Source organism: Ostrinia nubilalis, chromosome 9 (assembly GCF_963855985.1).
Source record: "Ostrinia nubilalis chromosome 9, ilOstNubi1.1, whole genome shotgun sequence".
Taxonomy (NCBI): Eukaryota; Metazoa; Arthropoda; class Insecta; order Lepidoptera; family Crambidae; genus Ostrinia; species Ostrinia nubilalis.
Genome location: NC_087096.1, coordinates 15055495 through 15127159, shown reverse-complemented (window position 1 = coordinate 15127159; position 71665 = coordinate 15055495). Strand labels below are relative to the sequence as shown.

Sequence of the window (71665 nt, the reverse complement as noted above, 5' to 3'; positions counted from 1 at the left end):
AACAGTGTACTTCTGGGGCAATTCCAGAACGTGAACTTCTACAGGATTCACGTAGTAAAATACGCAGAAGACACCCCTTTGAAGAAGTTTGTAGCAAGAGGAGCACTGAACAGGACTCGCTGGCGTATCTCGCACGCGTCAGATGTTTTGAGATACTTATCCTTGTACAAATGGGGGGGAGTGTATTTGGACTTGGACGTGGTGGTGGCAAAGCCTTTGGGGTCCCTGGTGAAGAACTGGGCTGCTAGGGAAAGTGGTATAGCTGTTGCTGCAGGAGCAATGGCCTTCTCTGATGATAAAGTAGGGAGACAAGTCGCTGAAGCTGCTATAAGGTAAGCATTTTAATAATTACATACCGTAATGTAAACACATTATTTGAAAAGCGGTCATGTCGATTTTGAAAAGGATTTTACTCTTCAACGAAAATCGTATGATCGTAATGGCATTTGCCGCTTGCAAACATGGTCTACCTACATTGAAGTCCCAAGCCTAACTCAACGAGAAACCAATCTTATGCTAGTTTACAATTAAAACTTTTCTTCGCTAGTAACACGGATATTACTAATGGATGCGACAAAAACAAATAAGAACATCGACTCCAAGGGCATTTCTACTTAGACTCTAATGAAGTTGACAAAATCGATCGAAAGTTTGACCTCAGCCGATTAAGATTGATTAGTAGGTAGTGGTTGTGCAATTACTTTTATACCTATCTGTCTATTATGTTATCGTCAAAAATTTGTCAAACTTCATACAAAATGCACCGGTTATCGTCATAGTTATCGTTATATTTAGGTGGTGCAACTCAGCCTTAAACACACGATGCTTAAACCACGCTTAAACTAGGACATGGCGGATTTGAATCCCGCTTGAGCCAAATACTTTTTTCATCGAACTGGACGTAGTGGTTCAGAACGGACTACTATGCCGAGAGGTCCCGGGTTCGATTCCCGGCCGGGCAGAAATTGAAATGATAATTTCTGTGACGGGTCTGGGTGCTATGTGTAGCAAGTATGTGTACTCGTATTTATTATTCTGTTGTCTACTTCCCATACCCAAGAAGATTGTTTTGGACCAGATGATAATTTACCTAACTTGTCTTCAGGGATATTAAGTGGAACTACAGAGGGGATGTGTGGGGTCACAATGGGCCGGGTGTGATCACGAGGGTACTTAAGAACATGTGCTCAACCACTGATGTGTGGAAAATGACTACTGCGACGTGTCATGGTAAGCCACCAATCAGTACCTTAATTGCAGTCTGAACTTAGTATTTAATATTTGGTCGTGATTTGAGACGCCCCTTAGGAGGCTTACGTTTAGCAATATGGGTGAGCCTACCTATAATAGGTACCTACCCTTATTATCCGTTAGGAAATACAATACTTAGCCACTACCGGCCGATGGAGAGGGTTACGTGAGGCCAGAAGACCCGGGACCTATAACCCTCTAAAACTTGACGGTGTCCTCCAGAGCCCAATGACCGTTTTATTGGGCTCGCCGCAAGTTATTTTCCTAACGACACTCATTCGCGGCTCAGTTATCTACCTAGGTATGGTAGGCTACCCTACCATGGGTTGAAATATTTTAAAAAATTAATATCTTCCAGGTTTCGAAGTATACGGTCCCGAATACTTCTATCCTATCGAATGGCAAAAGGCTCACGTCTATTTTGAGAGAGGACACATTGACCTGGACAAGGCCTACGTGTACCACGTTTGGAACCATTTTAGCCAGCACTTCAAGATACAGAGAGGATCACCATATGATACCCTCGCGAAAACGTTCTGTCCGACCGCTTATAGCATATTCGTGGATGAGTTTGGACGACTCTAACACTGTAATCAAGTAGGAAATGCAACACAGTTTTTTACCTGGTTCATAATAATTATCCTATTTGTAAAATATCATATATATTTTTAATAAATTAAGTTCATTATAAATAATTATAGCTTTATTATTTACCTACCTATCATAGGCGAATAATGTTTATGGTTTCCAGCAAAAGTGTCGTGCTGTTAAGATAAAATTAAATTATTAGAAACAAGGAAGTTCTAAGTATAGGTTTAGCTATGATGATTGCGTAACTCAAATCATCGTACATAATTATATTCATTATTTTTCCGTGAGTGAGTGAAATAACCGTATTATTATAAACAAACTAATTACTTATTCGTTTAAAGATTTTCTTGCCTAACTCCAAATGCTGTTCAGATAAAAATAGGACTACATCCTGCCTGTTCCGATTAAAGTGAACTGCGATATCATCTGTCACTCGTGGCTTTTACATTCATTAACACATCATTTATTATATTCATTAGTGAAAATAAATTGAGTGTTTTTAACAAAAATATAGAATATAATATAGAAGATAATTTAATAATTTTGGTAAGTTCAAGAACATTTTTTTCTAGTGTCTCATTTAAGTAAGTGCGCCATTGTTACTGCCTTTCCCATTTCATAATCTTGTTATTTTTGTAATAACCCTGAATCTAAGTTAGCACCTACTTTCGATGCTGAATGTTGATAAGTTTTTATGTTTTTTATTGCAGTGTTTGCAAGATTAGCTAATTTAATGTTCGTAAGAAACAATCGTGCTACACATGTGTTCCTGGATTTATGTTGTAAGAAATGCTCTTACAAGACGATAATATCGGTATTAATTACCGGAATAATTATATTTATTCTAAAAATACGAGACTCTCCAGAAATGTACATAATAAAATGGAATATGACAGAGAATATATCGTGCCATTATTCCACCGAAGATGACGCGTTGCCATTGGTAGATGAAACATTCAATCCCCCGGAGAAATCGATATTTTTCCATGAAACATCTTGTAGAGGAGGGCTGAGTTCAAGACAGGCTTGTGGTGTGGAATCAGCAGCTAAGGCACATCCAGACTGGCAAGTAAACGTGTTCTTCAGTGGACCAGTTTCCGACTTCATTCTCAAAAGGAGTTTCCTTGCAAAGCTCCTCAAATACGAGAACGTCAAGCTAATGCGTATTCATCTGCAAGAGTACGCTAAGGGAACACCTCTGGAGTCTTTAGTCGCCGCTAGTCCTTACAAAAAAAGCGCTTGGAGGATTGAACACACTTCTGATGTTCTACGCTATCTTACGCTATACAAATATGGAGGGGTTTATATGGACTCGGATTTTGTGGTGGTAAAACCCTTTGATGATCTGGAGAAGAACTGGTCCGGCAGAGAAAGTATTACTGCCGTTGTCTCCGGTGTCATGTCGTTCTCAAGGGATAGCCTGGGACGCCAAATGGCTGCAGCTACGGTCGAGTAAGTTATAAGAAAGATATTTTTTGCTTTTAAATAATGCTTAGTACTAATCGTTACGCTATGGGTCTATTAATGGCATAATGTATTACGTACAACGTATTAACCTTTTTATGTTTTATTATTTCCAGGAATTTTAAAAAGAATTACAATCCAAACTATTGGGGGTATAATGGCCCGGGTGTAATAACGAGAGTCGTAAAGGAAATGTGTTTCAAAACCAAGAAGAAAAAATGGATTCACGGATGCAACGGTATGAAATTGCTGAAATGTTCTTTTGTGAATCTCAGCACTAGTTAAAAGTAGCAATTATTATAAAAATCTTTCTGGTGCATTTAAAAAAACTAAAGTAGATTAACAAGTTAATTTTTTCGTGTCAACATCTGAAAGTTTTTTGAATATTGCCGCTCTTTCCACCACCTTTCATTGGTCAGACTCAAGTAGCTGTAGTAGCAAGAGGAAATTATTAAAATAAGTTTATGTTTTTAGTAATAATACATTCATATTCCAGGCTTCAAAGTGTACGATCCAGAGGTGTTCTACCCGGTGTACTACAAACAGAACCGACTATACTTCGAGGCCGGTCGCAACCTGACGACTTCGGAGAAGACATACGCCCACCACATGTGGAATCACTTGACCATGAAGTACAGTATTCCGAAAACATCGCCTTATGCTCAATTGGCAAAGCAGTACTGTCCGACTGTGTATGAAATGTACGGAGATAGCTTTGGTGTTTAATGGAACTAAGTGATTTGAAATGTTTATAAAATTGAGGCAATGATCAATAAATTGTATTACATTGAAACCACTAGTCTTACTGTCTTATTTTCCTTGATCTAAGCTTAGATTAATAAAAAGGATCTAAGTTTTTAGGCAGGCAGAAGCATGTACATAGTTTACTAGTTCTTCTTACAAGAAATTATTCTTAGAGAGAAGTTATTTTAAAACACTAAAAAATCGTGCCTTACAGCAGACAAATAAGACACAGTATTTACACTGGGAAGTACGATGGTACGAATCTGTATTAGCCTTCTATACAAGTATTATAGCTTAGCCTTATGTTCAGATTAATTATGATCTTTCTCCCAAATACTTCTATAGCCTGACCAGGAACATAAAAACCCTCGCCATGTCGCGGAAAACTAATGGTACTAATACTATATGGCCATCAAGCTATACAATAAATTACCACTGGAAATAAAAAACGAACAAAAGTACACAATTTTTAACAACAAGCTAAAACAATTCTTAATAAATAACTGCTACTACAAACTAGACGAATATTTAAATAACAAACCCTATAAAACAACATATAAATAAGACAACAAACTAACTTTTTATACTTTTTAATTTTTTATTAAAATACCTCATTATGGCGCTCTGAGTCTTTAGCAAATATATTATATATAACATAATATATTATATTCAATAGAATATTTGATTTAATATTAATGTAACACTCATACTTACTTATTTATAAAAATAAATAATGTAGCCCTCCCATCAAACCTTTGCAATGCCTTAACTAGGTAACTAAGTAATAAGCACATGTATTAGTGATAAGACCTTTAATGTACACTTAGTAGGCAAATAAACAATTTGATTTGATTTGATTCTTTTAATGGCAACAGTAACTGAAAACTTCATTGACATGTCACCTTGCATGTCAGTCTACTATTGCTGTCAAAGTGTAAACAAACTTTATTTTAAATGTGCGCAATTGGTTTTATGAATTAAATTGCTAAAATATTTTTATAGTCGTGAAAGAAAAGTGGTTCACAATGTGTTAAAGTATTTGTCGAAGAGAAATACTAAGGGTTCGGACAATATTTTCATTGAATAATGTTTCCGACAAAGGTTGTCAAATTGACTGTCATGTTTATCGTATAGTACAGTCCACTATGAAAATTAGCTGTGGTTTGTTTCAACTACCTATTTTAAAAATTTTGTCACTTTCTAAGTGTTGAATTTTATGGGATTGGGAAAGAAGTACCGAGTTTGAAGCGTTCATGAGCAGACATTGCAGTTGAATATTCAAGTTCTGAATTTGATTATTGATGAATAATAAAATAAATCTACTAGCTCGATTGATGGTTTCATTTAATTTATTTAAATCAGGTTACCTATAATAATATTTTTTCGTTAATTTATGAAAATATCAAATTAGCCCGTAATCCTGAATCCTGATACATAAAGTTAGCCTATTAATTTAACACAGGTACGACTGTACTCAGTGTTGCACTATCAAATGCAATTGAGGCGCCTCTATGCCAGGGTTTTTATGTTCCTGGTCAGGCTATACTATTATTATTAATCGATTACAATCGATTCAGTTTGACATTTTGACTTAAATCAAACCAAACGTTAAAATAAAACTGTGACTTCTGTCAAATTGTTGTGCTGATTTGAATTTTGTAGTTTAATATTTACCTACTTTTTAATAAAATTTTGTGAATGAAATTCTTTTTCAGATTATGTTTTTAGTAAACAATCTATGTAAAACTAATCTTGTTCAGGAACAACAAATAGTTGCACCATTATTTCGACCCTCGACCCGAGTGCAAACCCACTGTCTAATACGATTTTATATCAAAACAACATGACTTCTTCAATTTTAGCTCAAAAGTTAATTTCAACTAAAATAGGGAAATGCGAGTTTGAGAGAGTCAAGTGGATGAGGTACTGTAACGCTTCAAAGCAGAACAAGGTTGCACAGTAAGTATTAGTTTGGAAACAAGAGAGAACGTCAGCTCAGGGCTACAGAAACTGCCACATAAAGGAATTTTCTCTTTAAACTGCATGCATAGCGATTATTATCACTGTCTTCCTGTTACCTTAACCTGATATGCTAGAGCTTACACTACCTTGATTAAATATCTACACTGCACAAATTACAGTTAAAGTTAACAACACAATGATAGGTTGATATGTAGTCTTAGTGTCTAGGTTTCAAATGTTCTATCTAGTTTATTTACCCTTTGCAGGAAACTTAAAAAGATATTAGAAGAGCAAATATCAAACAAAACTTGCAGGCTCTGTCTGAGCCCTGGGGGAGAAGATATATTCCAATCTAAGGAATTTGATTTGGCAAACAACATCAGGAGTATTTTAGGGGTTCAGGTATGTTTTTGACTGCATAAAGTAAATAATGAACTTAATTTAAAGTGTGCAGGAAACAGGTTCATAAATTTCTAATGGCACAGAAGAGTTTAGATTTTGTAAATCAATAAAATTATTGCCGATGAAAATAGAACAAAGTTACAAAACTTATAAATTATTAGGTATTTGAAGGTGACGGTAAACCGCAACACATATGTTACACATGTAAGGACACAGTGCAGAAGGCAGCGGAATTGAAACAATCCACTGACGTCATACAATGGCAGTTGCAGCAGGAACTTGACATGAGTAAGTAGATCTGTTAAGGCCACTAAGTGTCAGTGAACCTGAATCAGTGTTAAGTATTCAGATACCACCCGATCGAGTCCTCACTGGAATGCGACTCCCTGGCACACCTCCTCACATTCACTCCGTCCGTACGGGAGCGTTAAAGTAATGTTACAGTCGCCAGGTGCACAGTTAACCCAACCGGGTTATAATCACAGCGTCTACCAGGATGTGATCTATGCCAGTCTTTCCCAAAGTGGGCGATAACGCCCCCTTGTGGGCGCTGCAGGCTTAAAGGGGGGCGGTAAGAGACCCAGAAAAAGAATCGGGACGTTGTGTAGAGGCTTGGGAGGCGTCATTTACTAGGAGGTCTCTTAGACATCGACTGAGCACTCGACTCTCGACTACAAATGGGGGCGCTAAAAAGAATTTATTCTCAAAGTGGGCAGTAGATAAAATAAGTTTGGGAACCGCTGATCTATACTATTGATATGACACAATGGATAATATACTTAAATATTTAGAAATATTGTAAAAGTAACTTACCTGACATGTACCAGACAGGTATTTTGTCCTTGTCCAAATGTCCATGTGTTTCAACTTCATTATTTCACACAATTTGATAATTTTTTTCACATCTCTCTCACTAATCACTAATAAACTAAAACCACACCCAACATTTGTATCTGATTTTTTCTGAAAGTACCCTCAAGTTAGGTAAATGACAGGTTAGATAAATGTTAGGAATGACATCTTAGCAACTTATGAAATACTGCTACCCTACTGCTGTAAGAAAACTGATTGCAGGTGATTTCACGCGTCAGACTCGTCGACCTGACATATAGTCAAATTTCTTCGAACTTCTTTCTATCCATTTTTTTTTTTCTCTTTGCTTCTACGTATAATTAAAATTTGTTAAATTTTATACCCCTTGGTTATATAGAGGTGAAAACTATAGGCTTTGACCAACTACACTGTATCTATGCAATTTATATATTTGTAAGCTGTTTGTTTTCTGAATAAAATAAAATAAAATAAAATAAAATAAAAATAAAGCCTCATTTCTATGAAATTCTTTTTTCAGTTAATGAATGCACTGCTGAATGGGAGCCAGAACAAACCAAAATTCATGGAGGGTACTTTGTTGAAACCAAAACGAAGTTATTGCGGGAGTGGATCTGTTCTAAATGCAATCGAGTATTCCAAAAAAGGGTAAGGATTATATCTTAAATCCCTATAATAATCCCCTAATTCCTCTAACTATCCCAAAGAATCTGATTGTGGAATCCTTATTATGTAGGTGAATTACAGAAACTGAAATTAATTAAGTCCGATAGATGGCGCTTTTTACTGAATTAAGTTATAATCTAAATCCTAAAATAGGTTGTATTTTTGATAGGCTAAGTTTTTTGCCTGCCACTGACTATAAAGTGGTTTAATTTAATCTTTGGTTCACGGGTTCGAACTTCGAATCCCACTATGAAAATATGTACAAGCTCAAGCATTTATTGGTATTTATCTTGGAATATTTCAATGTTCCAGGAACTTTTCGAGGAGCATGACAAGCTGGAGTACTGTCGCCGAGTCAAGTGCTACGTGTGCGAGACTTGCGGCATGGAGCTGAAGACGCAGACGCGACTCCGGAGGCATTGGTAGAAATATCATCAATTTGTTTCGATTTTCTGCTTAGATTAGGGCTATCGTTTTTATACTTGCAGTTGGCACCACTGGTGATTGACATGACCCTACTCTGCAGCAGTGGCGCCAACTTGGAGAGTGCACATGCGATAGTCCTCTTCGCCACAAGCAAATAACACTGACCTTACTCTAGTGGGCGCCAACTGATGAGCGCTAATACGATAGCAGTCATTGAAAACCACTAATAATTGTATGGCGTGGCTCGCGTGCTGTAGTTATTTGTACCGATGTCTTGTGCTAGCTTTTGTACTGATGATCTCCAGGCCAGAAGCTGGATACGCCCATATGTCTAATTATTATACCCACATTTCTCTCCAGGCTAACGCACTCCGCAGAACTAGCGTTCTCCTGCACCCGCTGTCCCTTCCGTTCCCGTACCAAGTTCGAACTCAACCAGCACCTACGTCACGGGCACACGGCGGCTCGGCCCAAGACCTGCCCCTACTGCCCGGCGGCATTCCGAAGTGCCTCCAACCTAGCGTCTCACAAGAAGATGCACTTCCCACCAGCTTTCCACTGCAGAGTATGCCAGAGAGGGTTTAAGTTCAAACAGGTATAAGATTGTCCTAACAGTAGTTTAGGTTTACACGTAGGTTGCTAAATTACAACTACCTTTATGGTGCCAGTGTGAACAGTGACTGAAAGCCTTCGATTTTGCTTCCTTAATGCGTTTAAGGAGCACACCAATCTAGTGTGCAAAATCATCAGTTATCAGTTTACCTTTATGATCATTTTACCACTGGTCTAGTATACATATTATTTAAAAATCAATTAGATAAAAATTGTTTTATTTGTGCAGGCTCTCCAAAACCATGTGGCCACTCAACACAGCAACGCGAAGCCCTTCAGTTGTGCAACTTGCGGTGAAACATTTTCAATCAGGTAATTACTAATTATGAAATATTTTTATGTTTGTGATTTGTATAACTATAATTTATTGTTTGTGTGTAATTTAAAAGCCTAGCTTTATGCAATCACAATATTCAAATTAGAACGAGATACATAATTTCTCAAAATGTCCTTTAATTTGTGAAACCTATTACTTACTTATCATTTCAGAAAAATGATGCGAAGACATGAACTCAAGGTTCACAATCGTCCAAAGATGAGGTCTGGAACGATTCCAGGATACAAACAGCAGCTTGACGGATCACAAACCTGAGGGACCTACAACTAATTTTGTTCTATTATCACCAAAATAAGAATAAATGGATGTAATAATTAATAAAGTTGCATTGTCTAACTTTCTGTGAAGTTCAAAACTATATTTGTATAAATAACTAGGATTTGATCTAATGATGTAAATTGTCTTTCTTGAAGTTGGTTAGTTAATGACTATAATAAGTTATTTATTTATATGCTTAAGTAAACCTAAAACATTAACAAATAGTAAACAAGAATATTATATTCAATCACCTCTTTTATGAAAATTCTCATATCAAAAATGCCATTCTACCCTTAGATTAATAAAACCTAGATGGATAGTCTTCATACAAACGCTTCGTCAAGAGTGAGGCAAAAATCTTATGTCATTAGTGTCAATTTTGTTGGGGAGTGTAGACAGTGAAGGCGATTTTCCCGAAAGTAGGGAAATTTTTAATACGTTTTTAATTATTTTATAACTAACAAAAACAAAACGCATCATGTACTTATTTATTTATTGAATTCAAAGTACCTACCTAATTACAATAAGATAAATCGACTTAAAAGTCTCGATTTCATAAAAAAGGAAGTGTATTTGTACGGCGAACAATTGGGAAATAAATTTTCTTGTTACTGGTATCATTCCCGTATTTAATTTTTGAAAGCCAAATTCAAGCAAAATACGCGTCGAATCGTAGTACTTACTTATGAAATGTAACACTGGTCACTTTCTTTAGTTTTTCTGATGTATTTAGACACCCTTTCACAGCACAAACCGTCTTAATTAATTAAAAGTCGTCGGACGTGTTTACCAATTTTTCACTTTGACAGTTCATGTGACGTTTACGAGTAAGCCATTCTGGCTTACTAAAATCTGCCTCACCTTTCGTGCACTGACTATCTATCTAGGTTTTATTAATCTAAGATTCTACCTATTTATCAGTATTAATGTAAGTGTAAATAATAAAGTAAATGTGCATACAAACTTGTTATTTTATTTGACTCCATGGTGCCAAGATTTCAATATTTAGAAAAGAATACAAAAAAAATTGTTTGGTATCACCAAAACATTTAAAAAAATTCAAACCTTTTAGTAAGTATCTGAAGCCAGCATTCAAGTATGACACATAATTAGCAAAATATTGCTCCAGAGGGTAGCACCAGTGTGGTCTCTCAGTTCACACGCACATGTTCTTTAAGTCAGATATAGGTACTTTTATCAAATTTATAAATAAATTGAAGTTCTTCCAATCTAATTGAACAATAATTAAAAGTTAAATGCACTAATGAAAACACTGAATTGAACTGCACAAGAGGACTTTTCTATTACTACACAGTGAAGGAAAAAGGATAATTTAAAAACAACAAATTAATGTTTTTTTGGGTTTTTATTTACTTACAGTACTAAACGGTCACATCTCACTTCTTAGAGGCCGCACCAACTTTGGATTTCTTGGTACCACGCACCTTCTTCATCCTGTTCTTGCGTTCCTTACGCTGTTTGCGTGTAGGCCTCTTCTTCTCGTATAGGCCGTGACGCTGTAGCCTGTGTTTGGGCTCGAACTTCTTAGCCAGGTCCAAGGTGTCGTAGATGAGCGCGAAGCCAGTCGATTTGCCACCACCGAAGTTGGTTTTGAATCCGAAAACGAAGACTACGTCAGGTGTCACCTTGTACATCTTCGCTAGCTTCTCCCTGATCTCGGTCTTGCTGACCGTAGGCTTGCCTGGATGCAGAACATCGCAGACCATCTGCTTGCGAGCCAACAACCTGAAATTCACGAAACGTTGTCAGACCAACATAACCTGTCATGGCGAGGCAACAAGTTTTACTCGCATTTTCAAAGTATTTACACATGGATTTCAATGATTTGGGTATTTACCTGTTGGTCATGAATTTGCGAGTGCGAATCGTCGCTGTTCCCTCAGTCATTTTGGATTATTTCCTAAATTTCGGCGTTTTAGACGCACGTGTCTCCAACAAACTTGGGGAGAAAAAGAACGTGCCGATGTTGCCAGTACCGATTATGTACTTTCTACCAACTAAAAAAACGTCAATGTCATTGTTCGATTATTTTATTTTGTGACAAAACTGAATTATTTTGACCTTATTTTAACAAAATAATAAAAAAGCGGCAGTCTTTAATACCTTCAAAATACTTTCCTTAAAATTAAAAATGTACAATTAATTACACATGTTAATTATTTGTGATGGCAATATTGCTCCGTACAATTCGTTCAGAAATCTACAATTTGCTTTATTCAATAAATGCAAGTAGAACGATTAAAATTAATAGTTTTATCTAAAAGTAATATGACTAAACTAAACAAATATAATACATACATTGTTAGTAAGTTTTTATTCGTAACAAGGCCAACATCGTCAGTGTTGTTTACATTTTTAAAGATTTGTTGTTTTCGACTTGCGTGCAGAAAGGTCAAGGTCTTAAATCATTAAATTCATTTTCATGGAATTTTTAATAACCTTCACATTGTAACAGTGGTCAATTTACTAAAATATCATGAGTATGGCTGAATTATGTACAGTAGTACCTATACTGTAGAAATTAAATTCGAATGCCAAATAAAACTTAACGAAAATTATAATGTTATAGATTTACTTAATGCCTTCCCTTTCTAAATATTAATTATTTACCCACTTTCTTTTTCCTTCAGTTTCGAAGAAAGTAAGAAAGTAGTAGAGAAAAATTCAGTTTGTTGCGTACCTTATTGATTTAAATAGCCAATTCTCAGATATACGCATTGCTAACAAAACAGTGTCAGGGGAATACTACACGATGGCCTCGCCTCATGGGGCCGCTTGGCAAAATGCCCATCAGCGATTGACTTTTCCATTATCTGCGTTGATAGATTGCTTTGTGTTATAAAAGTTATAGCTCCATTTCTTTAACGCTGCTAAGGTTAATGAGTTCTTTTGTGTTTTTCCGTAATAATGCCGATATTAGGTCAGAGCATGTTAGTTAGATCCTGCTTATTTAGTTATCCTATGCCTATAATCTTAGATAAAAAAAAACCCAAGAAAATAGTGTCCGAGCAACGTTGTGGCACACTATTTACGATTCCCAATCTATGTTTTGGGTACTACTACAGATTACATAATAACTATAGATCCATATAATTATCTCTTACTTCACTACTTTATGTCTAGACTAAGGTCTAGACAGACAACATTCAGTTATCCTTTTTAGTTATAGCGCTGGAGTTGTTTATCGACAAGGACAATTAGGTTATTGTTTATGCCTACCTACCAAATAAAGGGTTAATTTGTTATTAACTATTGGCACACTATAACATACCTAAGACCATGTAAGTATCGTGTAATGTAGTCATGTACTTAGTCATCAGTCAACAGCCAATGAACTGTTCCAATTTAGATCTTTTTTCACAGCTTGTAGGTACATAAGTAAGTATTATCCAGGAAAATATGTAGGTAAAACCTATAATAGGTCTGCAGCTGTTGCAATCTTGCAATTTGTCTGATTATTTAATTATTTAATTTACCGAAAAAAAGTTATGGTTATGAACTAAACAGTAGGTATGTCTAGTAGAAAAATCTCATGATTATCTTATGATTAAATATCTCACGTGGGATCCGGTTCGTGAAAGAAGGAAAATATATCGTACCTACCCTACCTATCTTTGGGGATTAATTTAAAAAGTCTTATGCCTGTTTTCACCATCATCCCCTAATTTTTAAGTGACCCCTATGGTAACAAATAACATGAATTTTGTTTACAAAATTGTAAAAATTAGGGATTTATGGTGAAAACGGGCATAATTATCTTACCATTATTCAAAAAATAGATCCGACAGCTACACCTTTACATAACTTATCTATAATCTTCCCTTTGAATTAATTAAGTCGTAGTTACTTAAAGCAATATTACCCAGGAAGTTTAACCTACCACAACGATACCTTACGTGATATAAACTTAACCTTAGCTTAGTGAATTAATTACAAAGGAAGCAGGAACTAACATCGATGCCCATATCGTGACCTAGCTCAGAGTAAGCTACAAAATTATGTACTATTAATAAACAGTACTTACCTAGGTGTTTGTGAAGTTCTGTGCGGTGACGTCTCTGAAAAACCAGGGTATCTTGAACCTCGTTTTTCGTAGCAATCGCCCCCTTTTCGCCCACTTTTCACAGCGAGGAGAAAGGCGGGGAAGGTCTGGTAGAGTGGGCAGGTAGGTGGGTGGTAGCCACCCTTATCGATTTCTCGTGGCGCCTAGACGTATTTTGTAGAGGGACCCGACAGTGAGTGCTCGTCATTCGCGATTTTTGCCGCCTCTTCTTCGTCTGGAGGTTAGTTTTGATTTTATTTGGAACCTTATTATCTTATTGCTAGTAGTAACCATTATTAATCTATTATTTACGTTCCTACTTTGGTACTTTTACATTGAATTGATTACAAATACCGTTGAGATATTTTATGACTTTATTATTAAACCTAGCTAAAGTAGTTAGTCAAGAACAATCTGTCACTACATAATAGATACCTTATTATTTTATTACTATATACGGTAAGAAAAAATAAACACCAGGGTAGCGGAAAATACTTACCTATGTATAGGAAGGTAGATTAGCAATGACCGTGACTTACAAAAACTCGGGTTAGGTTATTACTTCATTACACGCACTTACTAGGGTTATCAAAGTATTAGGTAACTACGCTAAGTACGTTATTCAGGTAAAAAGAGGTTGTTTATGAATCATAATTATAATATTTATAAGGAAAAGTGGGAATATATTTTTAAGCTGTTGACAACAACGTCATTATGTAGGGAAGTACCATAAAGTTACCTCGCGTCTGCTCCAGATTTTCCTTATAATAAACTTATTAAATACACTACAATTTTCACTTATAATCGTGGTCCTAGTGCTGAAAAGACAGAGCGAAAGCTTATGAGGGTAGACATTGTTCATCGCCGTTGCCGTAGGACTTTCTTTTGTAAAATAAAGAAAATGTAAACAAGGGAGTGGTTTTCTTCAAATATGATTCATGACTTATGACTAGGTAGATAGGATTAGGAGCTTTATGTGAAAAAAAGCTTCACGTAGTTTTTATGTACTTACATTTTATATGACTATTATTAATCTGAATTTTTTAACTCTACGTTTTACACTTTTATATGTGGGAAAGGCCCGATTCTAATGTGTAAAATAAATGTAGCTCCTACGTAAATTCAGATATGTAGGTGCGTAGGCACCTTTAACTTTAAATAGTTGTGGGAGGTCTGCATATGTTTTTCTTATTATAACACTTTGTTGATACATTATCACGTCTATATTTTTTCCATATTATGTACATAATGTTACTTATTGTTTACTGACCTTGCGACAGGTTACCGACAGTAACTAAGTACAGTTAACAACTGACCATTCAATAATAAGCTTTATCGCTGTTGTAATAAAATCTGGATTAAGTACGAACACAATCAATGTTATCTTGTAAACTTATTAAGTAGGTAGGTGAAGGATATTTTTTTATTTTTCTGCGTCCAACCTGAGAATCAAATTTTGGACCAGTTTTTTGGGCGTGTCTGCGAGAGCTAACTATTAGGCTTTAGTTACCCTTTAAAAGTACATAACGACAACTAAACAATTCATACACTCAAGTAGAAAAATATAGTAAGATTTAATCACGATAAGCACCTACATTGCGCTTAGGGTTGCTATAGCATTGTCAGACAAGGACTCTACATATACAGGGTGGAAACGATAAGTGATCTCACTCGATTATTTCTAAAATATACATGATATCAAAAAACTAGTTACCTACTGATCCTGAAAGTGCTTCATGAGCTCTATCTAATGATATTAATAATAAGTTACAGAATAAACTGGATCTATCCGAAAATTCAATGTTTCCAGCTTCCATACATTTGGTAAAGTCACATTATTTTAAAAACTACACATGATATCGTAAAACTGATTATTGATTATAAAAGTGCTTCACAAGCTCTATCGAATGGTATCAATATTAGGTTACAGAATAAACGGGATCTATCCAAAAATTCAATGTTTCCTTCTTCCATACATTTAGTACTACCAGTCATGGCACTCATCTCTTGACAATATTATAGCAAGTAAAGCCTAAAACTAATGTTTATTATGAATAATTTTAAAGAAGAATACAATTTACGAGTTTATTTTAAGAGTTTATTATTCAATAAAACAAAATACACTTCTAATATTGTGTGTCTGGCATACATTTAGTATGGAAGCTGGAAACATTGAATTTTCAGATAGATCCAGTTTATTCTGTAACCTATTATTGATACCGTTGGATAGATCTTGTGAAGCACTTTCAGGATCAGTAACCAGTTTATCGATATCTTGTATAGTTTAGAAATAATCGAGTGAGATCACTTATCGTTTCCACCCTGTATTTATGTTGCTGAAAATTAAATAAATAACTCAATGTATGTAATAGTCCGCGACTATAGGCCCTAACTTTGTTACAAACATTGACTAAGTAAACTGTTTCAGTGATCTCTACTTCACGTTTCATAGATATCTACCTACCCAAATTACCTACTACGATCTTAGGCTGGGTTGCACCATCTTACCTTAGCTTTAACAACCGTCTAAAATCTGTCAAACTCCATACAAAAAGCACCCGTTATCGTTATAGTTACGATTAAAGTTAGGTGCTACAACTCAGCCTTAGAAAGCTCGATTTATGCCTAAGTTATCAGTCGTACCTACCTTGGAATCAAACCCATCCCTTATTACAAAAACATAACCCTCCTTCTTGCGCAGTCAGGTAAAAAGCTTGCGTTGATTACTACTTTAAATTGTCATTCATTTATTATGGAAATGTTACTCGAGATAGATCTCTCACAATATCGGTTGTGCTGTGGTGATTTACTATGTTTTTTATTTCTTTAGTTGCCAACCCTACTTTTATGTGCAAGAAGAGCATTCGTTTCAATGCATTGGATGGCTTGTATGGTTGCGTAATGCCTATAACTCACCTTCTTAGAAGTGGGGCCTTATTAGAATTCAGTACGATATTGTCGTTGTTGTATATACTCGTACCTAATACTTCTAAGAAAATAAAACCTTTGAACTGTATTTAGCTGGGAAAAAATAAAATAAGTAAGTAAAATAATCTTAGTTACTAACCTGTAGGATCGCGCTGGAAGTAAGGATATCATTAGGGGATAGGGGAAGCCTTTTTTGATGAAATAGGTAGGAATTGTATGAGTTCAGATTTGTGACTTATGTACGACTAGCTTTTGCCCACGGCTGCTAGTTAATGCAATTTAGTTTGTCACAGATCGTTATTCTGGGTTATAAACAATAATACTGTAAAGTTTCATCAAAATCCGTTCAGCAGTTTTTGCGTGAAAGTGTAACAAACATGTTAACATCCAGACATCCATACAAACTTTTGCATTTATATTATTAGTAGGATTGTAAAGGATAAATTGGGGAGGCCTTTGTCGTCATTCGGCTGAAACGGACGTGAAAGATAATAATATTTTTAAACAAAAATAGTATTATTTTACCTTACTTGTAAAACCCATTTACCTTACCTACCTACAGGTGTTGATTGATATAAATGCGTAAAATATGTAATTAATTAAGTAATTAGAATGTTCTATCCACAGCTTATTGATCATGGCATGTTCAAATTGCATGATAATACATTGTATTGGTGCATGCCAAAAAGTGCTTTGGGAGTTAGGGTACCTATCTAGTTACCTACGTGATGTAGAGCCATTCGTGGTACCATCCCCAAAGAGGTGGAACTGCAAGACGCCTGGCTATAAAACCAAGTAAAATATTAGTTACTTACATAATTCTTATGCCAAAATCGTAATCAGCAGGATTCTGAATGACTGCTCTCGGACCACTGACGGAATTACGAACACCTGATGATTAAGGAACGTTTAAAGTGTTGTCCTGTTGAAAGTTTAAAGTGCATTTGATTATTTTCTGAATGAAAATCTTTTTGTTGCAGGTTACGAAGATCCACCACGACTCATTAAGCCGCCACCAGCTGCAGTGACAATTGTTTTCCAAAACAGTGTCGCAGTCGCGACACTGATCCCAAACGCACGTGTATGGGAGACCTTTCACCCACCCGCATACTGACCAAAGCCTTGATGGTGAAGCAAAACAAGCCCAACACCCTCAAACTGAACAGCGTGGCCCGACAGGCCAGCCGATACTCCGCCAGAGACCCAAGGTTAAGAACCTAATTCCCCAACCGGCCCCAATCTACCAGTATTATTCTGTATTAGATTAGACATAATGGAGATAGACTGGGAACAGCCAAACATTGTTATTAGATGCAGCAGAACTCCTAGGAGTAAGGAACCAAAAGATAAAACAACCAGAGAATCTCTTCTCTCCGAATCTACTTCAGGAATTGTAAAAGGTGAAGAAGAAGATAAAACTAGTGTCGGATCTAACTCCTTTTCCAGTCCTGAACTCGAGTTTAGTGGCACAGAGCAGCTTACAGTTCTTGAAACAAAAACTCATGCTAAGTCCCAGAATGACCTCAATCAAGGAAATGAAGAAGAGATCAAACTTTTGCTGGAACAGAGTACTAATCCTATTGTTGTTAAGGCAAAACCGCTGGAAAATAACGAAGAAGATGAAAAATCCGATGTGGCTGGTAACCAAGATAAAAAAGTAAAAATTCCTGATGGTGGTTGGGGATGGGTCGTTGTGCTTTCTTCGTTTGTTATATCTATGATAGCTGATGGTATTAGTTTCTCTTTCGGGCTGTTGTATATTGAATTTCTGGAAGAATTTGAAGCCAGTAAGTCTACTACAGCTTGGATTGGTAGTTTATTCATTGCTGTGCCTCTCCTATCTGGTCCTGTAATGAGTGCCTTGGTAGATAGGTATGGATGTCGTAAAATGACCATCTTGGGTGGAATTATTTCTACCCTAGGATTTGTTTTGGCATCAATCTCAACTACTTTGGAAATGATGATGATCACATTCGGAGTTATCGCTGGTCTAGGCTTGGGATTAGTATACGTAACAGCCGTTGTTTCTATTGCTTACTGGTTTGAGAAAAAGAGGAATTTAGCTGTTGGTTTGGGAGCGTGTGGAACAGGTGTGGGAACTTTCGTCTATGCCCCTATGACTCAATATTTCATTGAAGAATTTGGTTGGAGAGGTACAATACTCTTACTCTCTGGTACCCTTTTGAATCTTTGCGTCTGTGGATGTGTGATGAGAGATCCTGAGTGGTGGATTTTGGAGCAAAAGAAACAGAACAGCAGTAAAGATGAGGGTAAACTAATAAAGGTAGACGACAAGTCAAGGAATTCTAGTTCCAATTCAATTGCAAATCCTTGTGCCATCGACTGTGATTTACCATCAAGGGGCAAGGTTATGGAAGGTCTGATTAAAAAAGGCGTCCCGCCTTATCAAGTGATTGGCCAAGAAGCAGCAAGCATTAGGCGCCAAAATAAATTGCTAATAAAGGGAAAGCAGTATGAAATGCCACTATCACGGTCATTAGTCACCTTGCCATCAGACGTGACTTACAGTGATAAGGTAGGTACATAATTCAGGGCAAACTAGTTATTGATTTTTAATAATTACAATAGGTAGGTACTCATTAATTAATTAAATTTCCTTTCTCAGATGTCCATGGCTATATTCGAAAATCTAAAAAAGATAAGTCGAGGTGAAGAATCTGTAGAAGACGTGAACATCCCTGTAAGTTTAACAATGGCAGATTTTGACCATCCTAAAAAGATTACCATTGTAGATCCTCTTGTAGATGAGCAACGCTTACAACGCACTCATTCTGATAAATACGATGACATCAAAGAAAAATTAGGGCATTACCAACTCAAGGATGAGAGACCAAATATCGCCTTTAGAAAATGCAAGTCAGAATCAAAGGAGGATAAAGAGTTAGTAAAACAAGACAGCAAGGAAAATAAACGAGACTGGCTTAAAAAACAGCTGTCTGTAAACCATCACTACTTGAAAGACTTGAAAATGCCCTTAAATTCCATAAGTCATAGGAATGCAATGCTGAATATTAAGAGGTATCGCCTAAAAGCGTCATCGTGCCCTGATATTTTCAAGAACTCAATGATAACCATTGATGACAAAGAAGAGGTAAGTGTGTTCTGTAACACAAATACATTCACTTTAACGTAAGGTGCATCTTTAGTTGAAGTGACCGCCATAATTTTAGACCCGCTGGCTTTGTCACTACATAGTACACACATAGCTAGTAAGTAGGTTAGATTCCATAAAATTCAAAGTATTATTCTACGAATATTAGGCAGTGGAATTTAATCACCATCCCTTTTCCACTCTACTGTATTTTAACCGACTTCAAAAAAGGAGGAGTTTCTATGTTCGACTGTATGTATCTTTTTTTTTTATGTAATTAGTACACCATATAACTTTTTCTTCCCATTACACTTAATTAAGCATAAGACCAATAAATTGTACATTTACCCCAAAAATACTTGAAATTCTTCCAGAACTGGTACGACGACTGCCTGAGCTGTCTAGCCGATATGTTCAACGTGTCCCTCTTCAAGAAGATGACCTTCAACTGCCTCTGCCTCGGCACCATCATCCTCTTCATTTGGTTCATAGTCCCGTACTTCTACTTGGCCGAGCATATGGTCCAGAAGGGGTATACCGAAGATGACGGCGCATTTATGCTGAGCTTGATTGGGATCACCAATACTATTGGCATGGTAATTGATTTCTTAAAGTTAATCAGCTGTTAGTCTTGAGTAAATTGGAGGAAATGCGCAATAACGCAACTTCAACAAGCTTCAGGAAAGTGAACTATGATTTGCGAAAAGTTAACCGTGTAAAAGACAGAGTGTAAGGTACACTCAGGGGTTTAAAAATTAGTCAATCAATTTATAAAAGCAATTAAGTAGGTAGCCTGTTTTGAGACAAATAAATACTTTCGATCTATCTATCTATCTTGGGCTTTCTATCACTCGAAAAATATCACAATTGGGCGGAATAGCGATAGTTAGATTAGGCGCACACCGTTGATTTTTCGTCGGCCAATAGTTTAGTCGGGCAGTTGATCAGTATGGGCATGTATGGGAGAGCGCACACTACGCCGATTCGATTTGGCCGATTCTTCATACAAATTAAAATCGGGCACAACTATCGGCCAACTAAAAATCAACGGTGTGCGCCTACTCTTAATTGTAACCGATGGCTTATCATTTGGAAACGAAAACAATTCACCTCTACTGTGGAAGTAGGCAGTACGACTTTAATTGTCGTAGCTTTTACCTACCTACTTCATTTCGGTCGCAGGAAATTACGGGTAATAGGTAGGGATATACTTGTAGATTTGTTATAGCCTCGTAAGACCGAAGAGTAAATTTTGTCGACTACTAAGTATCGCCGAATGTGCTTTCAGAAGAACGAATAATTTGAAGTCGTAAACGCCGAGCACTTCGAGTAAAAAATTTTCTATGTTAGAGATTTTCTTTTGCACCCATATTTTCAGGGACCCTATATAATAGTGCATAGAGCTTATTTTAGGTAAAAAATAATAAAAAAATGTTTTCTCTTAAAAGAACATTCGGTATTACAGACTTTAAAAACAAAAAGTTAATAAATTGTATTTTATACTTTAAAGTAAAACATAAATGTAGCCTCCTTAATAAATTAATACTACATAAAGATGCAATAATGATATAAATAAATGTAACTGAAAAGGCACAAGTATTTTAATTTTATTTAATGTTTCATGATTAGTACTTTTGAAAGTACTATCGGTTTTATAACATACAATATTGATAGATTAGAATGTATAAGAAGTAAAATGAATATATTCATGTTAATTATAATATTTATTAAACTAAAAATCAGAACGTTTTCATGGTAAATTTTCTCAATCATATCATACTATTAAAAGTCCAATACTCAATCCATCTTAATAGAAAAAATATACAAAAATAAAACTTTCACCATCAAGACCGAATGTTCCTTGCAAAGAACTATTATTTTCAAACGAAAAAAAATCTTACACAACTTCTTCGAATTGGTAAAAATATTTTTTTGCTTGTTTAGCAGTATTTTAACTTAAATTATACTGGTTAGTTTTTCAATTAAACTACGTTTACGTGAAGAAAAAAAATTAATTGTACATCACGTCCTCTCGGAAGAACCACCTTGTCAAAGAAAAATGATAATTTGACAGTGACATTTTGTTTTTTTTACATTAATAAGTTCGGATACCTGATTTTGAATACTTTAAGCCATAGACTATCACTCTTTTTTTTCGATAGGCGCGAATTTTTGAACTTAAAATTATCGCTAAAGTTTTAGTTCCTCTGAAGGCACATCCGGCGAAACTTACAATTCACCTCCGAAAATGTCTCGGCGTTACTGACTACAAAGTTTCAGTTCCTTCTGAGGCACATCCGGGCTTACGAGGATAGGCTACTGTGTCATCGGAAACATTGACCTAAATAATTTGAACTTCAACAACACGTGATTGATCACGTTATGTTTTGGAGTAAGCACTCCTACGCACCTGGTACCAGCACCAGGGCCGGTCATAAGACCGACGACAGACAACCAAGGCGACGCCGATGTCCAGAAATAGAAAATATCCAGTTTCCAAATGTCTGGCGGAGTGGCGACGGCCACTGTGCCAATTTCCGAGAGAATTCTAATTTTGCAAACGTAAATTTTCACGCTTTACAGAAATATGTGATACTTGAAGCAAACGAAAAAAACATAAACAATTAGTATGTATTCAGAAATAGATAGTTCTTGTGATGAGGTTTCCTTAGCATAATTAAACAACTCATTATTATACTATGTTTACGTAACTTAGTAATTTCCATCTTACCTATTTTGGTACTTTTTAAAGCACAGAGACGAAATGTAAAGGACTTGTAGGTACGGTCCTCGTACGGTACGGAATCAATTCCATGATTGGCTTTGATAAAGAAACAATAGAGATTTTATCATATTGTGTATAGTACCTATCTGTGATTCTGTGAATACTAAGTTTAGATACTATTCTTATGAAATTGCAACTTTACAATTCTAATCTTCCAGAACAAAATCTGTCCATTCCATGATTAAAATTTCTTAAATTGTTGTAATTATGTAATTGTTAATACACAGTTAATTTATCATTCCATAAAGCATGCAGGTACCTATAAACAAGGCGCGTTGGTCGCGGAAGGCACCTTGGTCGTTTCTAGTACCCAAGGCGCTGACTGCTATGCAGCAGATGGAGCCCAGGTTTTTTGTGGGTTCGAGCCCCACATAACCTGCCGTCCCTCGGCGGTAGGTATGGGTACTGGATAGGCCATTTTCCTGGGTAAAAAAAGGTGACTCGCTTACCTTTTCTATTTCCAGGTCGGCCTCGGCTGGATCGGCGACTTTCCCAAAGTCTCCATTGGCAACCTGTATGCCGTCTGCTTGGTCCTCTGCGGGGCTTCAGTAGCAGCCTTGCCCTTCGCTGCCGAGAAGTATTGGATTCTCGCCTCTGTGTCGTCAGCATTTGGGTTGCTTTTCGCGGCATCTTTCACCTTCACCCCGAGTCTTCTGGTCACACTGGTGTCGTTGGATGACTTCACGTCTGCGTACGGACTGGTGCTGCTTGCTCAGGGCATCGGGCATTTGATTGGGCCGCCTCTTTCTGGTGAGTAATAAACATTGTAAAAAAAATTACCTAAGTTCAATAATTATTATGTAACAAGTTATCCTTCTTTTTATGAGAGATATTTCTAACTATTTTTTCTAGCAACTAGTTATCTAACTAGTCTAGATCTCTGATTTTATTAAAGTTTTAAATAAGTACACCCCCATTCCTGAAAAACCACTGAGGTAGGTAATCCATTGATATTGGGTTTGATTTTCTAGTGTAATATACTCGTAAAATGTTTAAATACACTTCAATTTGTGGAAAACCACCAACAAGAGCAAACCATTGATATTTGAGTTCGGTAGGGACTGTACTGATTCACTATTTCAGTTTATATTGTACTCGTAGATACCTTCAATTTTCATTAATTTTCATCGTAAGAAAAGAACCTACAGGACATGTTTTATCAATTTCCCAACTCCTTTCTTTCAGGGTTGATCTACGACCTGACCTCATCATGGGAGCTAGCGTTCTACCTTGCAGGAGGCTTTATCATCGTCTCTGGAGTCCTCATCTCCTTCATCCAACCCCTGAAGACGTACCAGCAGCGGCGGGAGGACTTAGTAGAGTGGGAGAGCTGTAGCTCGGCTTAAACTTTTGACAGCTTAGTAGTCCAGTCATTTGGTACTTTTGTGTGGAAAGTTTTCCGAGAGTATTGAATAAAAACTGCCCCTAATATCAGATTTTGCAGTAGTCCACTAATTTTTCCAATATGGCAGCGCCGGCGGCAACAATAGGAGGTCGCAAAGTTGAAATTCGGAAAGAGCACATCAAAATCTATATAAGTAGGTCATTACCAATTTTCAAAACTTTCCAGGTAATAGGTACCATTATTTTGAATCAAATGACTGGACTATAGCAGCTACTTCAAAACTTAGGCTGAGTTGCACCACCTAACTTTAACGGTAACTATGACGATAACCGGTGCTTTTTGTATGGAATTTGACAGATTTTTGACGTTTGTCAAAGTTAAAGTAAGATGGTGCAACCCACCCTTAATGTTTTAAAGTTGAAAATTGATGTCTAAAGCTATTGAAATAAAAACGTTGGTTCCGACTTCAAGTCTGTAAGTCCATTGTCAATTGCGCGTGGGTCTGAAAAAGCCAAGGAAACACTGAAGGACAAAAGTAGAGCACATAATCTGAAACATTAGTTCTAGCGTAACTCAGTCTGTGCTGTGCCTAAAGTATGGGCTGTAAGGGCTACTATAAAGTTGATGATTATATAAAAAATAAAAATGTTTGGAATGTTTAACTACCTAGCTCGCATCAATACTTATGACTATAATATTTTGTATATTTTAAAGACTGTAAACCCTTGAAAAGGAGGCTGACAATAGTGACTGAGTTTCTTGCGCTGCTTCTTCTCAGCACTGGCCCATTTATTGTCCCGAAGCAGTGGTAGGGTTAATATTGGGACGTGTAAAAGTGCTTTCTAAAAGCCTATTTGCAAAAATAAATGAATTTTATGAATTTTATTTTATGGGGGCGGCACGGGAGGGTGACTGTGACGGTCAAATGTCGTTTGTATGTCCTGTCACATTATACTATGACACTATGTCAATGACATCCCTCCCATATTTCAGGCACAAGCTAGAACTACTGCCACAGCTACTGCTCAAAAACTTTGCGGAGTCTCCCAGAGTCAATGTAGAGTTGTACAATGTTGCAAGATGCTGTTCGAGATAATGGCAACGTTGCAGCTTCACGTAGTGTTGGTTACTCGGCATGTTGTTGAAACTTTTGTCCTCTAATGTATCCTGAAACCAACGCAACGCGTGGTTATGGTATGGTCCTCGTAGTATGGAGTTATGGTTATGGTTACTGTATCTCCTATTAATAATATATGTTCCGAAATCTATTTTTACTAGTCATGTTTATCTAGTTATAATAAAGTTATATGTATTAAAATACGCTAGAATGCAAAACCACCAAATGAAAACTATGTTCTACAGATTCAGTCCTGTTTTAGAAGTTAAAATTTTCAGCTACATCGCGATATTTTAAGATGGACCTAATTTGTAAGTTCCTAAACTCAGTCCGCCTTTTAAAAAACTGTAGCCAAAATGCTTTTTTGGAAAATGAAATGAAAAATCAACACTTTTTGAATTCTTTATAAAAAATAGTTCATACTGTTTTGAATTTTCTTGAGAATATTTACGCGAACTTGAACTGACTTTTGAAGGGCTGCCATTTTGACAAAATAAATAATTAGTTTAAAAATTGTAAAAAACGTACATACAGAAATATCTATACAATAATTATTATACCTACCTTTTCAGAACTCTTATAAACTGTCGTCATAGTAATGAAATTAAATATTATAACGGCTTAAATACATTAAAATAGATTCATTCCATACATAATATAATCCAATATTTTAAGCACAATAATTGAATGTAGTTTTTATAATCTGCACAATTATAATGTTAATTAAATTATTAATAATAAGAATAAGTATACTTAACTACTTCCTTAAGGAAGTTTAAAAATACTTAGTAATTACTTACTTGATCCTAATTAAGAAATGTAACCAGCGATATTTCACAATAATACTGTTACTATTTAATTACAATGTATCTAACTCTATTTTAATAAAGTTACGAAATGTATTCGAACATTTTCAGTATTTTCATTTTACTTATTTAATGTAGAATATTGTGTAGGTCTTCGATTAATGGAAGAGATTGTGATTGTATATAATGTAAGTAACTTTTTAATTAACTTACATTAACAAGTTAAAGTAGTTGTAAGTAACTTACATAGGTATAAGAATTTTCCAGGATTTTTCTTCAAAAATACCTACTACGTTAATAATACACATAGAATATTGTGATGCGATTTTCTTAACATAAGTATGTAAACATCATCATCATCATTTCAGCCATAGGACGTCCACTGCTGAACATAGGCCTCCCCCAATGCTTTCCATGTTGATCGATTGGTAGAGGCCTGCGTCCAGCGCTTCCCTGCGCGCGAGGAGATCCGTAAACGAACCAAAGTCGCTGACATAGCCCGACGGATTAGCAAGCTGAAGTGGCAATGGGCAGGGCACATAGTACGCAGAACTCACGGCCGATGGGGCAGAAAGGTTCTGGAATGGAGACCGCGTACCGGAAAACGCGCGTTTATGTAGTATGTAAACATTAACGTTTAATTCTGAAAATATACGAAGCGAAAGAGACGAAAAGACGCTGTATTTACGTGATTTTATTAGTGATTTTCACTTTTTCTCGTTAAAATTCAGTGAAAATGCAGCTTATATCGTTACTGCAATTATTTCATAACATCTTTTGACAGCGTGAGGGGTAATTAGATTAGATTTCATAATTTTATTGTACATAATCATCTTTTTATAACTGTTTATTATAATAATGTTTTCATGATTTTTTGTTAATCTATCTGATATTTTTAATTAGTACTTATTTATAGAGAAGTAGGTAAACTTATATTTTTGATGTTAGTCCCAAGAAAGAAGAAACGTTAATGTATTTGAGCATCAGTTAGTAGTTGTTGATCCAAATTATGAAAATAACATGTCTGTTCGTTCGTTTCAGCCGAATGACCTCTACTGCTGGACAAAGGCCTCTCCCAAGGATTTCCACAAAGACTGATATGAAAATAACATGATTACGTTACGTAACAACTTGTGAAATACAGCAGGCAACTTTTATTTTTCATAAAATTACAGGTACAATTTATTATTTTATGACACTAAAATCCAGATTAGTATTTGCTCTAGACTGGTTTTTCTAAGCGCGTAGTGTTTTTATATATAGGGGCTATTTACTCAAAATGAATTCAATGATATTTACTTACATGACTTTTAAATATCTTCGGAAAGTTGCCAACTCGTATTTCTGAAACAATTAATTTCAACAGTTATATTCTTCGAAATGAATTTGCCAAATCATATAATTATGTCGGTTCATCATTTCAGTTGACCGTCACCTGTGTGGTCTGCATTAACGATAACTTTTGTTGTAACCGGTAACCAGTAACCCTACAGTTGAGGCGTAAGAAAGATCCTACCACATTAATTTTATATTTAGCGAGTAGGTATGTCCTTTTGTATATCGAATTATATTTCGGTGAAAGCAGTTACTTAACTGAAAGGTACTATTTTTTTGTGCATTTTTTACTTTTAAGCTGAGACCTGAGGTGTGTAATGCTGAAAACCTTTGCTAGGTTTTACATTCTGAAAGGCTGTCTGATATTTTTTGCAAACATTTGGAAAAACTGAAGTTGGAAAATCTTTTTCACGTTTTTCCGTATATTATAGAGTCACAATGATATCTTTATAGGCAAAAGAGAGTTAGTTTTCATTTATATTTTCAACTGAAAACAATTATCGGGAAATGCCCTTACATGCACGTGTAATTTTTAGTGTGACGAAATTATCAAACAATCATTAAACTAATGCACTCGGCTGTTTATTGGCATATAATGCGGAAATTATCTTACGCGTAAACTTAGGTCTATAAAACTATTTATCTTGTTTACCGTATTATTATTATGCAATGCTTAGTCATTAGGGAAAACTACACATAAAACGGATTGAACTTCTGCGGTGTCTATCTTTGAACTACGAGTATGTAGAGCTGTTAAAACAGTTTTGTATTCACTGTTTTTACTAAGAAATTACAGAAAGTAGGTACCAAACACTAGTTAAAAATTTATAGTTAATTATTGTATTAATTATGTAGGTATCGTCACTTTATTCTGCTTTGATTGATTATCAAGAAATGTGTAAGATAGGAAAACTTTTATTGTTTCATCTCCATTGATAGAGATCTGAAGTAGAACTTGAAACCAGCATTTTAATCTGTTAATACATATTTATACCGTCCCGTCTTTTTTAGTTTCATGACTAATCTACTATGTTTGTGTTTAGACACGTTCTTAGAAATATAAACGGTGACTAGATCACATTCACGTCTGATTTTCAGGAAGTTTTCTTAATTGAAATTGAAATACTTTCTAGGTTCTGAATTTCAGGAAGAATTTTATTACTGAAATCGAGAGTTTACGAGCTGAAATTAAAAGAATCCAATAAGCATTATATTTGTATACCTAAGTTTGGCCAAATTAGGCCTTTTTCATTCTAGATTCAGTCTTGCGTGTAGAGCATATTATGTACAACTGAAACATTTTCAGGCTGATTGTCTTACAAGATGGGATTAATTAGCAACACTAGTTTAATAAGACTCAGAGTTCAACCTTCTCTTACCTTAAAGAAGAAAACTGCAACAAAATCGTTGGTTTGAAGTTGAATCGTGACTTGGACTTTGACCCTCTTAAATAAACAATCAAGTATGTGCCGATGTGGGTACATATTTACTCGCACAAGTATTACCTACATTGATTAATGCGCCTACGTTTTTTATATGTATTAATACAATGATTGTTTTAGGTGTATCACTAGCTGTTTTTTTTTGGATAGGTCATCAATAGAACCAAACGCTGATAGTCAACCTACATTCAGAACTGGCAATGTCAAGTAATGTTAATGACCTAAAAGAAATAATAAATTGTCACGAAAATCTCTTTAGCTTCAGCAAATAGAGCGCTTGAACGTGGATGTAAAATTCCACTGATAACAGAATTGCTCTGCCAATTATCTGTTAGTGTAAACAATATAATCGAGTCAAGACATTCGGTGTCTGGATCGGGTGAGAGACGGTTGTGCGAAATCTGGGAGTGCTGGCAAAAGTGGGAATTGTAACTAAAAATGCGGTGGTATGGTGTGAGGCGCGGCGCCGTGCGTCCCGCCTCCATGTGAAGTGACTGAACTGAATCAGATGAGCCCAGTCGGCTGAACGGACCGCACGTGTGTGACGTACTGTGCTTTTTGTTGCCAGTGATCAGCTGCTTTTGTGTCATCCAGTGCCATTTACACCGCAACAGGTAAGTTTTTTGTTATGTAAACACATTTATAACCTCAATTCGGCTTACGAATATTTTTGTTACCAATATAGCGGTATAGGCCGCGTCATGGAATTCATGAATGAGTACGCGAATTGATGTTATTTTTCGTTGTTAGCGCGATAAGTGAGCATTGTTGATGTGTTTGTTAATTTTTCGCCACTTAGGACTTCGATGTGAATAGAATTTGTACCCGAATCTGTAGTGTCGCTTCTAAACGGTTTGTGACAAGATTTGTTTGTTTTTATTGTAAAGTTGTTGTTAAACAAAAAAATATCTAGAAACTTCAAGCCGGTTTTGATGCTGTACTTATACCTACGTCTGGCCAGACAATACCGGGTGTATACCGCATTCTTCATGGCTATTTTTACAATGGATAATAGGATTATGTTGTTAGTAGGTCTGCGGTAGCCTTTCTCCAGGTATTTTTCTATTGCCGCGTAACTGGTTCGAACTAGACATGTCTGGTTTCGCGACATGAACCGGTTTATTTGCAATACAGTCTCTGCCTTCGACTCTACGTCCCATAAAGTAATGCGAAAATGGTAACCTGTATCTAGGGTAAAAACTTATTGACCTTGAAAACTTATTCCGCTCATAAGCATTTAGATAATCGTACGAAATATTACTAGTTTTCTAATATGAATGTGATTCCAGTTCAAACAATCAAAATCTAGATAATAATATAAATATTCCATTTTTATCTGTACTTATTGAATTATCTTTTATCCAACAGACAAGTAAACAAATACTTACTGATTGTGCAGCAGCACTATTTTGCTTAAGCCCAAGGCATTCAAAATCATTCAGTAGGTAAGATTTGCAAAGTTTTAGTTCTTTTTTGGCATACTTTCCAAAATGCTGATGTTCAACATTGAAAACTACATGTTGAATTTTAAGTAGTGTTGACCTGATTTTCATGTGCCTTTTTGATTGGTGACATCGTTACGGTCTGGGCGAAAATTTGCGAAACGGATCGTATAGGCGCTAGAAAAGGTATAAGAATTCAATTTATTTCGGTAGGTACTAAAGGTGATTTCGTAGAGAGCTTATAGTTATATCACTTATTAGATTGTCCAATCTACATTATACTGTCATAAAAGGGTCATGACCCTACTTTTGCAGTATTATGCTTCTTTTGCCTGTGCTTTACGACCTAAATGGATATTCAATCAGTCTTTTTTTATGACTATCTTTGGACAATTTTGCCCAGCGCCACTACTTATTAATACTTTCTTTAAATACATACACATTACACATAGAACACCCAGCCGCCGTCACAGAAATTAAAATTCATCTGTTCAATTTCTGCCCGGCCAGGAATCGAACCCGGGACCCCTCGGTATCGGTACACCAAACGGCCGACAATCAGTTAACCTATTTCATCGTATTCGTTTTAACAAAGAGAAGAAATATAACATACAAAGTTTATTATTGCCAAGTAAAGGTGCTCTACCAAAACCGACGGTAATATTCTGATAGAGCGAATCGCGCGATTTTAAAATTGAGCCCATCTTTTTTAAAAGTGTATTTAACTATTGTCCTGTAATAATAAGTATTAATTCTTGAATTATTGAAATCAACTTTAAAGTAGGTACCTACTTACTGGAGATAAAAAAACCTAGAAAGTAGGTTAGGTGTTCAAACGTAGCGGTAGACCTAATAATTGTATTTATTGAACACTTATGCTGCCACTTGCTCTACATTATTGACAAGTATCCAATCATTAGCTTTGTTGGTTTTTACTTCACTACATAGTTTAGAACAAAGCAACTTTCCGCTGTCTGTCCCTGTCCTTAGTACAGTATGCTTAGATCTTTAAAACTACGCAACGGATTTTGATGCGGTTTTTTTTAATAGATAGATTCAAGAGGAAGATTTTTAAGTACTTTTAGCACCCGTGCGAAGCCGGGCGGGTCGCTAGTATGTAATACAATTTTACTCCATGGAATTGTGTCTCATATGAAACCCCTATTAAGTTCAAGTGACTCTTCTACTAAAAGTTGACCTTATAGGTGCTTTCGTGTAATAGTCGCGTGATAGTAACAATAAACTTAATTAGAAGATAAAAAGGTAGGATATTGAAGAAACAGAAACATTTGCTAAGTATAATAGTGAACACTCTCTGGTTTCCACTGCAAACCATAATGTTGCATGAATTATAAATAAACAAATTGAAAAAATCGAACTGCCTAAAGCGGGAATCGAACCCACGACCTTTACCTTTCGCTTGTTTAGACACTAATTAGAAGCGACTCTAATCACTAAGTTTTAATTGTAATAATGTGCATGGGTCTAAAAGGTACCAGTAGGATATGTGGAAAGGTATTTTTGATCCAAGTATTTCAGACGAATTCTTTGTGGTGTGAATCCTGAACTTAACACTGAGAAAATGTTGACTAGGATTAGCTTTACGTGATCTGTGGTATGATCGTAAATATATTATGTCCCATAACGGTTATGGCAGATTACATGCAACTTGCAAAGATTAGATAGCAGTAATCGGTTAGAAATAACACCGTTGTGAAAAAAGATCAATAATATTTGTCTAGACTCCAGGCTATCAAAACAAAAACATAGTTACCAGCTCAATAGAGCCACAAAATATATTTCTATTTTGCTAAAGAGCTCTACATGAACTGGGGCGGATACAAATATTATTTTGAAGTGGATCCTTCCAAAATTCAAACAGTGCTTTGAGTGTTAGCTAGGTTTAGGGACATTGAGTATCTTATGCATTCCAACGACATAAACTTCACTACGAAACGACTGTTCATCGATCTTTTAAACTGATGTCTCCAACCCGCCTGCCAAGCGTGGGGATTATGGCAAAACCCTCCGCTATAGTGGAGGAGGCTCATAGTCCAGCAGTGGACTGTAAAGGACTGTAAACGACTGTATTTTTAAAGAGATTTTTCTATAACGGAAGGAAGTGATTTTGAAAGAAAGAAAGAAGAAAGAAAGAAATATATATTACGATAAACATAACTTAGAGAACAAAGAAAGTATACGGAAAAAAGACAGAAATAACACATAAATATTACAATGAAATAAAAAGTGAACTGAGCAGTGCCACCCTGTTACAACAGCGATGGCCATCGCAATGGGACTCCACTTAGCATATGCCGTGGCCCACGGTGGGAAGGCTACGACGCTGGTTTTCAGTGGGCCCCATGCTGAGTGCTAGTGCATTTTGCTAGAGAGGCCTTCGCTCTTCTAGTAATTATTTTCGCTACACGAATGGAATTGTGAAGATGGGTGATGGGTGATGATGATGAATTTGAACGACGATTGAGAAGCAACACCACCTCCGTCAGATCCACAATGTTTTACTAGTTGTTTTAATCCAGTTAATGTATCCTAGGTCAAGCGTAATAAAAACTCTACCTTCAAACGATAAACTAAACCTTTTTAATATTAAGACAAATTAACATTCCTCCAATCTGTATATCTAAACTTTTATCGCATGTGAAAAGATTAACTAGCAGAACAAATAGTGTAAAGTAATGGTAAATAAAATAGGTATAACCGTTATCTTATCACGTGTTGAAGGTCGATTGATAAGAATCGTTTGCAGTTTGGTGTAGGCGTATGTTGTTGCATTCGTCACGGTAATCTAAACTCTATTTTAAGCACTTTAAGAGATACAGTCAGATGGTTAGGAAGAGATGAAAATAGATTAAGAAAAAACAGAAGTGACTTTTGTCAAGTGATATTAAAAGAAGTAGGTCTTTAAGTTGAGTAGACAGTTTAGAAGCTGTATTTTAATAAAATTATCCTAACTAAATTGAAAATGATGTGTAACTAATGACCCTTTGTATTCAGGTTACATTATTATCAACAACAACAACATGTTTAACAAGTATTAAAAATTATCTAAGAAAAAACATTGCAATAAATAATGTTCCCACATGCGTCATCCGAGATTTCTGCCATTTGTTATCTGAATGGACAACACGCATAAGTTGTAATATTAAGTTAAATTATGTCTTAATTTAAAGTTTAGATCACACACATTACACTAGTTTTTATTTCACCTCAATCCATCCAGTATTACCGAAGATAGAGCCTCGAGAAGTTTACGGACTTTTTAAAATTTTCAAAAATTTTCAATATTCGCGCGTGACGTCACAACATGATTTTGCAGCCCCCGCACGTTAACCCATTTACCACTTTTTGTCTTTTTCCAACTAAAATAAAATTTTACCTAACTGACAACTGTTGTTCAACTGTCTTGTTCAACTGACAAGTTTGTGTCTCTGTGCTCAATAACGAGTAAATAGTCCAGTTATTTGTTAATTTTACTTGGAAAGTTTTCCGGAATTTTTGAAAATTGGTGAATAAATAGATTTCGCTATGTTCTTTCCGAATTTTGTGACCTCGTTTATAGCCGCGCGCGCGCCCGCCTTATTGAAAAAAATCCGCCTTAAAAAAGGTTTTTGACAACTACTTTTTTCATTTTATAATTTTTGGGACATAGACAAGCTAAGAAGCTTTGATAAATGTGATAAATTTCATGTAATGTAAGTTAAATAGATTTAGAGTTGTGAAACAGTCAAATTAATGTACCTGCTAAATTGCGAGTTCTTTTTTCTTTGATCATGGCAGGACACGCTGCCGGGTGTCCAAATATGCTGAAGTATAAAAAAATTCGCGTTGCTGAAGTATACATTTTTTTTTGTCTTGTTTATAAATGCGAAAGTTTGGATGTCTGGAAGTTTAAAATAAAGTAAAGTAATGTTTATTTCTCACCAACATAACAGATAATATTATGATAACAAACAATCAGGAAAAACAAAAAGTAAGAATGTTGGTGGGTTGATACCTGAACTAGGAAGATTCCTGTGTCTCAGGTTTGTTACTCTTTCACGCAAAAAGTACTCAACGGATTTTGTTGAAACTGTACAATATTATTGTTTGTAACCCAGATTAACTTATAGGCTATAATTTATGCCGATCTGTGACACTAAATTTCACGCGGGTGAAGCCGCAGGCAAAAGCTAGTCGTGAAATAAATAGGAAAGTTTAAGGTAATGGAGCGGGCTATGCTCGGGGTTTCCCTGCGTGATCGAATCAGAAATGAGGAGATCCGCAGGAGAACCAAAGTGACCGACATAGCACGCAGAATTGCTAAAATCAAGTGGCAGTGGGTGGGCGGGACACATAGCTCGTAGAGACGATGGCCATTGGGGCAGAAAATTTCTTGAGTGGCGACCACGGGCTGGAAGACGTAGCGTGGGCAGGCCTCCTACTAGGTGGACCGACGATCTGGTAAAGGTCGCGGGAAGAACCTGAATGCGGGCAGCGCAGGACTGTTCATTATGAAAATCCCATGGAAAACCCAAAGGCCTCTCGCCTTTGTCCAGCAGTGAACGTCATTTGGAACGACGAAATAGGAAAGAATGTAACTATCAAAAATCTTCTCTAAGGCAGCATTTTTCCAATTTCGCAACGAGCGCGGCAATCACACTTAACTAACAGACTAACAGAGAGCATAGCGAAATCTATTTAATTAATCACCAATTTTCAAAACTCACGGAACACTTTCCAGGTAACCACGTTAAACTGTACCAAACGACTGCACTATAATTAAATTGATATAAAAATTTGGGTACATCTTCTCAAAAACAAAAGAACTGGTGCTAAAAGGGTTAAGTGACGTTTTGACATTTGTAGAGGGCCTTGTAGAAGGGGAGGCTATGGTGCTGAATGTGGATTAACTCGAGTGTCATAGTAACTTATTAGACTGCTAAGCTTGATGATAAAAAGAAAAATATTTTATTCAATGTACATAGTCTGGTCATAAGTTCTGTCATATGATAATAACTTTTGAATTTTGAATGAAGGTTATAAAAACATTTTTTACTGAATTAGAATTAAAAAGAAAAACTGTGCGATAGTTCGAATTTTATTTTATGTGTAGTGGACGCATAAATAAGTCTGAACTGTAGTTGTCACGTTGCATTGCTACGCGCCAAAGCAGATTTTCGTTGTGCTGAAAAAAATTAGTTTATCTTTTCATTAAATGATAGGTATAGGTGTACCAGAATCTCATGGCAAACAAAAATAATGGAAAAGTGTGTCTTTCATATGGCAAATGTCTATGGCTTTATTGTCACCTGTCAACGTAAATCAAGTGAACTGTCAGTCGCTGCAGAATTTTGTAATCTCTTCATGCCTATTTGTTGTTTTTGTGAAAAAGTCAAAAAAGCTCAAGCAAGTCATATTGTTTTCAATGTGTATTGTAAAATAAGGCATAATTCAAAGTCAATCTTTGATTTTAAAGCGCGTCGTTGAGTTGACAGTAAGTTGGAGTGAAATTGGATACATTTAGTTTATTACCTAACTGCGTCAGAAGGAGGGTTTTTTTAAATATTATTCTTATAATAGCTGCTTTATCGGGGGTTTCAGGTGTACCTCACAAATTGGTGCAGAGGAATGGTGAAAATGTTATGACCATGTAAATAAAATTGAAAAAGATTTCATTAAGTAAGATGTAAGATAGAATAATTGAAATGGTGGAAGAGCAATTTATAATAAATAACTCTTTATCTTGATCATCTATTGGAGAAAAGTGGAATCCTTGGAATCGTTTTCTAGTTATGAATGAAGTGATTAGTTATAAGTATGATACATAATAAAATTAGTTACATAAAGTAATATACGATTTACTTATTTTTCAAGACATTTTCCTATTATATTACTGACGGGATTGCTACCATGTACCTTAGTTTTGAGTTTCCAATATTTCGGCACTGTTGCAAGCGCCATGGTCACGGAGTAACTGAAGAAATTAAAACCAGACATCGTTCAGATGTGCGTTCAAAAGACCTGAGATTTAAAAAAATCCCACGTTTTGTTTAAACAGTAAGCGAAAAAAAAGTGACTTGAAAATGGAATACAAAATGATAAGGTATGGTAAATGATAAGTCTTTATCAATGAAGAAGCAGAAGTTCAATTTCATGTGACCTCCATCTAGGCTAGTTTCCATCGTCACTCAAAGTTTGGCTGCGGTCTCAAATTTGGGCTTAATTGAGGTATTTTTTGGGTGAGAGCCATAAGAACTAATGCCGTTTTATATCAAAAATTCATACTTAGAGGTAATCAACCAGGTACAAAGTATTTCCTTGTATGTTAGTCTGCCACTCTTTAGTAAGTCCCGAAATCCCTGCTTCGGCTCCCCTACTAACCATTCTAACCATTGCACACAGATAATATCTTACATGCAGCTTTTCATGTTACTACGTCACATTTTCTAAATCCGCGCGGAAAATCGCTCCTAGCGGAAGAGCGCACTTTGAGCTTGAATATTTCAGTCATTTTTAAAGATATCAAAAAAGTAAAAATACAGTATTCATTCTAATTTTTTGTAGTTTTTTTTGGCATCTTCAACAAAAATTGTGCGCCATGTCCATTCAAACGAATACTTGATCTTGAATATTATTTTTAATCCGCGACTGACGTCAAGGCACGCAATAGGACCCGCGGTTTCTGCTACTGTTACGTAGGTAGAATAAACGGTCTTTGCGACACCGCGTTTCGAGTTTACCTTCTGCTGTCAATTAAACTAATCTTCATAGCAACAAGAGTCAATTTGGTCGAAATTGAAAGCGACTAGCGATACGCGACGATCTCGCGTTTTTCATAATACAGGTCGATTTCATCCGTCTGGTAATAAACAGCTGGTTTGATTACCTATTCTTTGAATCTGTCTGTTCGATTTCCATGTGTTTAACAGACATTGAGGAACTCTATTTTTGTTTCAATTTGTTTTCGGATCAAACGTTGATTTGACTCATAAAACTCGTCAAGGTTTAAAACAAACTTAATCAATGAAAACATTTTTCTTTTTCGAATTATTTTTGATTCAATTATATTCATGTAGCTTAAATATGTATGTAATACTAAGTTTTATTTGGTGTAAATTTTAATAATATACTACATACTTCTGTCTCAAATCTATGTACCACCACCTACCTACACTTTACTAAGTTTTTCGATACTGTACTATTTATTTGGTCTCTATCATAAACTTTCCGTGGTTTTAGGATATGAATAAACATTTGTGTAATTAATAAAATATACCTAAAAACCTTTTAAATCGTTGTTAAAATTAGTTCGCCACGAGGCACATCAACCAATTGAACTGTTAAATGAAATGAGTAGCTACAAGGACAAGGTTAGTTAATATTATGATAACCAGAATCAAAGTACTGTAAGGTTAATTTGCTTTAACAAGTTTTAATTCCTCAGTTCCTTTCCATAAGTCAGTTCTGAAAAATGTTGTATTTCAAAAGTAGGATTTTTTATGAATTAAGTTATAAATATTTCTTCGAATCTAAGGAACTTTGTTTATTGGAAAATAATTTGTAGATACCCCATTACTGCTTAAGTTTTGTAAAGCAGAAACCAAAGTTGAATTTGGTAATTAATGATAACTTTTCAGTGGCTACACAGATGATCTTTCGAGTCAGTCCCATTGATAATTCTTTATTTATCTATACCGTTAACCATTCTAGAAACGTAGACCGTAACTTTTCCGCCATGATTCGACGGATTGGCATTGACAAACTCGTTGTGAGCGGTTACAGGCGATGTCCGTTCGACCTTGACTGTTTTTATACTGCTGGTGCAGTTGGAGATAAGAAATATTGTGGTAGGACTCGATTACGATTGTCCAATAAACAATTTATTTTGAAGAACTTGAAAAAATCTAATTGCTTAAGGTGGGATTCGATCCCATGACCTTTCGCTTGCCGGGCGACTGCTCTTCCATCTGAGCTACTTAGACACTGGATGAACCCGATGATTAGTTTGAGATGCAACTCTTCACGTTAGAAAATTTTAATAACTCAACAATGGTAGTTCGTGCTATAATAGAGCTCACAAAAAGTATTTTAAGCAGCTGTTTGCTGGATAGAAGCTAATCTTGTGTGTACAAATCAGATAGATTTTCATGAATTTCTATTTGCGATAAGGGGATAGTTTTGGTTTAAATGTCGAAGTACGATCGACTTTACATGCTAATCTTTCACCTGCTCATGTGGTTGAGATTTTTATTATTTGAAGTTAAACAGTACCCCAGAAGATCCTGGATACAAAGGAGTTGGAGCAGTAGGAACAAGGTGGAAATATGTAGAGCCACTGTTCGGCTGGATGTATAACTTTATTAACTGTGAATTAAGACTTCTCTTATAAGTCAATCGTAGTTAGCTTGTTTGTGTTTCCTTGTGCTACGTAGTGCGTAGCTTTACTTTAAAACCTTTGTACTTCGGGGTATTTTCCAAAGTTTTGTGAGACATCTCTCAAGCATCGCTATACAGGGTGTTTCTTGTAAGGTGTCAAGCCGAAGGCAGGTGATAGGTGAGGACTAGACCTATCGATTTCACCCCCATGTATGTTCTACGATTTTTCGTAGTTTAGAAGTTATCGTTAATTTTGAGATTTTTTCAAATTTTATGACCTAGTGGCTTAATTTTTTTTTTATCTTTTTTTTGGGTTGACTTTTATCAGATTTCTTTTTTTTGACAGATTCCCTATTAGTTGCAGATATTTGAAAAAAATAATCACCTTCCTATCTTTGATGCAAGATACAAAATTTTTGCTAGAAACATAAAAAATATGCTTTTAGCAGAAAATTCTAAAATTTTCAACTGAAATGTATGAGAAAAAAAAAGAATTTCCATAGGTCCAAAATAATTTTAAAAACTGCACAATTTTCTGAACTTTCATAATAACACAAAAAAACATGTACTTAATAGGCCATTATTTTCTGTAATAGCTCTACTAAATTAGTAAGTCGGAGATTCCGTTACATGTTTTTGACTTTCTTAGGACTAAGTAATATTTGTAATCCCCTAAGTTTACGTTATGTAGAACACATTTAGAGACAATAACTAAAAAGATTTTTTTTTGTCCACAACGTGGAAGCTCTTGCTCTTCATCTGGTATACAAAAGGGAATATGAAAATATTGATGAACTGCGGACAAAGCTGACTGAAGCACAAAACCATATTAGAATGCAAGAAGCTTTTGTAAATTTACGAATAATTGTTTTGCGTCGTTGTTGATCAGGTCAGCGGTGGACATTTTGAACATTTACTTTAAATTAAATCATTACACCCTTTTTTGCTCTCTTTCTCTCTCTCACAGACACACACACACACACACACACACACACACGCACGCGCACACACACACACACGCACGCGCGCACACACACACACACACACACACACACACAAAATCTTTCCCTTTCTCTCACACTCTAATAGGTAGGTATATCAAATTTAATCGTAAAGTAACAATCACCACTGTGGTCTAGTGGTAAGACTACCTATTTAGGACAGCCAATTCCTCTGTGGTTTAGGGTTCCGGGTGAAGCTCGCTGATCATCCATCAGTTTCCAACTTTCCATCAGGTCTGATGAAGGGCAAGAGCTTCCTCGTTGTGGATAAAAAATGTTCTGTTCAGTTATTGTCTCTAAACGTGTTCTACGTAACGTAAACTTAGTGGATTGCAAACATTAGTTAGTCCTAAGAAAGTCAAAAACATGTAACGGAATCTCCGACTTACTAATTTAGTAGAGCTATTACAGAAAATAATGGCCTATTAAGTACATGTTTTTTTGTGTTATTATGAAAGTTCAGAAAATTGTGCAGTTTTTAAAATTATTTTGGACCTATGGAAGTTCTTTTTTTTTTCAAACTTTTAAGTTGAAAATTTTAGAATGTTCTGCTAAAAGCATATTTTTTATTTTTCTAGCAAAAATTTTGTATCTTGCATCAAAGATAAGAAGGAGATTATTTTTTTCAAACATCTGCAATTACTAGGGAATCTGTCAAAAAAAAGAAATCTGAGAAAAGTCAACCCGAAAAAAAGATAAAAAAAAATTAAGCCACTAGGTCATAAAATTTGAAAAAATCTCAAAATTAACGATAACTTCTAAACTACGAAAAATCGTAGAACATACATGGGGGTGAAATCGATAGGTCTAGTCCTCACCTATCACCTGCCTTCGGCTTGACACCTTACAAGAAACACCCTGTATAAGTGTATCTATGCAACTTGATTTTATATTATTACACTATAGGTTTTTTAGCAAATCCCGAAATTATCACCGTCCGAGGCGCCAAACTTATCACAAAATTCAGATTTACAATGAGCTAACAATGTTATAGTAAACAAAGCATAGGGCACGTAAACATTGGCATTATCACGCACAATATAATAATAATTAGCGTACAACATAATATTGCTATCTCGGACTGAGTAGTTATTGTTGGTTGCTTGCCTATAATGTGTACTTAAGTGCATGTTGGGGCACGTGTTGTGTGTTTTTGTCAATAATTGGAAATCGTGACGTTTTTAACGAATTGTCACGTGACTTTAAGTTTTATTTTGTAGGTCAGTTGACGATTCTTATAAGAATTATGTAGAGTCATTCGAGGACATTAACCTTAGACTGTTCTCGTTAAAATCTAGGACTTGATACTTACTTTTTCTGCATTATCTAATTCTTGTCAATGCCAAAGTTTGAGTGTCAAAAAGTCAGCATAATAATTTCGTACTTTAGTACTCAATCTTCGTGGCCCAGTTGGAAGATAGTGTAATTCTCTCGACTCAAAGAATCTTTTCAGTTTGAAAAATTGTAAAACTACGTTTCAGTTTAGATTAATACGTTTGGTAGAGTTTCGAGGCCTGAATCTTTCCAGTCTTACCAAAAAAGTATGTCATTTATTATGCTTACTAGATAAAATAGAAAAAGGAGGTTGCGTCTTTGTTAATCCAATCTCATGTAACTCCTATTGGTCTTTGTCTAACTCCGTAAAACTCAAAGGCACTTTATCAAATTCGCACTATTGTATTCTACGATTCGCATGTCTAGCCTACCCACTCGAACTTTTCCATTGCTTCGCGAAGTTAACCGCAAGCGCATGGTACGGGGTGAACGGCCTGGCTGGACTGGTCCTGCAACCTGTACAAGATGCTTTGCATTTCACTTGTTTATTTTCATTTTTGCTGTGCGTAAACATCGATGTGGCTGAACCTCACAAGTGACGTCATTTTAAACGAATATTAGTTTTTGGAGTTGGGGATTACCCTTCTTCGCCGATGTTGCTACTGAGACACGCTGACACTATTCAACATTATTTTAAACTCTTTGGTTCCAATGATTTTTTTCTTAGTCCTATAACTATCCCCAGGGACAAACTTTGAGTGAATTGTTGGGATTTTTATTGACGGTCAAGCTGCAGAACTTGGCTACTCAGGCAGAAGTCATAGCAGTGGTGCACTAAGAATAGTTCTGTTTTTTAAATTTATTAATATTAGAAGTATAGAGAGAGAGTTTAGTAAGCTCATATAAAGTGTAGAGCCAAAGGTGGATATGTTTTTGCATTAGACTCTACCGTTATAAATGAACTAATACGTTAATGCCCATCATAAGCAGCTATATCGGATCGGTATCGTCCTAAATACCAGAATCGAGCAAGATTATCTTATTTAGAGGCCAATTTTACGCAATATACTCTAATTTCGGAATCAGGTTAATGTTCCCACCTCCAAATAGGTCGAATGGCCATTTATTGCGAATCACACGATTTCCAGCCGACCCCGATTGCCCTGAAGCCCTTACACCGTTCATGCCATCTTAGGTGCTTCATTCCCATTCCATCCAGGCTGATCCACCTGTCGGTTTACCCCTAGAGAAGTGTGGCTTCGCCACAGGAGGGGAGGATGTTGGGAACCGATTGGTGGACCAACCTCTTTTTTATATTGTCTATGTTTTTTATACTTTTTTTATTACTTGGCATTAGGTCGTATTAGGTATTTATCTATAGTACGAGTGATAACATAATTAAAGTTCGTACGGTGCTTTACGTACTTGCAACTAGACGTGAAGATGTAATGTGCTTGTATTCTTTAAGAGAGCTAGCTATAATTAGCTCTCTGAAAGAATCTTCGGGATCGGAATAGTTTCAGGAGATGAGAAGTTCAAGCGATGACATACAAGCATAGAATAAAAGGACCAAATAATATCAAGTAGTATCTACCTATAGATTGAAAAGGTTACTGTTACGGAAGCAAGACTGGTTGATATGTATCAATGTCATTAATAAATTGACTTTTTAGGCCACACTTTATAGTCGGTCGCCTGTGTACCGCTATTTTAGCAAACGTGTTTTAAACCTTAGGTATTGTAAATCGTTTTTATCAGCAGTCATTTGTCAATATTAGCAATAAAACACGTCAATCACTGATGAACTGAATGAGCATTGTCGAGTGCAAGTAACGATTGACTTTCTTTAAAAGAAAGTTTAGGTATACCTAACTGATTAATTGCTTGGCAACTAGAATAGAAAGTTTGCGGAATAGATTAACAAATAGTCACAGTTAAGGTATTTGAGAATCTAATTTATAAGAAGAACTGTTACAGTCAAAATCGCAACAACCAAGGGCATTGGTGAAAAACCACATTTAACTGATTTTTGCAGTCAAAAGTGGCTTTGACCAATAATTATGAGTTTCGACTGTAACTGAAAAATAAAATAAGAATACTGTCTCTACATTTTGGATTCTGAGTTTAGACTTTGGAGCCTGAAGTTGAATTTCAATATTTAGACACACAGTCTTTGATCTATTCTTGATTGTATTTGTTTGTAAATATTTCCATAGCATTACTAATTTGGAGCTAATGTCATTAGAGATATTATAAGACCCATCCTCTACGATCTCATTCTGAACGTGAAAAAACAATGAAAAACATAAAATGACACGATTGGCAATGGTTTTTTCCTAAATAATATTAAAATAAAAACGTTAGTTTCAACCTTGCTGTAGTTTACGGCTCTTAACTCGTTAAATTTTTAGAAATACGATTTTACGGTAAAGGACAATAACGTAGCTACTATTTAACAACATAATAACATAACGTATATTGTCAATTTATTGTTTCAATATTTCTTGTAGAAATAAAAAAGGCCCCAGTAACGAACCTTGTAAGACGCCTGCTGACTATGAATGAAGTAATCAATCAAACCCGACGATTACTGACGAATATTGAAATATCACTTTTTTCTTCCTCGACCGGGAACAAAAATAGGTAGTGAATATTATATCAAAGGCCTTCGAAGAGTCTAGAATAAGAAACAGCCTAATAGAACTGAGTGCCTACAATTGAGTCTCGTGCGCGCTAAATTATTACGACAGTTAATTGGCCAATTGAACATTGGTTAGGGTTGACACTATTCGAAACATGAAGTGGTTAGTTGAAATTATTTTCGTTCCGTTGGATACTTCGAAGGTTTAAAAGCTCAGGTTTTGGCTATAGTTTAAACAAAAGTGAATTAAGAATTTAAAATGACTAAAAAAACCGCTGTTTGCAGACACTTTAGATACAACTTAATTAATTATGCACTTAATTTCTGCTCTATCAAATGCAAGTAGATATGCATAAAATAATACCTAATCAAATACAATACAGTTGATATCCTATCAAATACACATTTTAGGTGCAAAAAGCACTCAAATATATTACGCAGACTATTTTTTTGACTCAGTAACAATTCTATCAACCCTATTTCTTCGTGTTGAGGAATTGCCCAGACAATTGCGTCTTTAATCTAACAGAGTTCTTATCTATTCATCTTACGATCGATGGTGATTACACTTTTATCTGTTTCAATTACATTACAGTAGCGGGTTGTCTTTATTAACCCGAGTTTATTGCAAACTACTTGAGTGGTATTTTTATGCCACTTTTTATTGACCTTCCTCATCTATTTTGTGAAAATTACAACTTTTTACGTTGAGAGTTAACTTCGTTCGTTTCAGCCAAATGACGTCCACTGCTGGACAAAGGTCTCCCCCAAGGCTTACCATAACGACCGGTACGCTGCCCGCATCCAGGTTCTTAGCGACCCTCACCAGATCGTCGGTCCACCTAGTAGGAGGCCTGCCCAGTGAATGCCAGGGACGAGTGACGGCCTGCCAAGAGAGTTATCTTATCAGCTTTTAAAATCTTATGTGATTTCGAAAAATATTTTTTAAATTGTGTGTTGATATTAAAACTTCCTTACTTTGATTAATATTGGCCATATCATTAAGACATTTATTAGCCTTTGCAAATTTTCCTGGAAAGTGTGACGTCTTTTGCGTCTGATGTTTATGCCTGCATTAAATCTTGGCTTCGCTGAAAGCCAAATATTTTGCCGAAAAGTCTTCCATTCGATGTCGGAGATCCCCAGGATTTTAATGAACATCGTCGATAACGGCGATGACGTCAACAGGTTATTATGACGTGTAAATATTATCTTTGGACGATAAAAGTATTTAGTTGTGTCTGAATTTTGTTTTCTTTTATCTGATTCAAATATGACGCTGATTGTTACTTAAAGAGTGACCGTGAACTGTTGCTATCGGTGAATCTAGTGAGACTTCATGCTTTGATACCAAATTAACTGCCGGCCTTGCCTAGTTGCTTGTGGGGCTTCTTCCTCTATTGTATCTACATGCTTTAATAGCCCTTGTGGCAAGTATTTACTTACGGAGTGATATATTTAGTGACTAAACTAGATGAAACTTTGAAACAGTTAGGCACAGCAATTATCCTCCTACCAGAGCAGCATTAATAACTAATGGTTTAAAATTTAAATAGCTTGTAAAATGTTTAGATAATTTAATGTTTTCAACTCGCGCGTTTTAGAATTGGCATCGCCTTATCCATAATTCATGAATCACAGGCTGTCCAGACGGTCTTATTCTGGAGAACAACATTCTCAAGGTTGCACGGAAATAGATGAGACGTGTCACAGACGCGGCATTATGAATTTTACTCGAATCTCATTACACATTTTAAAGAAAAATATTAAATTTTCTTTTACGTTGATACTGGCAGCCTAGGTGGCGCTGGCGTCTCTATTGCTGTCTACACACCAAACCCAGCTATCCACCGACATGAGTCGACTAATTTTGACAAGTTGTCAAAAGTCATAGAAAAAGTCATCGACATGATTCATTTGAAATAAAGCCGCCGGCTTTCGGTGGGCTTGGTGGGTAGAGTCCTTAATATCGAGAATCGAGTTAGAATATTCTATTCTGCTCCTCACATACCTCTTCGAAATTCAAAAACATTCCAAGACAATATTCCTATTTATACTTCAATAAGACCTACAAAATGTAGAGCTCCAGAACTGTAATTTTGTACTGACTGTAATTTTCAAAGGCTATGAGAATCAACCGTATACTTTTCCCTCATTTTCTCTGGGGTATAATTTTGCTCAATTCCTACTTCATAACAAACCGGCGTGACGTCACGGCACTTGGCACCCATGTTTCCACAGATAAACAAGGTTTAGCAACACGTGAGGGTACATCCAACTGGATATTTTGGGATCATTCGCACTGGTTGGTGTGGAGTATGTAAATGCACTCATTAGTCATTTTGCGATTTTACGTTTACCGCTTTTTTATCTGGGTCGTGTCATTTAAATCGCAGAAGTTAAGACTGAAAATTTGGCGTTTTAATGATGAAGCCAGAATAAACTTGCCGTTCCGAATTTCTGACTGAATCTGAATTCATTTATGAAAAATACATACAATGAGTATGTACCTACTAGGTTCAATATAACTATCAAGGACAAATGCATAAATTAATGTCACCTATTCTAGTATAGCTCTATGGAAAAGGTTTATTCAAGCGTGTAATATATCTTTTCAGAGGTAAAATAAGTGTAGTTACCTACAACACTGTTGGTAGAGTTCGATGGAATAAGTTACAGTAAATTACTAGAGCTAATGACGATGGAGGAGTGCTGGTTAGGTTTATAAAGAAATGCTAATAACTTAAATGTATTGTCTTCATAGACCATGAAATCTTAAGTCTTGAGATTTCTTAAGAGTTGATTAACCATCAACGAAACGAAATCGTTCAACTTTTAAAATAAAACAAAGAACCTTGGTAACTATGAAACAGCCATGGGTTTTCATGGCTACTTACTTGGCAAACCAAACGGTAACCAATGTCAATAAAACATATTTTTTACTCTACATCATACCCCAAAATAATCCGCAACCAAAAGCGCGAGACAAACAGAAAAAAAACAGTTTTTTGTCGGTCTGCGATTCCGATATTGAATTCCGCCGTCTCGGCCAAAAGCCAACGTTGGCAAATGTTTGTTTAGCGAGGTATTATTAATGCAGTAGGATAACAATAATAATATTTTGTAGTCAACGCATACTCGTATTAGGGCCCGATTCGACCAAACTTCTATCCGAGAATAACTCCTGGTGTAACTGGCACATTGACAGTTTCAGTATGGGAAATATGTCAAAACTGACGATTTATTCTGAGATTAATATTTACTCTTGTTTGGTCGAATCCACCCTTATTCAATTTAAGTCATACTACAATTAAAATGAAGTTATTGAAGGAATGCGATATTATTCGTATTTTATTCGTAAATAACATACCCATAGTTCAAAGACTTCTAATTTATGCATAGACAGAATAAAATGAATGGTTTAGAAACAAAATAAAATCTCATGAATGTTAATGGCTAAATTTTGGCACTGTTTGATAAAAACAATGGTAGGTACCTATTTTTAGTTTGAGTTTAACTATTCTTATTGAATCGTTGGATTTCATTCCTTCCTACTATAAAAATACTGAAAACGTAACGGAAAACATTTGAAAAAGCGAACACTGACGTCACAAAATGGCGTCATGTCGAACGGAACAGTTTGATTGTTACGATTGATTGCACGATAAACTGCATCGTGTACGTACACCTTTATTTGTAAACTTGGTGTACTATGCTGATTGCATACAAAGGTAACTGCAAATGCACCGTGTGGGTTCGATTGGCGAATGGCGTCCAAGCTGTAGATCCTGGCTATTATTACAGTGTGTGAGATAGGGAATAATTCCGACAATTTTCTACTTTGCTTGACCAACAATAACTCTATCACGGAAGGCTAAGTTAGCTCTGTGGTAAATATAAACTGACATTGAAAAAAATAGAATAGTTTAAAGGAGGTACCATAAAGAACAGGTGGACAGCGCACAGTGGACGTCGTTTGGCTGAAACGAACGAATTAACCTTTCAGAAGTGACTGCTCATACCACTTTGTGACGTGATGGAGATGAGAGGGGAAATGATCAAGAGCAGAGTGATGTGTGTCACATCAATTGACGTGTAATGAGACAATTTGACAGCGAGACGGCGTCAGTGCTTACTGGTTTGGGTCCACGCGGCTCGGTCACCTCGATTGACACATCCTTCAGGGTCCGTGAATTGATTGGCTATATCGCGTTTTATTGCCCTCTACAGAGATAAATAGCTGCAATTGCCGGACAACTAGGATGAACGCCATCTTATCGGTGATAAAATGCTCGATAAAAAGTTTATCATGGCGCGCAATCCAGGCCTAGGTCACTCATGTTGTAGGTTGAATAAATAAGAGAAAAGTAGATCTTCCCTAATAGAGGCAGGGTTTCCCAATTGATATAAACAAAGAGTAATGGACTCCAGTTTTGTTAGGAGACTGAATCAACCTCATATTCCCAAAAATAAATGTTATTCAGTGCTAAACCGCCTGAGGAACCAGATTTATTTTCCAGGAGTTTCCAATACCTACCTATAATCTTCCGTTCTGCCCAAAGGTAAACTGGTAGAGACTGCCATAACGCCTTTATTTGTATGAATGTGATGATACGAACAAATTTAAAATTTGCGTACGACCACACTCGTTATTGTACCAATTAAATTCAATGATTTCGTCCTCAAAATGACATCGGAAATTCGCATCAGCTCGATTAAGCTGCATCTAAATAAATGACATTAAAATAAAGGCTAACGAGCTATTAAGAGCAAATGTGTATAAGGTTATAAATAAGTTTTGTATGACGTTCGATGGATGTGACGCTATTTTCTTTGCAGTGCCCGATAGGGTCTAGGATAATGATCTGCTTAGCTTTAAAAATCTCATCTACCCTATGTAACATTATGGTGATGCGAATAATATCTGTGGCTCTATGTAACATACTCGTAGCATAATATAATATGCTTGTGTTATGCTTATTTCAATTTAAGTAAATAGATGCAACCTGACGCATTGCAAGAGACCCATATTTAATTCTCAATCAGTTCAACTTAGAAATTCATAGAAAAACCCCACCAAAAACATTTTCATGTAAATCTCCAAGACGAACCGTATGGCTCGCACTGTGAAAAAGTTACCATATTGCATGTAGAGCCAAGCTTCTGCTAACTTTTAGTTAGTCAAAATATGGTGGCATTCGCTGTCGTCACATGGTTAAACATGTTTAAATTCTGCATGTGCAGTATAGTGCATTGTTCACAGCATTGATTGACCAAACAGATAATATTATGCGTAATGCATAAGTACTTGTAAACTAAGTCTTCTTATGTCCTTAGTATTACAGATGATTTTGAAACAAAAATGTACAGTCTCATATGGCTCAACAGAAAGGTTGTTTCAAGCTAGCAATGAGTGCTGATGACTAGTTAAACTAAAAGCACTACTGCGCCGTAAACAAATGTTTTGTTGTCGATATGTTTACATAATAAAGAACCTTAAGTTTCTTTTTTGTTTTACTTGGCATTCTAAAATTTATATTCGACTTTTGTAATTGACTTTTAAATAACATATTATACCTACATAAAATATAGTACATATATTACACTATTTAATAGAAATAAATAATCATCTTACACTTAGTTACTTCGGAGTAAAAATTAAATTCATAGGTAGGTAGGTACTATCTATGCCTATGGCCAGTCATGTCGTCTCGTTCTATCGCAAAGAATCACCATTTGATAAGAGCGAGAGCAAAAACGGAAATGGATAGTTAACACTGGCCGTGTGTACTTATTTCACTTACTTATTTTTTACTTGTTTAACATCTCTTTAAAAAATTACATAATTTTACCCCAAAAATGGGGGTGTCACACGGCGCTAGTAACACTAAAGGGGGTAGAGGGGCGCGGGAGGGGAAGTATTTTGGACACAAGTTGCCGCGTAGAAATGTTATCGAACACTCCTTCTGGTTTGTTCTGTATTCTGAGCCGAAACGAAAAGTCGTGAATCAGCGTATTTTGAAGAGTGTGAATTTTATTTATTTTTATAGTTATTTCCCGCAAGGCTATAATATTAGTGTAATGTCCAATGAATCATCAGCATTTTATGGAATAATTTATCTCCAGTGTCATTTTGTCATTTGTCGAATACATTTGGACCGTAAAGTTTGGCCTTTATGGCCTGGCCTTTGGCCAAAACTGTGTCTCGTTTTACAGAAATGTGGTACTCTTACGCACATACCGACTAAAATAACTGACGGTTCTCAATGACGTCCAATTTTGTATTAACTGACATTGAAATAAACATATCTTTTAAAACTATTAAGGACAAAGAAAAATACTGATTGAAGCACATAGGTAATTTACGGCAAAATAAAATTGCAACTAGAATTAGTCAATTTAAAGGCATAAACATGATAATAATAAGCAGTTAAATATTGGAATCTTGTCTTCTGCTTCACTATTGACTGTTTAGTAAATAAAAGAAACGGATAGAGTCAATTTATCGAAATGGTTTTATGAGTTACATAATAATAATATGTACCTATTACTTATTATGTCCGCACCCGGTAAGTCGTATAGAATTTATTTCTAAAATGAGTACCTATTATTCTGTTTTGAAATAAATTACTTAGCAACACAGACGAACAAGGAAACTTCAACGATACACAAAACGCTATACCTACATGGTAATTAATTTGCAGGATGTTATTGACATGGAGTAAAATCTAGACTGGTTATAGTTAGGCGGCTACGTTTTCCCCATGGTTTTGATAGAATTATTCCATTCCACTGAATGATTTGTTTCATTGATGATTCATGGTTATTGAATGTTTTGCATGAAAAGGTTTATACTAATACAGATCAAATTGAGTCTTACACAATTTTGTGTAATGACATGGATAATTTTAGCCTACCTAAATCACATGTGTCAAGTCCACTTCTGCTGAAAAAGCACTACTTATTTATTTGGCATTATTTCGAGCGTTATTTTTTAATGTAGAGCAAGGCAGGTAGATATACTGCACCTGGTGGTGAGATGCAGTCTAGAGTGGTGCATCATACCTACCCCACTCTCATCTTGAAGAGACGCGGATTATAGTGTTCAGGTCAGGAGAGACAGCAGGCAGAATTTCAGTCCCTAGCTGTTCGCATTAAGAAGAGTTTTAATTTTTAGTGTTTTGTAATATGCTCCATACATTACTGATTAATAGCTCGGCCAAAATATCGACTACTCTGTAGGGAAAAAGGGTTTCAAAGGGAAATCATCATCATCAAAGTTCTGCTTTAATGCAGTTCTCATTCCACACTCGTCAAGCTGATAATGCGAGTTGTTTAACTCAATGCAAGCCTAATGCGATGACGTCAGCGCATGATGTCATCATCAGTTCTTAGTAGTGTTATTGCAACCACCATTGTTGGTTACTTTTAGTACTACACTTGGGTTTGACGTGAATACAATCCAAGACAACGTTTATAATAGAGGTTGAAACACCTTAGTATTCTTTTAACAGCATTTCAAAATTTTATTTCGCATTCAGGAAATGTAGTTTTAATAAGTTGGTCATATTTTCTCTTACTTATATTATGAATTACCGGAGTGTATGGGTAAATTAGTGATGAGGAAAAAACACGTTTAATCTATATTTATAAGCGAAAGGTCACTGATTGACCGACTCAATCACTCATCACGAAATATCAGAAACTACAAGTGCTAGGAGTCTCAAATTTTGCATGGGGGTTCCTTTTAGAACGTAGGTGCTCACTAGGGTGGAGCGAATTTTTTTTTTTCAGATAACTGTAATGTAATAGTCAAAATTTTGTGCCTTTAGGGATTAAATGAAGTCATGCAAAATATTAATCAATTCGGTTTAGAGTAACTGCCTCCGCATCGACACTGAATTTATAAAAAAAGTTGGTTTTAGACCTCACTTAGGCGCCACATATCTGTGCAATATTTAAATAAAAATACTATTTTTTTATCACAAATCGTTTACTGATATGCTATATTTTCAATGTAAAATACACAAAAAAGCCAGGCTTTGGGTTTATAATTTAAATAAGGGCAGTGAGGGAGCGCGAGAAGAGAATTTTTCTGGCCCTTTTCGCGACTCGCGTCTTTGTCAGATAGTCTACTGGAAAAGCTCTAGAAACATGTGAGAAACTGCCTATCTATAAATTTGAACAAATTGAAGGACAAATGTGATCAGAAATGGCCAATTATCTGAGTACTGATCAGCAGAACTTGCATAAAATTGCTTCGGCGGTAATTAGGCGTATTCTCACAAAATCTCGCAATAATTTCTCCTGGTGAATTGTAACATGCCCGTTAGATCACACGAGCGTACCGAATACTACGTTTGTATTGTAGGAACTTAAAATCCAATAGAAATTTTTATACCTCTGGCTACTATTGTGGTTAAAGTCTATGCTTCGTCCTGGTTTTTGATTAAGAACAAAACCATCATGCAAAGATGGCACCCGTCATCTGTTTAAAATTATTATGGCCTCGAGAGGCCTGCCAGATACCCTATGAAAGATTAAATAACTAGTTTCCCGGAGAAAAAGCTATTACGAGTATCCTGATAGCAGTCTTCTTACGATGTCAGAGAGCTGGCCGCTCGTCGCATACTAAAGTCACACAGTACGAGTCACCCTTCAATACCTAGAATTTTTTAAGTACCAGTGATACACTTTAATGCTATTTTATATATTGATTTAATTTACTTAACCGAACAGCCGCTTTTGAGATATTTATTTGACTAAGAAATTCAGCACATTGTCAAATCTGGTGGTGAGAGCAAACCTTTGTTTTAAGGCTTCTCTACCTCACTCAAGCTGTTGAGGGACCTGTGAAGATTACGATCAAAGATTCTATTTCTCACTGCATCCAGAAAGTCACTAATAAGGTGCAATAAAAGTCAAGTTGGAATCGCGAAACGTGATGCCTAAATTTTGATTAAAAAAGGATTTTCAAGCATAATAATTAAAGTAATTTATCTAATTCTTGTATGTATTTCTTGTTATATTACCTTAGTAAATATCTAATCTATAAATTATCTGTTATTTAATACCTTCTTACTAATAAATAGAGCGCAATATTTCACCTTAGGGGGCGTCCATAAATTACGTGAGACTTTTAGGGGGGGGAGGGGGTCAACGAAAACCTCACTAAATCTCACGTGGGGGAGAGGGGGGGTCTTGGAAAATATCACGTAATTTTTCCCACAAGAAATAGAGTAAAATTGCCGGAAAACTGGGTTATTGAAGTAAAAAAAATGTTTTTTTTATGATGATAATGACAATTTATTCTAAACCGTTTAATCAAATTAAACTAAAAATGCCTCCATCTGCATTATTTTGTGAACACTAAAGATGCAGAATAAATGTCGAAATTAAGAAAATTCGAAATTAAAAAAAAACATCATCGGCATCGCTATTGCGTAAAAAATTGGCCAAGTGCGTGTCGTGCCACGCGCAGTGTAGGGTTCCGTAGTTGTCTGTCGTTACCACAATATATTTCAGAAGCAAGCAATTACTTCATCTAAAGTCACTTTTCATATTTTCTTCTAAGGAATTTTTACTGGTTAAGAAATTGTATAATACATGAGTCAAATGACTATTACTCTTAAACTAAGTAATGTATCTTAACCGTTATAGTTTTCCTTGAAAAAATTCATCCCTACTTTACATGCAGGGGATGCGGTAATTATTCATAATAACCGGCGATTATTCATAATTTTCACATTTATCACTTTGACCGTAACATATACATAATTATACCTTCACAAAATTACAGCTCCCCAGTGCCAATAGTTTCCAAGCGAAACCTAGGACAGAAAGACAGACAGATCGAAACTATAAGGGTTCCTTGTCAGGACTACGGAACCCCAAAAAATGACATTACATACGTATGAAAATTATTATGTATTCGAAGTTAAAGTAACCAATAGCCAAATTTGACAGATGTCAAAGGACAAGTGGTTAAATAACAGAAAAAAATGTTTTTAAAACAATGTTTAACTTGACTTTTAGTACATTTTTTAACTATTAGTTTACATTTTATTAATATTTAACCATTAGTAGCAAAATTTAACAATTAGTTATTTTAAAATAATATGAATCAAAAAACTGGTCCTAGGTTGAAGCAATTGTTTGTCTTACTAAACGACGCGACGGGAAGCTACGGAACCCTGTACTGCGCGTGGCATGACACTGGGTTACTGATTTTTTCATATAAATCTAATAGACTCGAAGCATAGACATTGCAAAATAGGCATTTTATTAAATATCACGTGAGATTAGGGGGGTGGGGGAGGGGGTCAGGCAAAATCTCACCAAATCTCACCAAGGGGGGCGGGGGGGTTGAAAAATGGCCAAAATTGTCTCACGTAATTTATGGACGCCCCCTTAGACGACTTTCAACTTTAAATAAATTTTTAAAATTTTGAAGTTACTGCGGAGGCAGAAGATATTAATTAAATGGGATAAAAAATTACAGTTATTTAAACTTTCATATAAGGCACAAATCCCCCTCTATTAGAACTCCGAAACTAAAAAAAAATTTTTTCCCATACAACCGTGCTCCACCCTAGTGCTAAGAACGGATTTTACGAAACTCCACCCCTAAGGGGGTAAAACGGGATCCACGCGTACGAAATCGCGGGCTTCCGGTAGTTCATAATATTTTTTGGGAAATTTTTAGCACTTTTTATTTCTATTAAAATATTTGATGTAACTAAATAATTGTTTTCCAGGTGAAGAATATTTCATTTTTATTTTATAAACGAACGTAAAACATACCTATTGTTATCATCTCATTAGTCAAAAACGTGTTCGCAAAAATCATACGAGTGTTCCAATTACTTCGTGACCCCCCATATCTCTCACGTTTTAAACCCCTTATCATGCTAGTGGGGCGATGAACTTGACGAATGTAGGTAACGATATCTTTACACTTAACTAAAACGTTTTTTAAGTATCAATTGATTCCTAACCACTCTTATCTTCTAAGAAGTGGACGTATTAACTAGTGAAGTAACAAATGCCACTGGTCTCCAGACTTAACGTGACGTAGCTGAATATGTTTCTACTTTCTGTGCTTCGGAAGATCTAAGATCGAACGAAGATCTAAGTCTACTGATGTCCAAGTCTAATTACTGGAAACCAATAACTACGGAATGTAAATTGTGTCCAAACTGGATATCGAACTCAGGAGCCTCGGATAGAGAGTCGGACTTTAACCACTAGACCGCGATGCAGCGTTATGTAAGCAATGAGTAGAGTATGAACAGTATGTGACCTTGACTTCAAAGGTTAATGACACTTTATTTATTTAAATGCAAAGTACCTACTTAGTTACGAGACATTGTAAACAAGTTCGAGAAGGTAACAGAACTTTTTGAAAACATGACGTGCTATCTCTTTTTAGCAAAAGGCATACACAGAGGTTGTAAGGTGTGTTGCCAAACGGTCGGGATTTGGTGGGAAGTGGGATTCTCCCGAATTTTTCTTCCGATAAAGTAAAAATTCTCCAAAAAAATTCATGATTACTTAAACAGGTAATTAATTTTTAGCTGGCAAGAGACGAAGGCATAGCCAAACCCATTTAAAAAAAGTTTATCGGTAGGCTGAAAACTACAAAATTGACACTGATAATATTAATAAAATCAGATTAAATAGCCAAAAGATGAGTCGTTGTGTATCCGAAAAGGTCAGAAGCGTGATTAGAAACAATCCATCGTCGATCGTTAACCTATTTAGTTAATTCTACCTCGCAAAGTCACGTGATTTATCTCTCTTATCTGTGATGTCATTGCTGTCACGTGATTTATCGACAATGTTTAATGCTATAAAACTAAACATTTTATTAGGGGCTGGAACTATTTTTGACGCGTTACAGAAATTTAAATTGAAAACCTTTAATTTTTTTTTATTTAACCTCGGTTGGTACTTGGTAGAGTCGACAGTACGTTTAAGACTAACTGCAAAGGATGCCACAGGGTACAGGGTTTTAGTATAAGCAATTGCCATGGGCTGGGTTCTGTATGGAAATTTAAGTCAATGTACCTACAGTAGACCAAAGCGTTAAATTTGATGAGATAATATTATCTCTATTTCTGAAATTACCAGCATTTCATGTTACATTCTTGGACCTAGTACGAGTATTAATAAATAAATACATTTTCGACCAGAAAGTAATAATTTTAAACATCCAATCCGCAGACATCCTGTGGTCACAATCGTTCACACAGTTATAAATAAACTTGCAGATTTACCTTGTATTTTTGTTGGACGCTTCATTGGAAAACATATTAATGATTGATTTATTGATTGATATTTTGAATGGTATTAAAATCTTCTGTATACTTTTCATATTTTACGTGGAATGTGTTTTTTAGAAAATCCTTTTTGTTTTTAAATGGTATTATTTAGTTAGACTTAGTTTGTTATCATCTGATTTAAATTGCAATTATTAGAATTTAGGTGTCTTATTTTTAAATTAGATCCAAAGCCTTGTGAATAAGTATGTATAGCCTGACCAGGAACATAAAAACCCTGGCATAGAGGCGCTTCAATTGCATTTGATAGTGCAACACTGAGTACAGTCGTACCTGTGTTAAATTAATAGGCTAAATTTATGTATCAGGATTCAGGATTACGGGCTAATTTGATATTTTCATAAATTAACGAAAAAATATTAATAAAGGTAACCTGGTTTAAATAAATTAAATGAAACCATCAATCGAGCTAGTAGGATTTATTTTATTATTCATCAATAATCAAATTCAGAACTTGAATATTCAACTGCAATGTCTGCTCATGAACGCTTCAAACTCGGTACTTCTTTCCCAATTCCATAAAATTCAAAACTGAGAAAGTGACAAAAAACTTTAAAATAGGTAGTTGAAACAAACTACAGCTAATTTTCATAGTGGACTGTACTATACGATAAACATGTCAGTCAATTTGACAACCTTTGTCGGAAACATTATTCAATGAAAATATTGTCCGAACCCTTGGTATTTCTCTTCGACAAATACATTAACACATTGTGAACCACTTTTCTTTCACGACTATAAAAATATTTTAGCAATTTAATTCACAAAATCAATTGCACACATTTAAAATAAAGTTTGTTTACACTTTGACAGCAATAGACTGACATGCAAGGTGACATGTTAATGAAGTTTTCAGTAACTGTTGCCATTAAAAGAAATTAGTACCATTAGTTTTCCGCAACATGGCGAGGGTTTTTATGTTCCTGGTCAGGCTATACACATGTCTTGTGTGTGTACTTAATAGTACGAGAGAGGACCGTAAGATACCCTACGTCACTGTCTTGATACTAAGATAAGCTCCATGGCACACGTACAGAAAAGTTGTGCTAATCTTGGAACAATTATTTTAATTAATAAATTCCGATTTAAACTTATCTTATTATCAAGTGACGTAGGGTATATCTTACTGTCCCCTCTCGTACTATAATGTCTTAGTCGGAAAAATAAATGTATCAATGTACTGTTCTCTATTGAACTAGTTCTATCAGCACTGTAAATAGTCCTTTATCATAATGAGCTCCATACGCTTCACGGTCTGACGCCATCGCATAAAATGCTATCAATCCCATGTTATTTGCATTTCAGTCACGGGCTGGTCTAGACTGAATCTAAACGTTAACAACGATGGAGTATGTTTGCCAGTTGTTTTATTTTAGCCCATTATTATACTCATCTGTGAAGTATTCAGTAACATGACAATATTTTTATGGTGTTGCTCATTTGGTAGCATCGTTTCTGAATGACTATAAGAATTAAGCGTAAAATGTGTTGTGCTATTGTATTACAACGTTATTTCTCTTTGTTTCAGAGTCATATCTGCCCTGTTCCAGTTTAAATTTGAGATGTTACTCAGACCAAAACTTTAATCCTTATGTCAAGACGACACTCAGCATTTAAGAAGCAAACGCGTCACAACATAAAAAGTGAAGTTTTCGAAGCTGTGACAAGGACAAGCCCGTCCTTGATGTTCTCGACAACCAACAATCTCTGCGCCCTAACCCTTTGTATATCGAAAAGCCCCTGTCGCTATTCCGCCAGAGATCCCAGGTTAAGAAACTGGTCGAGAGAACTAAGTATTTCTTCCCCGTAGAAGAAACCTCAAATTGGGTTAAATCCCAAATTAAAGCCATCCCCCAGAGAGAAAGGCAAAAGTACGAGGCACCGTACTTAAAAGACCTCAGAAAGACTAATGGACTCTCCAAGAGCCCACGCCAATGGAGTCCCGGGTCATGAGAAGGCATTCAAGTATGATCCAAAAGTACCGTCTGAAGAGGAGAAGACTACGTCACCGCTTTTCAACAACAAGACCAGTGAATTCAAATACATAGATTCGCAAGATGAAAAGAATGACGTGAGAGTAGCAGGTAAACCTGAAAATGATCTCAACACTGTCAATTCTATGAAAACGGACCCGGAAAATACTAAACAAGGCAACAGACTGTCCGTGACTTATCATAAGAATGATGAAGACGCGACGTCGACTAATGAGGGAGTGAAGTTCTTAGGGCTTGGTGATGCCGACAGTATCTGTTCGAGCAGGCCACCTCCTGAGCAGGCGCCTCAGATACCTGATGGAGGATGGGGATGGGTGGTTGTTGCCGCTTCATTCCTAATAGCCACCGTTGCTGATGGGCTTGCCTTCTCCTACGGTTTGATTCACGAAAAATTCATCTTATACTTCGGGAAGAGTGAAGCTGAAACCTCGTTAATTGGAAGTCTGTTTATATCAGTGCCTCTTATAGCAGGACCTATAATGAGCGCACTTGTAGATCGATATGGATGTAAGAACATGACTATACTTGGCGGAGTAGCGTCTACTATTGGATTCGTTGCTGCTTCGTACAGTAACTCTGTAGAAGTATTATGTGTGACGTATGGCCTAATGGCTGGTCTTGGCATGGGGCTTCTTTACGTAACTGCAGTAGTTTCGATCGCTTACTGGTTTGAGAAACGAAGAAACCTGGCTGTAGGGTTAGGGTCGTGTGGAGTTGGTTTCGGAACTTTTGTGTATTCTCCACTGACCACTTATCTTTTGGATGAGTATGGATGGAGAGGCGCGTTGTTGCTTCTTGCAGGCACTGTACTTAATGTTTGTGTGTGTGGTGCTGTTATGAGAGACCCAGAATGGTTGATTTTGGAGCAGAAAAAGCAAAGAAAGTTGAGTAAAACGAAGAGAGCCTCCAGTTCAATGTCAATATCGGCGAAATCTGGAGGTGGTGAATCAGTATACCCTGGCATGGAAGAGCTGAAAACCTTAATGAAGAGTGGTGAAACACCCGAGTATATTTTGACAGCTTTAGTGGCTTCCATCGCGGAGGCTGAAGATTTAGAAACAGCTACAAAAATGAATGCTGATATGTCTCATAAAGTAAACTCTGTCATAAATCTACCCACCTTTTTAAGAAATAGTGAAAAGGTAATGCATCTCTTAAATAATGTAATCATTTATTTCTTCTCGAACGCGCCAAATATAATAAAATTTAACTGTTTCAGGTTCCAGCGGAAGTGTTGGATCAGTTGACATCAAACAAGCGTCTCTACAATATAATATTGCAGAATTATCCTTCCCTTTTAGCTTTGAGAAGCAATTCGGAGCAGAAACTGCCGATTGAACCTGCCCCATCTAAAGGAAAGCAGATAACTATGTCGATGAAGTTAAAGTTGAGCAAAAAAGAGAAAGAGAAGAAGAAAGAGTTTGAGAATAAACTGGACGAAGTGCGGGAGAAGCTTCTGCAGCCAATTCCTGAGAATAAACCAGCTGTGATCACTCCACGGACAGAACGTCAGGATTGGCTTTCAAGGCAGTTCCAGACGGATCGTCACTATTTGAGAGACATCAGGGTTCACAGGAACTCTATCATGCACAGAGGGGCGATGATGAACATCGCCAAATACAAACTGCGAGCTTCGTCGTGTCCTGATATTTACAGGAATTCTATGTGGTCTATGGAAGATCAAGAAGAAAAGGTATGAATGTTTTTAATTTCTTGAACACTTTATAAACTTATCAGAGAAAATCGATATTCAGGTCTTATTTCAAATCTAAATATAGAGGTTATTGAAATTATTAGCAGAGATGTGATATGATCAAGGTCAAACATAAAACAACAAACGCAAATTGCAATTCTGATAAAACGTTATCGGTTAATTAGGTACAAATACAGGAGACAGCACAATAACTGCATAAGATGCCATTATGTTTCGTTTGATATGCTATCGTCTTTACTACCTCCCATTAGAGAAAATACCGATAGTCGTAAATATTTTCGGAACCACCCTATTTTAATGTTATTTGAATGAATATTGAGCCATTCAGCAAATACTTATGAATGACAAGCTTTTGACTGTGGATTTGCCTTTGAATTTTTATTCATTAAGTAAAAAGACTATCTTCTGTGACAAACCGAAATTCACTACCGCTACCCTTTTGAAAACCGGGATAAAAACTGTTCTATGTTTTCCTTGTGCCTCAATAGTTCGCAAATACTTTTCATGTAAATCGGTTCAGGGTGAAAAGACAGACAAGAGTTAATTTCGTATTACAATAAGTATAAGTAATGGATTTACTGTTATTGTGGCAACTGAGAATTACCAGGGTGTCTAATAATTCGTTTCTTCTAGACTTGGGGCCGCCGTTTCCTCGACATGATCAACAAGACGTTCGACTTCAACATGTTCACTGAGTTCCACTTCCTGATGATGAACCTGTCCACCCTGGTGCTGTTCATCTGGTTCATCGTGCCTTACTTCTACATTGCGACTTTCATGACCATGAGCGGCTACTCTGAGTCCCACGGCGCTTGGATGCTGAGTGTATTTGGAGTTGCTACTATCGTTGGAATTGTGAGTTTAATTTGTTATTGTACAAATTACTAATAATCTTTAGCCCCTTGTACTAAGCTAAATATGCTTGTTCACGAGTGAGCTCACCACAATAGTCGAGCGTCTGGGACTGAACCCGCGTTCCCCGGATCACGAGTCGGCTAGTCCGACCCCTTCACCGTTCGGCTACCGTAGTTTGAGTTGTTATTTTGGTATTTATAGACGGGGCTTTTAACACGTTCGATGTTGATGAATTGATTATAATAACCAGCTCTACGTGATTTATTTAGTCGATAGTAAAGTACCTACTCGGGCTAGTTCATGAAAGTGCACAGAACACGTGACGTTCTGTGTTCGTGGATTTATCAACCACAGTGTCGGCAATAGTCGGCATCTCATACGGACGCATTTATCTATAGCCTTGAACCTATGTCATGTTTTTTTATAAGAAATCCAAATAAAATCTGCATTAGCCTGGTAGAGTTTCTGTCCTGTATTGTCTGTTTCTGGAATGCTTTCTAGAGGCCAAGATGAATTTATCCATATACATAACAATTTGTTACATCGAAACGATGATATTTTGTAAACTTAGACTGTTTAGACTAAACAATTCAGCCTCGTGCAGCTATTATGATCTTAGGTTTGCCTTAACTGCTTAGATTGTCATTAAATTGAAAGACAATAGGGTGTTGCGAATTTCCAATTACCGATACTACCTACATGATTGTCGTGAAATCATAATCATGGTTTACAATGCTGCCGCACAATTTATAAACGCAGTAAGTACCACTTACTGCATTTATGATTGTTTTGAATATTCTGAATCCTGACATCGCGATCTATAAGAATCAAAGACCCGTTTTTTTCTATCTATCTTAGAACGGAAGATACATGTTATCATAAACGCAGTAAAGAGCAGATTGTAGGTTTCTTCACATACTATGTTAGCAGTAAGAGCACATAATAACTTAATATTACGTGAATACTCGCGCTTACTTAATTTGCTACACAGTAATAGTGCAGTATGTGCCAATTACATCATTCTTATTATGTTTCTACAATTGTTAAGTTCACCTTGCACGTAGTATATGTGCAGTAATTCCACTTAAACACACACTGATATTATGTTTCCATAGGAAAAACAGATGACTTGTACTTAATATTAATGCAGTAATTACAATTATACTGCGTACATACTAAGGATTGTCAGAGTGCTGCCTAGGTGTTAACATGTTATGAACGCAGTGGCTGACTCTTACGTTATTGGAAGAAGTTGAAAACCTGTCCAAATGACAAATCTAGCCGAAGACCCAAGAGCTAGATTGACCCGACATTATACCGAAGATATCCCGGACGTGTCTGTACGAGATTAGAATGGCTCTCAAACAGCTGAAAAACAACAAGGCACCGGGCGATGATGGAATAACGGCTGAGCTTCTGAAATCAGGCGGAACGCCGGTACTAAAGGCTCCTTAGAAGCTATTCTATTCCGTCATCCTTGAGGGAAAAACGCCTACGGCATGGCACAGAAGTGTAGTGATACTCCTCTTCAAAAAAGGTAACAAAACCTTGTTGAAGAATTTATTTTATACCCATCTCACTTCTGATTCTGTTTTTGAGAGCCATCATGAATGGTTTCACGCGACATCTAGCCTCCCGAACAAATCGGTTTCCGATAAGGCTTTAGTATGATAGACCACATACTTGTCTATGGCAGAAAACTGAGGAGAATAATCAGCAACTTTGTCTGGCATTTGTGGTCTATGAGAAAGACCTCTCTTCAAGCTACAGTCTCTCCAACGGTGCCAAATTTAGTATAGATATAATCGTTGAAGGGCTTGTACGAATAGGCCACAATGTCAGTCCGTCTCCGGGATCAGGACTTCAGTTGCAGCGAGGGGTCAGACAGGGAGATGTCATATTTCTAAAACTGTTCACTACCACTCTGGAAGATGTTTTCAAGCTTCTGGACTGGAGCGGATTGGGCATAAATATCATCAGCGAGTACATCACCCATCTTTGATTCGCGGACGATATCGTAGTCATGGCTGAGAACGTGGAGGATCTAAGCTCAATCCGCGATTGCCTCAATAGAGCCTCTCAACAAATGGGTCTTTAATGGATAAGACAAAAATCATGTCAAATGCCGTGCTGTACCCACTCCTCTGAAGGTTGGAGACACTATAAGTTGTCTGATGGCCGCTGGGGCAGGAAAGTTCTTGAGTGGCGACCATGAGCTGGAAGACGCAGCTTGGGCAAGCCTCACACTAGGTGGACCGATGATCTGGTGAAGGTCGCGTCAGGTGCCTGTATGCGAGAGGCACAGGACCGGTCTTTGTGGAAATCCTTGGGGGAGGCCGTTGTCCAGCAGTGGACTTCTTTCGGCTGAAACGAACGACCGAGTCTTTATTTTATTAGATTGGTATATTTAAGATCTAAAAGTGGGTGCCATATCTTAATTTTTGATTGAATAACAAGCGATCTCAGCAATTATTTTGTAATACTTGTTTCATTTACCCCTTGGTCATTTGGGAAAGTTCAACATGAAAGCGTTATTGGCTTATGATAAGCGCAGTATAATTGTATTATTACTGCGCATTTAAAGTTTTGATTAATTATTTTGATTCACACTCCCACTCATAAATGCAGTAAGTTGTAAAGATACGGCGCATATATCGTCAGTTGCAGGTTCACTTGGGGTAACTGACAAAATACGGTTTTTGAGTTAAATATACAGTTTTTCTTAGTTTTTTTGCTCTTTCGAATGGTATACGTAAAAAAATTCTAGCTTTAAAAAAATTACAATTACACGGACATTTTCAGGTATGAACTTTTCAGATTTCCTTCACAATTTTGGTGTAACTGACATTGTAATAATTTTACCAGGTTGAATTGATGTATCTGTAATAATGTAAAAATTTTGCTACAAAACTTTGCAATTACACTGATTTGCTAAGGTTTATAATATGAAATAAAATAGGAATTAAGTAAGTTTTAAGGCATATTACATTATTATTATACCAGCAGTATCAGTTAAAGAAGTTAAAGTTAGCTCAACAAAAAAAATATTGAAATTGAACAAACTATCCAGCCAACTAGGCGTCAATGCGCGTTGCTAACATTAACCTGTTGTTACTCTGTTACTTTTACTGTTGTAGTACTCATGACCTTAATTCAACATTGCTATAAAGAGGTGGGAAATTAAATCCATTTTTGTTTTCAGTTTAAGTTGCCCCGTAGAGCTAAATACGGTATTGGTAAGTCAAAGCTTAAAAAATATTCAAATTACTTAGTTTCACAGTAATACTTTAGTTATTTCGATATTTCTGTCTTAAAATAATTAAATACACATATTTCCTTGATTTTCGTGGCTTTTTTAACATTTTTTAATGAATAAAATAAAAGTTACATCTAATAAAATTAAAAAAAAATAAAACAAACGACAAAATGTTATTTTTTCATGAATTCTCTTATTTTTTAATACTTTTACATAAATTATACAGCAACTAAGTAAACAAAACCAAGCAAAATCAGCAAAAACATCAAATTATTTTAACTTTGGGCAGTACTTACACCAATTTGACCTATGTTTTTTCCAAAAGTTTGGTGTAAAATTAGTGTAACTGTCAAAAGCACAAAAATACATTGGTGTAACTGCAATTTATTTCCTTAACTAAGACATATTAGATCATTCTTTTTATTTAATCTAAAACTGCGTAGAATTCTAAGCATTTCTGTAAAAACAGATCCAAAGAAGGTTAAATAGAAAAAAAGTTATGTCCGATTTAAGACGAAAAAAAACTTTAAACGGCTCTACTGAAAAACTGTATTTTGTCAGTTACCCCAAGTGAACCTGCAACTGACGAATATTACGTTGTAAGAACTAAAATTTAAATCAATCATTTAACACATGTACCGTAAGTAACGAAAACTACTGATAAACGCAGTAAGGAACAATCATACTGCATTCATGGGTAGTAAGTATCGAACGAAAACTTAGTTAATCCATAACATAAAGAGTTTTTTAATAATTTTAAATACAAAATATTAATTAAAATACAAAAACCTCATATCAAAATAAACTTTGAGTTTAGCTCTACAAGCCCATATATTTTTTTTTACAAATATTTGCGTAATTAATTGTAGACACCCCAAAATAAAATTTCAACTTTGATCGCGTTTTTCTCGAAACTGTTCACGTGTTACTTACTGCGTTTATAAATTGTGCGGCAGAATGGACCTGTATTATGTAACTTGTAACTATGGTAAACTAATGTCTTTTCAAACGCGATCAGGGGACATTTCTTTACAATAAGATCGTAAATTACTAGTATGTAGAGTCCCCATAGTACCTAGTACTCAACAGTATTAGATGACAGTAGTATTATTATTGTTTATCCAATCTCTAATCTACATTACATTATTCAATCTAATCTCATGAAACCCCCTTAAAGATAAATAAACCTAGGTAACTGGTAAAATTCGCTATTTATCTTTGGGCCCACTGCTATTTAAAGTTCGTTCGTTCATTTCAAATGATGTCCACTGCTGGACAAAGGCTTCCCACAAGGTTTTCCACAAAGACCAGTCCTGCGCCGCCCGCATCCAGGCTCTTCCCGCGACCTTCAGCAGATCGTCTGTCCAACTAGTGGGAGACCTGCACACGCTACGACTCCGGCTCGGGGTCGCCACTCGAGAAATTTTCTGCCCCAGCGGCCATCAGCTCTATGAGCTACGAGTATGTACCCCGCCCACTGCCACTTGATTTTAGCGATTCTGTGGGCTATGTCACTTTGGTTCTCCAGCGGATCTCCTCATTTTTGATTCGATCACGCACGTCAGTAATTACATAAAATATTTTCAGGTCGGCCTCGGCTGGATGGGTGACCTGCCCTGGGTGAACGTGACCAAGACCTACGCTCTTTGCCTCATTGTCTGCGGAATCACCATCCTCATGTTCCCGATCCTCATCAACATCATGGACCCTGAAGCTCCGTACAGTTTCTACATTTTAGCCCTTAACGCTGTGATGTTTGGGCTCATGTTCTCGAGTTCGTACTCGTATACCCCGAGTATACTGGTGGAGCTGATCGCCTTGGAGAGATTCACGATGGCTTATGGACTGGTCCTGCTGAGTCAAGGAGTTGGGCATCTGATTGGACCGCCTATGGCTGGTGAGTGATGTTTTATTATGGTGTTGATTGCAATCATCTATCAAATACTGAAACCATTTACGGACGAAAGATAAACGCTATAGGCAGCTGTTTGTGGTTGAAATGAGTGCGATTTTACACGACTAAGTTTATTCTGATGTGCATTGTTCTTTGATGCTTTTGAATGCAATGTATGAATATGATAGTATGAGGTAATGAAGAATGTTCACTAATTTTGTTTTTTAGCTTTCTGTATTCTCTGTTAAAAATAAAAAATACTCGTGAAAGAATTATTTCGATACGTCTATTAGTTTCCAAGATATTGAATTTTAAAAGTGCGGGCGGCGGCCGGCCCGCCATTTTATGCGCGTGACGTCATATTACAACGACTGGCTCATATTTGTATGGGTGGAATCTTGCAAACTGAATTAAGACCCACTTCCAGGCAACCGATTAAGCTGAAATTTCGCAAACACATGTGATTTGGATGACCATGCAATATTATGATGACATGGAGCTGATCTGATGATGGAGCTGGAAGGTGGCCATAGGAACTCTATAATAAAACGACTTAAATGCATCGAATTTGGGCTCGTTCGTTTTGTATTGATGAGTATTTTAATTATATATAGTAATCGGGGTCTAATGATGGAGCTGGAAGGTAATTCGCAATAAAACGACACAATCGCATCAAGTTTGGGTTTGGTTCAATTTTAATTTCTGTGATGGGTCTGGGTGTTAATATGTATAATAAGTTTGTATTTACAAAAAAAAATATATTTAAGTATGTTTATATCCGTTTTCTAGTGAGCGGACGCTGTGAATGTACGTCACACGGGGTCACGTGACCGTCGGCGGGACTCAATATTTAAGCGAACTTTGAATGCCTATAAAATCATAACTACTGGGTATTTTTGAATGAAATAAAAACTAATGTATTTGTAAATGTAAAAGCTTAACTGTAACATAGGTTTCAAGTGATTTTGCATACCTAGTAACATTATCAATTGTTTGAAATAAACAATGGCATTTATAATATTGTATAAAAATGAATAAACATAATGTTATTCTTATCGATCGTCGATCTAGCAGGCTATCTAGACCATAAACAATTTCTCATGCCTGAAAAACTCCATTGAAACTTTGTCAAATCTCAGTCAATGGCATAGAAACAAAAAGTGTCCATCATAACAAGTTATATGCTAATGCCCGTCATAAAAAATGTCGTGAGGTCGTAAAACAGGTCATAATCCTCTTAATACGCCATGAACGTGCACTTCAAGCTTTATCGTTCAACGAGTGTTTACAAGCACCTGGTTAACTACTAGTTTGGTCTACCACGATCGATCATATGTTATATTATTAGTAATTACCACATTATTATCCGGTGGAGTGGTCCAAAAAGATGGACCGACGACCTCATAAAGGTAGCAGGAAGGCGCTGGGTTCAGGCGCAGGCCGCTACTAACCGGTTATGGTGGAAATCATTGGGGGAGGCCTATGTTCAGCAGTGGACGTCCTATGGCTGAAATGATGATGATTATGATGGTGGTTTTATTGGTCCGGTATTTATTGGCTCCTAGAAAGTTTGAAATTCATTTAGAAATACCTGGCTGGAAAGAAAAATATCTATTGGATTGAATAAAACCTCTACATCACTAACCTTCTTTTTTTTCAGGCGCACTCAGAGACTCTACTGGATACTGGGACGCGGCGTTCTACGTGTCCGGCATCTGGGTGATAATCTCTGGTCTCCTTGTGGGGGTTATTCCGTACACCAAGAACTTCAGGATTTGCGGCAACGCGCCGCTTGCGAAGGATGTCGCGGTGGACCCCGAGCCTGGAGTCAAGATTATCATTGCCCATTAGATATTAGAGAAGTAATGAAAGTCATTTTGGAGAATTTATTTTAATTCCTTAGATTGCAACCGATCTGGCTGCAAGACGACAAAATGGACTCTACAATATTTAGAACAGACTAAAAAAATAAGCAAATACATAATCGATGTTACTGTTGCAAATTGAACGAGGGACCATACTTATGGTGCTTAACCTAAACTATTTAAACTGGCTATCTATCTACTCATGTTGATATAAAACGAAAATGACATTTTAGAAACTATTTAAGTGACTTTGATAAGGTGTTTCTTTTTAATTTGTACTTATATTAGAGTTGGAGGAGTAACAGGAATTTGCGTTTTCTGGTTGGTGTGTTTAGGTAGTTTTTGAAGATTTAATTTAATAATAACTACCTATTTTATAAGTATCCATGTAAGTATCTACAAAAAATCTGTAGTCGCTACGACAGTATGTTACGTGTTGCACATTACGAAGCAATTAAAAAAGTGAGAGATGTCACATGTAATTTATTTGATTCAATTATAAACTAAATTACAGATTTAAGTAAAGATCACATTGTGCCTAATTATAGGATTTACGGAAAGTCAAGTGTATTTAATCAGGCATCGGATTTTACAACTACCCTCAGTATAAATAAGTGGTTTGCTATTTGATAGAATAGTAACTTATTGGGATTAATTTAGTACTTAGTTTTATTTATTTAATCTTAATGACTCTTACGGAGTTTATGTATTTTGTATTTTTGAGTGTAATTTAGTTAAAAAGTATAATCGTAGCATAAGATTAATTCATATTTAAATTTATTGTGGTTTCTGAGAAGGATTCGATATGATTAAGTATTTCTTAGTAAGTAGTGATATTTTCATAGACATTCATTAAAGACACGGTAAAATTTTAAATGTTAATTCTTATTTTTAACTTGCCAATTGAGAACACCGATGAAAAGAATGAATTTATTTATTTACTTAAGTTAGGTACCCTAGTATTGTAAAACGTAAGTTTTAAAATCTACTTAATTACCTAGGTTAAGAAATTAGTCTTTAAAATTATATTTTATATCTACCTGCTTTTTGTATTTCATTCATTCATAAATATTAAAGTTTGCTATTCACATATTATTTTTATTTTTAATCTACCTACCTATCATTCCAATTTATAGATGACCCACGCTGAACTGTCCCGCCAAACTCAATGACAGGGGGGCGCTACCATCGTTCAACTTTATGGTTTCCAACATGGCAAAAATCGGAACCAGCGATTCGGTATTGACGGTGGCGCCCCGCTGTCAATGTCATCGATAGGACAGTTCAGTATTTTGGAACTATAGATATTTTGTTTCGTAGACAGAGAATACTACTAGTTTTCTCTGTCTACGTTTTGTTTAAGGTTCTCAATCTCTTATGATTAAAGAATAACACAAAATGCAATAAGCAAGTAACATGCCATAAATGTCTAAATTAGATTAAAATGTTGGTGAGAATAATAAAATTAAAATTGTACCTTTAGTCCAGTCAATGAATGCCTTAACGACGGTGTAGAGAGAAATCCGTGGAACACAATTTCTGACCTCGGGACTTTATTTAGCCTAGTTAGGTGGTGAACATAGCAAAAGTCCCCGCCCTTAGCTGCTTTGTCTCAGATCTAAGACAAGATTACTTTGTCATTTGGAACATCATTTGAAAACCGTAGCAGTTGGGGGGTGCAGTTTTGCGCGGCTCAATAGCACGCCAAAGGTTAATCCTCGGAAACTATGCGTCCTAGTGACATGACTACTATGAACCAAAAAAAGCTTATTCAATTTGCTACAGGCGAGACCGTCAAGTTTTTCTATATCTTGTATAGTTTTTGCGGCATTTGCTCTAGAAGGTCTGTAAAATTGGAAATTTAATTTTTGTCTTACATGTTCCTATCAGGAGAAAATCGACTAAATCAACATTGAGCACACACTATAGACATGCGGGAGCATGTTAAGCCTAGTTCCAGGGAAGGGACTGCACCGTGCGTATATTTAGACGAACCAATTGGAGCCACTTTTGACTCCTCATCAATCAAAAACTACTGTGCATTAACTCTTCAAATTTGGCTCATGTATTGAGACTTGCAAGATATACATCAGCTTTAAATTTCATAAATATACCTCAAACGGCTATTTAGGTATTGACGTTCAAAAATCGACATTTAGAACACTAAAATCTATCTATCACCTGTGAAATGTTAAAATTTAATGGTTTTTTATTTGTTCCTTTGTATTTACATAACTACCTTTCTGGATGCCAAATTTGAACCTTCGAGGTCATCTGGAAGTGGTTAGAATTTGGTCTATAGGTCAGACATGTAGATTTTTGGACGTTAATACCTAAAGAACCGTTTGAGGCATATTTATGAAATTTGAAGCTGATGTATATCTTGCAAGTCTCAACACATGAGCCAAATTTGAAGTGTTAATGCACAGTAGTTTTTGAGTGATGAGGAGTCAATAGTGGCTCAAAGTGGTTCGTCTAAATATACGCACGGTGCAGTCCCCTCCCTGGAACTAGGCTTAACATGCTCCCGCATGTCTAGAATGATTGCTCAATGTTGATTTAGTCGATTTTCTCCTGATGGGAACATGTAAGACAAAAATAAAATTTCCAATATTACAGACCTTCTAGAGCAGATGCCGCGAAAACTATACAATTTATCAAAAAAGTTGACTATCTCACCTGTAGCAAATTGAATATGCTTTTTTTGGTTCATAGTAGTCATGTCATTAGGACGCATAGTTTCCGAGGATTAAGCGAAAAACCGAAAAGTGGCACCTTTAAACCCCCCTCTCCCCGCCGGCTCAAGGGCTAAGGACGGGGACTTTTGCTATGTTCACCTCCTAACTAGTCTAAATAAAGTCCTGAAGTCAGAAATTGTGTTCTACAGTTTTCCATCTATAATGCTTTATTGACTGGACTACTTAGCTTGAATTTCATATTTCGTCCACGGAACGAATGCAATTTTAAAACTAACAAACACGACGCCGATGACGCCATGACCTAGGCGCAGACCACCGATTTAATTTGCCGATAGTTAGACCCGAAATTAATTTGTATGAAGAATCTACCGCTATCAAATCGGTGTAATCTGCGCACTTTCATACATGTCCATGCTGATTAACAGCCCGACTCAACTATCGGCCAACTAAAAGTCCGTGGTCTGCGCCTAGGCTTAAATTAATAATTTAATTCACCGACTCAAACAATTTGAAACTTTTTCATTTAAGCGGGAAATCGGCTATTGTCGGCAATCGTTAAAATAAATGACGTAATGCAATCACTTGACAGTTTAAAAAAAATAAAGTCAGACTTTCGATTTGACGATCGGTCAAATAATAGTTGTCATTTTGTGTTATGGAAATTCAGTAAACAAACATTTTTTTTCGCCGAAAATTACAAAATAGATTATCTAAAACGTATAATTGATGCTTCAAAGCCAATTGTGAAAGGGCTTTCATAATTTATAGTGTAAATTTCATTACAAATGGCCGGCAATATGCAAAGGTAAGGAAGTACTAATAAATCTTATTAAACGCACTATAAGACATTGTTTTCAGTCGTTTTGGACTAGCTGTAGGATTATTATTTGTTTGCTAATAAAAACCTGTAGGAAATAATATGTTATCATTAACAGGGACAGGCCTGTAGGCAGTAGAAAATAAAGTTCTTTTAATTTTTCATTTCTCAACTGTTTGTTCATCAGGGTTGTGCATTTGGATCTCAAAGGAGCTCCACCCAAGATTGACTTCTTAGAAAAGGTATACCTTAAGAAATATTACTTTTACTAAAACTTAGTTATGCTTCATGTAGAAGAACATAGCTTGAATTGCAGTTTTAGCCTGGTTTTTTTTAAAACTGTTCTTTTCTTCAGGTATTGCTAATCATAAAGTCATGCGGTGGTACCGGGGTGTTGATTGAATGGGAAGACACATTCCCCTATGAGGGTGAGCTGGCAGATATTGGCAGTCACGGGAATAGTGGAGGAGACGGAGTCTATAAACCGGAAGAAGTGCAGCACATATTTAATTTCATCAAAGCAAATGGTTTATTACCTGTAAGTAAATATGATCCTGATTCGTATAAAAAAAACTCATAAAACTCATATATTTTTGCAAATAGGCTTTTATACGTCCCAGTATTAAACTTACCTCTGCTTCGGGAAAATAAATGGGCCAGTGCTGAGAAGAAGCAGTGCAAGAAACTCGGACACTACTTTCAGCCTCCTTTTCAAGTGTTAAACAGTCTTTAAAATATACATATTCATAAGTATTGATGTGGAGGAGTCTTTTACCCAAGTGGGGCCACAATCAAGAGAAATAATTAATTTTAAATAAACTGTAATAATTGTGGATTTTTAAAGCTAAAATAATAAATAAAGTATTGATGTGAGCGTATTCTTCAGTATGAGCAGGCCTGTTCATCTCCGCGAGTTTACATCGAAAACAAAACACGCACGATGGCCCACCTACAGGATACTATTCGACAAGGCCTCACATACGAGCGAACATTGACTCACGCACGCATATTCTTGAGT

General features: G+C 36.1%; 7 protein-coding genes across 7 annotated transcripts in view; 6 read left to right on the top strand and 1 right to left on the bottom strand.

The window, feature by feature from the left end:
• The window catches only part of LOC135074865 (lactosylceramide 4-alpha-galactosyltransferase-like), a 2298-nt gene extending 462 nt beyond the window's left edge, over window positions 1-1836 (top strand). Inside the window, exons 1-3 of the mRNA XM_063969247.1 lie at window positions 1-332; window positions 1106-1230; window positions 1610-1836. The exon at window positions 1-332 is cut by the window's left edge and continues 462 nt beyond it. Of these exons, the coding sequence (XP_063825317.1) occupies window positions 1-332; window positions 1106-1230; window positions 1610-1836 (684 nt within the window). The remainder of the gene's footprint in view (window positions 333-1105; window positions 1231-1609) is intronic.
• Window positions 1837-2552: 716 nt separating this feature from the next.
• Window positions 2553-4102, top strand: LOC135075051 (lactosylceramide 4-alpha-galactosyltransferase-like). Its single transcript, XM_063969420.1, has 3 exons — window positions 2553-3294; window positions 3423-3544; window positions 3803-4102. The coding sequence occupies exons 1-3, from the start codon at window positions 2576-2578 to the stop codon at window positions 4030-4032; spliced, it is 1071 nt and encodes a 356-aa protein (XP_063825490.1). The 5' UTR covers window positions 2553-2575; the 3' UTR covers window positions 4033-4102.
• A 1683-nt stretch (window positions 4103-5785) lies between these two features.
• LOC135074864 (myoneurin-like) lies at window positions 5786-9541 on the top strand. The gene is made up of 8 exons (XM_063969246.1): window positions 5786-6009; window positions 6279-6414; window positions 6576-6702; window positions 7766-7893; window positions 8224-8333; window positions 8698-8932; window positions 9179-9261; window positions 9439-9541. Exons 1-8 carry the CDS (start codon window positions 5894-5896, stop codon window positions 9539-9541), a joined length of 1038 nt encoding a protein of 345 aa, XP_063825316.1. The 5' UTR covers window positions 5786-5893.
• Window positions 9542-10891: 1350 nt separating this feature from the next.
• LOC135075050 (small ribosomal subunit protein eS24) lies at window positions 10892-11536 on the bottom strand. The gene is made up of 2 exons (XM_063969419.1): window positions 11403-11536; window positions 10892-11290 (listed from the first exon to the last, which is right to left on the bottom strand). The coding sequence occupies exons 1-2, from the start codon at window positions 11450-11452 to the stop codon at window positions 10942-10944; spliced, it is 399 nt and encodes a 132-aa protein (XP_063825489.1). The 5' UTR covers window positions 11453-11536; the 3' UTR covers window positions 10892-10941.
• Window positions 11537-13732: 2196 nt separating this feature from the next.
• LOC135074712 (monocarboxylate transporter 14-like) lies at window positions 13733-24002 on the top strand. The gene is made up of 6 exons (XM_063969079.1): window positions 13733-13848; window positions 17516-19071; window positions 19162-19647; window positions 20022-20243; window positions 22897-23182; window positions 23618-24002. The coding sequence occupies exons 2-6, from the start codon at window positions 17809-17811 to the stop codon at window positions 23776-23778; spliced, it is 2418 nt and encodes an 805-aa protein (XP_063825149.1). The 5' UTR covers window positions 13733-13848; window positions 17516-17808; the 3' UTR covers window positions 23779-24002.
• Window positions 24003-28817: 4815 nt separating this feature from the next.
• On the top strand, window positions 28818-68219 carry LOC135074720 (monocarboxylate transporter 14-like). Its single transcript, XM_063969086.1, has 6 exons — window positions 28818-29091; window positions 57082-58689; window positions 58767-59240; window positions 59895-60116; window positions 64960-65269; window positions 66927-68219. The coding sequence occupies exons 2-6, from the start codon at window positions 57463-57465 to the stop codon at window positions 67115-67117; spliced, it is 2424 nt and encodes an 807-aa protein (XP_063825156.1). The 5' UTR covers window positions 28818-29091; window positions 57082-57462; the 3' UTR covers window positions 67118-68219.
• Window positions 68220-70493: 2274 nt separating this feature from the next.
• LOC135074863 (hexosaminidase D-like) overlaps window positions 70494-71665 on the top strand; it is a 6992-nt gene continuing 5820 nt past the window's right edge. The window contains exons 1-3 of the mRNA XM_063969245.1: window positions 70494-70635; window positions 70835-70889; window positions 71003-71185. Coding sequence (XP_063825315.1) covers window positions 70616-70635; window positions 70835-70889; window positions 71003-71185 — 258 coding nt within the window. The 5' untranslated portion in view covers window positions 70494-70615. The remainder of the gene's footprint in view (window positions 70636-70834; window positions 70890-71002; window positions 71186-71665) is intronic.

What these genes read in the sequence shown, in the direction of transcription:
- LOC135074720 (XM_063969086.1), top strand. Translation starts at nt 57,463, where the DNA reads ATGGACTCTCCAAGAGCCCACGCCAATGGAGTCCCGGGTCATGAGAAG. An exon ending in TGGAAGATCAAGAAGAAAAG is followed by an intron (nt 59,241 to 59,894) that starts GTATGAATGTTT and finishes CGTTTCTTCTAG; the next exon opens with ACTTGGGGCCGCCGTTTCCT. An exon ending in TTGCTACTATCGTTGGAATT is followed by an intron (nt 60,117 to 64,959) that starts GTGAGTTTAATT and finishes AAATATTTTCAG; the next exon opens with GTCGGCCTCGGCTGGATGGG.
- LOC135075050 (XM_063969419.1), bottom strand. Translation starts at nt 11,452, where the DNA reads ATGACTGAGGGAACAGCGACGATTCGCACTCGCAAATTCATGACCAAC. An exon ending in CGCAAATTCATGACCAACAG is followed by an intron (nt 11,291 to 11,402) that starts GTAAATACCCAA and finishes CGTGAATTTCAG; the next exon opens with GTTGTTGGCTCGCAAGCAGA.
- LOC135075051 (XM_063969420.1), top strand. Translation starts at nt 2,576, where the DNA reads ATGTTCGTAAGAAACAATCGTGCTACACATGTGTTCCTGGATTTATGT. An exon ending in ATGGCTGCAGCTACGGTCGA is followed by an intron (nt 3,295 to 3,422) that starts GTAAGTTATAAG and finishes TATTATTTCCAG; the next exon opens with GAATTTTAAAAAGAATTACA. An exon ending in ATGGATTCACGGATGCAACG is followed by an intron (nt 3,545 to 3,802) that starts GTATGAAATTGC and finishes TTCATATTCCAG; the next exon opens with GCTTCAAAGTGTACGATCCA.
- LOC135074712 (XM_063969079.1), top strand. Translation starts at nt 17,809, where the DNA reads ATGGAGATAGACTGGGAACAGCCAAACATTGTTATTAGATGCAGCAGA. An exon ending in ACGTGACTTACAGTGATAAG is followed by an intron (nt 19,072 to 19,161) that starts GTAGGTACATAA and finishes TTCCTTTCTCAG; the next exon opens with ATGTCCATGGCTATATTCGA. An exon ending in TCACCAATACTATTGGCATG is followed by an intron (nt 20,244 to 22,896) that starts GTAATTGATTTC and finishes TTCTATTTCCAG; the next exon opens with GTCGGCCTCGGCTGGATCGG.
- LOC135074864 (XM_063969246.1), top strand. Translation starts at nt 5,894, where the DNA reads ATGACTTCTTCAATTTTAGCTCAAAAGTTAATTTCAACTAAAATAGGG. An exon ending in GCAGCAGGAACTTGACATGA is followed by an intron (nt 6,703 to 7,765) that starts GTAAGTAGATCT and finishes TTCTTTTTTCAG; the next exon opens with TTAATGAATGCACTGCTGAA. An exon ending in GAGGGTTTAAGTTCAAACAG is followed by an intron (nt 8,933 to 9,178) that starts GTATAAGATTGT and finishes TTATTTGTGCAG; the next exon opens with GCTCTCCAAAACCATGTGGC.